The sequence below is a fragment of the Rattus norvegicus genome, chromosome 7, assembly GCF_036323735.1.
Source record: "Rattus norvegicus strain BN/NHsdMcwi chromosome 7, GRCr8, whole genome shotgun sequence".
Lineage (NCBI taxonomy): Eukaryota > Metazoa > Chordata > Mammalia > Rodentia > Muridae > Rattus > Rattus norvegicus.
Window position 1 is genome coordinate 122,355,293 of NC_086025.1, and position 68,313 is coordinate 122,423,605.

At 48.3% G+C, this 68,313-nt stretch overlaps 5 protein-coding genes and 2 long non-coding RNA genes across 16 annotated transcripts in view; 2 read left to right on the forward strand and 5 right to left on the reverse strand.

The window, feature by feature from the left end:
- Positions 1-7,316, reverse strand: part of Syce3 (synaptonemal complex central element protein 3) — a 26,182-nt gene extending 18,866 nt beyond the window's left edge. For 2 of the 3 annotated variants that reach the window (XM_006242244.5, XM_017595121.3), the window contains exon 1: positions 7,017-7,316. In XM_006242244.5, the coding sequence (XP_006242306.1) occupies positions 7,017-7,148 (132 nt within the window). In that variant the 5' untranslated portion in view covers positions 7,149-7,316. Of the gene's footprint in view, positions 1-6,930 lie in introns of all 3 variants that reach the window. The other variant, XM_006242246.5, reaches the window with a different exon arrangement.
- An 8,365-nt stretch (positions 7,317-15,681) lies between these two features.
- Positions 15,682-25,181, reverse strand: Cpt1b (carnitine palmitoyltransferase 1B). Of its 4 annotated transcripts, none has more exons than NM_013200.2 (19): positions 24,713-24,732; positions 24,081-24,240; positions 23,613-23,752; positions 23,137-23,314; positions 22,812-22,913; positions 22,514-22,651; positions 22,350-22,427; positions 21,279-21,386; positions 21,118-21,202; positions 20,395-20,590; positions 19,915-20,100; positions 19,123-19,228; positions 18,928-19,044; positions 18,422-18,586; positions 18,204-18,338; positions 17,958-18,110; positions 17,088-17,201; positions 16,410-16,502; positions 15,682-16,236 (listed from the first exon to the last, which is right to left on the reverse strand). In NM_013200.2, the coding sequence occupies exons 2-19, from the start codon at positions 24,219-24,221 to the stop codon at positions 16,153-16,155; spliced, it is 2,319 nt and encodes a 772-aa protein (NP_037332.2). In that variant the 5' UTR covers positions 24,222-24,240; positions 24,713-24,732; the 3' UTR covers positions 15,682-16,152. The 4 variants fall into 4 exon arrangements, with proteins under 4 accessions (NP_037332.2, XP_063119136.1, XP_006242242.1 ...); XM_063263066.1 differs by lacking the exon at positions 24,713-24,732 and adding an exon at positions 24,982-25,181 and having other exon boundaries at positions 15,683-16,236; XM_006242180.5 differs by having other exon boundaries at positions 15,683-16,245; positions 24,713-25,168.
- Positions 25,182-25,299: 118 nt separating this feature from the next.
- On the reverse strand, positions 25,300-29,810 carry Chkb (choline kinase beta). 5 transcript variants are annotated; one of them, XM_006242181.5, is made up of 11 exons: positions 28,128-29,810; positions 27,836-27,944; positions 27,496-27,609; positions 27,196-27,343; positions 26,918-27,013; positions 26,713-26,771; positions 26,544-26,625; positions 26,316-26,424; positions 26,077-26,180; positions 25,738-25,819; positions 25,300-25,589 (listed from the first exon to the last, which is right to left on the reverse strand). In XM_006242181.5, exons 1-11 carry the CDS (start codon positions 28,377-28,379, stop codon positions 25,518-25,520), a joined length of 1,227 nt encoding a protein of 408 aa, XP_006242243.2. In that variant the 5' UTR covers positions 28,380-29,810; the 3' UTR covers positions 25,300-25,517. The 5 variants fall into 5 exon arrangements, 4 of the variants coding, with proteins under 4 accessions (XP_006242243.2, XP_038934502.1, XP_038934504.1 ...); XM_039078574.2 differs by having other exon boundaries at positions 28,156-28,297; NM_017177.1 differs by having other exon boundaries at positions 25,302-25,589; positions 27,196-27,329; positions 28,156-28,657.
- On the forward strand, positions 28,748-33,257 carry LOC134479955 (uncharacterized). The gene is made up of 2 exons (XR_010053910.1): positions 28,748-28,884; positions 32,981-33,257. It is a non-coding gene; the product is annotated as an uncharacterized LOC134479955 (long non-coding RNA).
- Positions 33,258-47,504: 14,247 nt separating this feature from the next.
- On the reverse strand, positions 47,505-51,729 carry LOC134479956 (uncharacterized). The gene is made up of 2 exons (XR_010053912.1): positions 51,603-51,729; positions 47,505-50,757 (listed from the first exon to the last, which is right to left on the reverse strand). It is a non-coding gene; the product is annotated as an uncharacterized LOC134479956 (long non-coding RNA).
- Mapk8ip2 (mitogen-activated protein kinase 8 interacting protein 2) lies at positions 51,058-61,310 on the forward strand. The gene is given in 12 exon segments (NM_001100720.2): positions 51,058-51,845; positions 52,719-52,824; positions 54,053-54,331; positions 54,448-54,547; positions 54,662-55,909; positions 56,287-56,362; positions 56,498-56,670; positions 56,761-56,870; positions 57,617-57,724; positions 57,889-57,959; positions 58,259-58,357; positions 58,531-61,310. Coding segments are annotated over 12 exon segments (2,508 nt in total). The 5' UTR covers positions 51,058-51,780; the 3' UTR covers positions 58,604-61,310.
- Positions 61,311-67,678: 6,368 nt separating this feature from the next.
- The window catches only part of Arsa (arylsulfatase A), a 4,001-nt gene continuing 3,366 nt past the window's right edge, over positions 67,679-68,313 (reverse strand). The window contains exon 8 of the mRNA NM_001034933.3: positions 67,679-68,313. This exon is cut by the window's right edge and continues 769 nt beyond it. The gene's annotated coding sequence lies outside the window, so the exon portion shown is untranslated.

The following is a 68,313-nucleotide window of genomic DNA, read 5'->3' on the forward strand; positions in this document are numbered from 1 at the left end:
ACATGTAGAAAAGTGGTGACATGTGAAACTCTAGACTGGAGAGAGAGATGAAAAATACTATACTAAAATTAGGTGAGAAAGAGCTTTGAATAATTAGTGTCTAAACAAGCATAGATTTTGTCCTCACTACAGTGTTGTATTTGGTTTATGTCAACTTGACACAAATTAGGGTCGTTTGGGAAGAGGGACTCTGAATTGAGAAAATGCCTTCATAAGACTGGCCTATAGGCAAGTCTGTTGGGCATTTTCTTGATTAATGACTGATGTGAGAGGGCCTAGCCCACTGTGGGTGGTGTCAACCCAGGGTGAGTGGTCATGAGTTCTCAGAGAAAGCTGGCTGAACAAGCCATGAGGAGCAAGCCAGTAAGCAGCATTCCTCCATGGTCTTTTTGGTTCCTGACTCCAGGTTCCTGCTTTGTTCCTGCCTTGCCTTCCCTCATTGATGGACTGTGAAATGGAACTGTAAGCTGAAATAATTCTTTTCCTCTCCAAGTTGCCTTTGGTCATGGTGTTTTATCACATCAATAAAAACCCAAGGTAAGTGCTATTAAATACTATGATTCTCTTCACTGTACAATTTCTTCCCAAAATGTAGTGCGAGATATCATTCACAATGAGTTAGAAAGAAGAGAAAACAAGCAGGAGCTGGGTATGGCAAAATGCGTGTCATCCTAGCTGTTCAGAAAATTGAGACACAGGGATCATCAGTTTGAGGCTAGCCTGGACCCCAACTCTAAAAGGCAGGAGTTCTATTTTCCCATTTTTAATCTTTTACCTCTGATTTCTTTGCACTCTGCTCTCAAAACAACAACCAAAACATCTTAAAAAGCAGAAGGAAACAATGACATAAGACTGATAAGCAGTCAGAAATGTAGGGAGCCAAGGAGTATACAATTAAAGCCAGTAAGAACAGAGGACCGTGTAGCTGACTAATTTGGGTAGTCAACAAATATAACAAATATATATATATATATATATATATATTTTTTTTTTTTGGTTCTTTTTTTCGGAGCTGGGGACCGAACCCAGGGCCTTGCGCTTCCTAGAACAAATATTTATTGGATACTATGCACTTTAGGTGCTTGGACATCAGTGAACAAAACGTAGCAGTCTCAGTCCCTGTGGAGTTTTCATTTCAGTCAGAGGAGGCAGCCAGCAACACACATATATAAATATCAGGTGATGATAAAAGTGCTAAGGAGAAAATGGAGCAGTTTCGGAGGTTCACGAAGTAGGAGGAACCACTCCATTTAGCGTGGGCCAGAAAGTGTCCTCTGATTGGTTGAAAGATGAAGTAGACTAGAAGGAAGGAAGTACTTGAGCCCAAGAGTTCTATGAATATCTTGTGGGAAGAGTTCAGTGTATAGGAACACAACAAAGAAAAGTCCTGAGGCCAAGTGTGTTGGGGGTGGGTAAGCAAAATAACGTTAGCAAAGCTGGGGAGAAGTGGAGAGAGGGACATTAAGAGATGGGGGCGGGTATTTCTGTAGAATTTTGGCTTTTCTTTGGAGGATTGAAGAGGTGTAGCACACCTTCAATGATAATTTAAAAGAATCATGGTAGCCACACCATTAAGGATAGACCAAAGAGGAGTTGATTCAAAATCCTACTCAGATAAAGGATGAGAGAGCTTGGACCAGACTCTTCGTTAGAAATGGAAGTAGTAAAAAGTAGCTAGATTGTGAATATGTCATAAATACTGTGAACAGTATAGTGAAAAAATGTGTTTGCACACTCCTATTTTGTTTTTGGAGTATAGATGACTTTCAAAATCACATGACTAGTTGAAGTATCCTAGGAAATGAAGGAAAATTGGTAAGAGGTCTGATTGGGAAGATGAACTAGCAAAGGAAAGGGAAAAGAAGCTGTCAGGGAGAAAGGAACAGAACCAGGTTAGATTAATGTCTTTGAAGCCGAGGAAGGGAAATATTCTAAGTAGAATAATAAATAAAAAGTGATTATCACATTTAACAATCTGGAGGTCACTAGCACCTGGACAGATGTGCTGGCTAGTTTTATGTCAACCTGACACAGCTAGAGGGAGAGCAGGGGACCTTAATTGAGAAAATGTAAGACTGGTCTAAAGGCCTGCAGGGCATTTTCTTAATTAGTGATTGATCAGGAAGGACCCATCCCATTATAGGTGAGACCACCCCTCATCTGGTGGTCCTGGGTTCTGTAAGAAAGCAGGCTGTGCAATTCAGGGGAGCAAGCCACTACGGGGCACTCCTCCACAACCTCTACATTACCTCCTGCCTCAAGGTTCCTGCCTTGCTTGAGTTCTCTCTCCTCTTCAACCTGCTTTTGGTTTAGGTGTTTCACTGCTTCCCTCCAGGTGTTTAGGTGTACAACAGAGAAGCAATGGTAGTTCAGCAAAGACTGAAGGCTCCTCAGTACCTAACATGGTCCTGAGAAGATGGATGACGTGTATGTAACACATCTGGGTATAAAACATAGGTGTGGAGGATGAGCAAGATAAAGGACACTGAAGGACAAGTAGAAAATGTTTAAGGGGCAGGCAAGATAACGGGGGGGAGGGGATGAGGCAACAAAACATATTGCTATAAACAGAGGATCAGACAAACTGAGGCACAGAGCATGAGGCAGGTAGAAAAATAGGAGCTGTGGCCACATGACTTTGGATTCTAGAAATTGATGAAGTCAGAAAGTAGATCCAGGGAGAGAATCTGAGCGCTGAGGTGGGTGAAGAATATCTCAGGGTTAGAATTCATGTATTGAGATTGGTGAGTTAGACCCAGGGCAGATGGCATTAGTCTAGGGCATGTAGACTTCAGGACTTGGTGTGTAGTGTTTGGAGAATGCAGCAGGGAGCAGGGTTTGGGGATGAAGAGACTGAGAGGAAATGTCTGTGATGTGGGAAGTAGAGACTGAAGGGGAGGACTTAGGATGTGGGGTGAGAAGAACCCTCCTGCTTCTTCTGTTTGGAGGGAAAGACTAAGGGTAGGAGTCTTGGGATGTAATGTAAGAATTTTGAGGAAAAGGAGCTTAGGGTGTGCAGAGAAGAGAATGATGGCAGGGAGTTTAAGGTCCCTGCAGGAAGTTAAGAGACTGCAGGAAGAGGTCTTAGGGTATGAGGTAGGGAGAGTAAGAGGAAGCATCTGGAATAATTGGGGCTGAGGAGACTGAAGTCAGGGGACTTAGGGTGTGGAGAGCTTGAGGGAAGGTGTGTTGGGGTTGGTCTGGTTCTGCTATGTATTCAAATGCTAAACACTGTATCCCAAGATTTGGTTGCCCCAAGACAAGTGAACTCTCACACACAACAGCTTCTGTTGTGTAAATCTTGTCCCCCAAATTACTCCTGATTGGTTAATAAGGATGCCTATAACCTGGGCTGGGCAGCAGAGAAGGGGCAGAGGTAAGGTTCCGGGGCTTGGGGTCTCAGACAAGAACCATGATGAGGAGAGAGAGGAGGGAGGAAGGAAGAAGTCATCATAGGGTAGGTGGATCATGAGCACATGGCCATGAGGGCTGGCCTGTCAGGGCAGGAGCAGCCCAGGTGGAACACGTCATATCTCAGTGTTACTGACAGGAAAGTAGACAAAAATAGCATAAAGGGTTGATATCTGCCCAGCTCTAATGCTTTAAGGCTTATAAGAAATATAAAGGCTTTTGTGTCTTTTTTTTTCTTTTCTTTTTTTTTTTTTCGGAGCTGGGGACCGAACCCAGGGCCTTGCGCTTGTTAGGCAAGAGCTCTACCACTGAGCTAAATCCCCAACCTTGTGTCTTTTATTTAGGAACTGTATGGTCTAATTGGAGTTTGGGGAGAGAAGATGGAGGGAAGGGTCCTATGACTCTGCAGGGTAGGAAGGTGAGGAGAGCAGGAGTAGGCTGTGGGTGTGAGGCGAAGGGACCTGAGTATTGTTTTAGTCACTGTTCCATTGCTGTGAAGAGACACCATGACAGAGGCAGCTCATAAAGGAAGCATGTAACTGCGGGGGGCGGGGGGGTTGCTTGCACTTTCAGAAGACTTAGTCCAGTATCACCATGGCAGGGAGAACGGCAGCATACAGGCAGGTGCTGGGGCTGGCACTGAAAGCTACGAACTCTTCTACAGGCACAGAGCACCTAGGCCTAGCACGGGCTTTTGCAAAGCCCGCCCTCAGTGACACACTTCCTCTGACCATGGGACACCTAGTCCAGCAAGGCCACACCTCCTAATCGCTCTCATCCTTTCGGAGTTCCACTCCCTTGTGACCAAGCATTCAAGCAATGTGAGCCTATGAGGGCCATTCTTCTTCCCACCACCACACTCCATTCCCTGGCCCACACTGGCTCGTAGTCACGGCATAAAACAAAAAATGCATTCACTCCAACTTCAACAGTCCTGTCCGTAGTCTAGCGCAGGCTTTGAAAGTCTCTTCTGAAACTTGTGGCATCTTTCTTAAACGTACGCCCCATGTGAAATAAAAATCAAAAAGCAGATCACATACTCCCAACATATTATAGCACAGAATATACATCAACATTCCAAAATGTAGAAAAGGGAGCACAGCAAGGAAATACTGAACCAAAGCAAGACCGAAGGGCAAACTTCAAACTCTGCTTCTCTCTCTCTCTCTCTCTCTCTCTCTCTCTCTCTCTCTCTCTCTCTCTCTTTCCTCCCTCCCCCCTCTCCCTCTCCACTTTCTCCCTCCTGTCCCTCTGCCTTCCCCTCCCTTCCCCCTCCCCTCTCTTACTGAACTTGGCTCCCATAAAACATTCCCTGGGGTTACTTTCGTCCTCGCACTGCACATTTTATATGTTTTTCTTGCTCTACTTGCTCCTTTTCACTATAGATACTGTGTAAGAGCAGTCACAGATAGCCATGTGAAACAATCAATATTAGACTGTCTTGAAACCTCTTATGCCAATGCCATTAGTCCAAAAAAAAAAAAAAAAAAGCTTAAATTTAATCTCAGGCAGATTTTTTTTTTTTTTTTTTTGGAGAAGAAGAGCAAAAAGTAGTTACATTCTTTGCCAAACTATCACAAGAATTGTCTCTAGGCCACTTACAAATATTCTTCACCTCTGAAACTTCATGAGCTGAGCTGTCAGGATTTACATTGTCTCAGCACCGTCGTCTTTTATGTGCCTACTAGTATGGCCCATTAAGACCCATGTAAAGCTTTAAAAAAAAAAAAAAAAAAAAAAGGCTGGAGAGATGGCTCAGCGGTTAAGAGCACCCGACTGCTCTTCCAGAGGTCATGAGTTCAATTCCCAGCAACCACATGGTGGCTCACAACCATCTGTAAAGAGATCCGATGCCTTCTTCTGGTGTATCTGAAGACAGATACAGTGTACTTAAATATAATAAATAAATAAATCTTAAAAAAAAAAAGACCCATGTAAAGCCTTCAACTGCTTTCCAAATCCAAAGTCCTAAAGTCTATATTCCCCCAACAAGCCATATGGTCAGGGCTGTCACAGCAATACACACTCTCTGGAACCAAACTGTTGTATTGCTGTGAGGATACCATGACTCAGGCAACTTTTATCAAAGAATGCATTTTATTGGATGCCTTGCTTACAGTTCCAGAGGTGTAGTCCATTATCATCACGGTAGGAAGCATGGTGGCATGCAAGCAGGATCTGGAGCAGTGGCAGAGAGCTATATCCTGATCCATAGACAGAGAGAGCCTGTAGGCCTGATAAGGGCTTTTGAAACCTCAAAGCTCACCCTGAGTGACACAATTCCTCCAACAAGGCCACAGCTACTCCATCAAGGCCGTACTTCCTAATCCTTCTAATCCTTTCAAAGAGTTCTACTCCCTCATGACTAAGCATTCAAATACATGAGCCTATGGGAGCATTCTTATTCAAACCACACAACAGTGAGGAGAAGAAGCTGAAGGAGACATTTGTGCTGAAGAGTGGGGGCTTTGGATGTAAATGAGAAACTAAAGGGCACTTTTTTTTTCTTTTGGATATAGGGTAAGGAGACTGAATGAAGGGACCTTTAGAATTTGAAGACTTGACCAGAGTCTTAGAGGAACAAGGAGATTGAGGGAAGGAGGTAAGGATATGAGTTGAAGAAGCTGATAGAAGGGAGATAAAGTGTGGAGTGAGGAGTTGAAGGGAGGCTTCTAGGGTATGAGTTGAGGAAGGTGAAAGGAGGCAACGGTATAGGAGATAAGGGGAGAGAGGTAAGGATGGGTGGTGTGGGCTGAAGATTCTAAGGGGTAGGATAATAGAATGTGGAGTGAAGAGACAAGGAGAGACATCTGGACTGAGGGGTGAGGAAGTGGAGGAGAGGGAGTAAGAGTTTGGGTTGAAGCCTTGGTGTGATGGTGTAGGCCTTTAATCCTAGCACTCAGGAGGCAGAGGCAGGCAGATCTCTGTGACTTTGAAGCCAGCCTGGTCTACAGAGCTAGTTCCAGGCCAGCCAGGGCTACACCAAGAAATCCCTGTCTTGAAAGTTCCTCACTCCCGACTCCCTACCCCCTGCCAAAACAAAACAAAACATAAAACAAAAGAATGTGGGTTGAGATAAGAAGAAGCATTTGGGGATGTAGGCTGAAAAAGCTGAGGCGGGGAGGTAAGTATGTGGGGTGAGATGAGGGGTAGCATCAGGGGTATGGGGTGAGGAAGCTGAGGAGAAGATAAAGAGATGGGAGATGAGGAGAGGCATTTTCAGTATGGGTTGAAGAGGCTGAGGGGAGGGGAACAAGGGTGTAGGTGAGGAAATCCAGGGAGCTACTTTTGCTGTGGTAAGAAGAGACTGAGCGGAGGTACCTGGAGTGTGGGAGGAGGAGACTGAAGGATGGAATATTAGGCTGTGGGATAAGGACATGAAGGAAAATGTCAGGTTTTGAGGGTGTAGGAACCAACCAAGGTGAAAGGTGGGGTGTTAAAAGAGGCAGGTGAGACGTGAGGGACGTAAGCAAGTGGCGAGTTATAGGGTTGAGGGTTTTCCTGTGGGGCGGTAAGTACCGTGGGGACCGCACCGGACTCCAAGAAGCCCTAAGGTCCGGGCATGCCGAGACAGTCGGATCCCAGGGCGCGCCGGCCTCGCTCACCTCTGGCTGGGCCCGCGCTCTGGTCAGCTCCACAGCCCACGCGGCGGGAGAGGAAGGAGGGACTCCTGGCAACGACGCCCCGCCCCTGTCCGTTGCTAGTCCCGCCCACTGGAACTGGCCTCCTGCCCTCATTGGTTCTTCTAAGGACGGGACTTTCCAGTGGGCGGGGCCTGTTCTGTGGTCTTCGACTTGGCTTAACCTGGTTTTTTCCTGGGTTTTGGAGGTTGAATGAGGGCAGAGTAGAGATGAGGAAGCCCCAAGCTGCCTCCTGCCTGTGTTCTTCCCAACCCCCCACAGTCCCCAGTGCTTGACAATTGTGTTCCTTTCTTACGTGCCTCGTGTACAGTCACGTGGGCAGGGCCCTGTCTAACTACTGTGTCCCTGGTGTTCAGGGTAGCACCCAGCTGGGAAGGTGCTATAAACATTTGTTAAATGTCCAGCATTATGTGTGACAGACATTGTTGTACATGCCTTACAGGGAAATCAGTGCTTGTGGGTGACGGGATGGGTGGTGGGGATGGGGCTGGGGGAAGGCAGGGAGGACACCGGGTAAGGGAAGGGACGAGGCAGGGGTGTTACCACACAGCACATGCAGATGAAGTACTGTACACCAATTCTAGCCCAAATCTGCCCTGTAGTGGCCGTTTCTCTACAGAATAGGTCCCTATATCAATAATCAAGGATGGACAACAAAGCCACTCAGTACTTAAGGGCCAAGAACTTAACGCTCTACCTAGAGGTGGAGTCTCGGTGTGGGGTTGGAAAGATGGTTCAGCCATTTAGAGTATTTTTGCAGCCGGCTGCTGGTGGTGCAGGTCTTTAATGCCAGCAATTGAGTTTGAGGCCGCCCTGGTCTACAGAGGGAGTCTCAGTACAGCCGAAACTACACAGAGAAATACCGTCTTAAAAGAAAACAAGGGGTTGGGGATTTAGCTCGGTGGTAGAGCACTTGCCTAGCAAGCACAAGGCCCTGGGTTCGGTCCCCAGCTCTGAAAAAAAGAAAAGAAAAAAAAAAAAAAAAAGAAAGAAAACAAAACAAAACCAACAGCAAAACAGAACCAATAACAAAACAAAACAAAGCTCCCCAAAACCTAACAAAAAAAAACATACCCCTAAAACAAAAAAACAACAAATCAAAGCATTATAGCTTACAGAGGACCTGGTTTTGGCTCCCAGCACAACCAATTTTGAGTTCAGTTCCAAGGGCACCTTACTCCATGGTATGCATACAGACATACAGGCAAAATACTCATAAATACAAAAAATAAACAAATATACCTTAAGAAAAATAAAACCTAAATCTAGTTGGGAAGAGGTCAATACCAACCCTACTAAGTCTAGTCCAAACCACCGTGTCTCACCCTGGGGATCAAACTCGGGTCCTCCTGCTTGAAAGGCAAACACTTTACTACCTCTCTAGCCTCTGTGTGTGTGTGTGTGTGTGTGTGTGTGTGTGTGTGTGTGTGTGTGTGTGTTTGTTTGCACACACATGCAAGTATGTTTACAATGTCACACGAGGACGTTGGTTCTCCTGCTTTGTCACTCTCTGCCTTATGTCCTTGTGACAGGGTATGTCAACGAAATTGAAGCCCACTGCTTCTACAAGACTGGTTTGCCAGTGAATGCCTCTGGTTTGCCTCTCTCCGCTCTCCAACACTAGGGTTACAAACCCATGTGCCAGTGCCTGACTTTTACGGGAGTGCCAGAGATTTGAACACAGATCCTCATGCTTGTGTTGCAAAGGCTCTTCCTCCATGAGCCATTGCCCCAACCCCAGATTCATCTTTATTCAGAGGCCACAGATGTACTGTTTGGGTCATGCCAGCAGAGGACTGAAATGGTTAAGTGAAATTCTAACCGTTGGAGGCAGGATGGAGATAGAATAGGCTGCAGAATGATGGGAGAGAAAACAAAGGAGGTGTGACAGAGGAGGGAAGTGTGGAGTCAAAACCCAAGACAATTTGATTGGGGCCTGGTGGGGTGGGGGGAGTGAGGGAAAGAGAAATAGGCAGTGGCTGGAAGGTATGAGGACAGGAGACAGGTGATGAATACAGATGTAGATACTCACAGCCAACCATCAGACTGAGCCTAGGGAACCCAATGGAGGAATTAGGGGAAGGAGTTGAAGGGGATTGCAACTCCATAAGAAGAACAACAATATCAGCTAACCGGACTCCCCAGAACTCCCAGGGACTAAACTACCAAGTAAAGAGTATACATGGAGGGAGCCATGACTCTAGCTACACATGTAACAGATGATTGCCTTGTCTGGCGTCAATGGGAAAAGAGGCCCTTGGTCCTGTGGAGGCTTGATGCCCCAGCATAGGAGGATGCTAGAGCAGTGAGGTGGGAATGGGTGAGTGGGGTGTGTGGGTGGAGGAGCACCCTCATAGAGGCATAGGGGATGGGGGTGTGTGATGGGGAGGGGACAGGTCAGTTTGGGACTAACCCACAGAATTTTCTCTTTGGGATTCTTATCTTCAGCAGACTGTCTGAAAGGAAAACAGCGGGTGTTGAGACAAATAGTTCTGGACATGCTGAGTTCAGCATGGCCTTAGTGGGGATGGAATGACATGACTCCTGACCCTGGGACAGGATCAACAGGGCATGGGCCTCCATGAGTGTCAATGGCTGCTGTGGGCATAAGGCTTGTGTGTATAATAATGTACATATTTTTATATTCTTCCTTCGAGGAATCGCCTCCCTGCTGACTTTAATGACTCCATGAAAATCAGAGATAGCACGAGTCTGGGAGATGAAGATGTGACTGATATCTCAGGAAAATAGTAAACAATGGGGCCTTCAGGACAGCCCTTAAGGCAGTGGAAAAGAACTCTAAAAACATGAGTTCAAAAATACATAATTTTTCAACTAAGCGAAATATAGGGATGCAATATGAATTACATGAGGGACTTCACAAATCTAAATGAATGAAGGCAGCCCCATTAATGAGCCAGCTTGTCAGAAAGATACAAAGGCAGGCAGAGTCCTGAGTTCAGGGTTGGCCTGAGACAGAACAAGGGTAGGCTCAGGTGTGGTAGAAATGGTAAATTCAGGAAAGGATCCCAACCAGGTAGCTTATTGTCTGTGCTTAACACAGGCAGGAAGATCTCGGAATTCTTTTGCAATGTTAAAAAATCTTGCTGTCCCTTAGGAATCATGGGATGCTGATTCATAGGATAATAAAAAAAGGAACCTGGGGTAAATGACTGGATTGATTTGATAATGTAAAGTAAAAGACTGGGCTTGTGATCTGCAGGAGACGAGCTATCTTGGGAACTTTTTTTTTTTTAGAATAGCAAGAGAGAACTGCTTGGAGAACTGTCTCAAGCAGAGAGAGAGAGAGAGAGAGAGAGAGAGAGAGAGAGAGAGAGAGAGAGAGAGACAGAGAGACAGAGAGACAGACAGAGACAGAGAGAGACAGAGACAGAGACAGGGACAGAGACAGGGACAGAGAGATGGATGTCTGGAGATCTCCAGAAAGAGCAGTACAGAGAGAAAGCAATCTATGAATTGCTATAAAGCTATCTGGAGCAGAACACGGGCTGCTAGCTTGCCCCCACGATTTGACTTTGAGAAATTTGTTTTCACTGCTCCCAGACACCCCTTCTCGAAGAACTCCTCTCCAAGCTGAGGCTGGTCTTGGCATAGACATTGTGAACATCCATCCATTCATAGTTTGGTTTTGTTTTTGTTTTTTGAGGCAGTGCTTTTCTGTGTAGCCCTGGCTGTCTTGGAGCTCACTCTGTAGACCAGGCTGGCCTTGAACCCAGAGATCTGAGTGTTTCTATCTCCTGAGTGCTGGGATTAAAGGTGTGTGCCACCACCTCCCTGTTCCACTTATTGTTTATTGAGAAAGTTGTTTAATCAAATCCCTCCAGATACTGTCAGGCTCCCCCTGCCTCTCTTCTGAACCTGGTTTTCTGACTCTCCCTTTTTCAACCTGAGTAACCTTTCAAACTTCCAATCATTTTCCAACCGCATAAACAGCTCACCCCAGACTTTTGTTGTATAACACTCCATAAACAAGCTATGCATCTCGATTAACTCTGGTGAGAAATGAAGTTAAAGGGACCGAAATCCCAGGCAGAGAACATGGCAAGAGCAAAATATAGATATAGATGGGTCTGTCTCTGTAGTGGAAGTGAGGAAGAAGGGGAGATCAGCTCAGGTGGAATGTGAGTGGTATCTTCTGGAAAAGAGTTGTGCTATCTGAAACGTCTTACAGAAGCCAGAGATGAAAGTTTGAGCTTTCAGGAAGCTCAGAGGATCTTCCAGGTATGTCCATGTATCTGAGACCAGCAGACTGTCCCTCGATGTTCCTATTATATCCTAGGCACACAGCGTGACTACATTTCTTAGAATCTTCTACTATAAAGTACTGGGCAGTGAGATTAGGATTTGTCTGTTAAAGCTGAGGAGTTTGGTGTTTTTTTTTTAAGATTTATTTTACTATTTTATGTGAAGGAGTGTCTGGACATGAAGTGTGTATGTTTTGTCATGCGTGATGCCTGCAGAGGTCCAAAGAGGGTGTCGGATCTGCTGGCATTGGAGTTCCAGATGGCTGTGGGTGCTGATAACTGAACCGGGGTCCTCTGCAAGGGCAACCGGTGTTTTCAAAGGGGAACCTGGAGTAAATGACTGGATTGATAACTAAAATAGAAGACTGGGGTTATGGTCTGCAAGAGGCCATAAGAGACCAGTGAGCTAACTCTCCAGTTCCAAAGTGAAAGTCACTAAAGCAAACTTCCCAAACACATAGGACTTACTGGTGTGTATTCAGGTCAGGTGAGTGGTCGCCAGAGCTTTAGGCACTGGCTTTACATCACAGTTTGTTCTCACGTGTTTTGACAAAGAACAGATTTGATATAAGAACTTTAATGATTCAATTTTACCATGAGTTACAAACCAGCTCATGGGAAATCCCCTGGTTTTCCCAGACTGGGTGAACTGATGCTGGCAAAACCTATTGAAACCTGGATACTTCTTCCCAGGAGGTGACCTGGGCCTCATGAGAAGGACGTCTGTGAAAGCAGTTTGCAAGTTCAAGGAGGGTGCTCTAGCATGGGATGTCACCTTGTGTGAGCATATTTACACTTTTAAAGCTTGTGGAGATTCAAAGGACATTAGGAGTTTCTGCTCTGGGGCCCCTCTTATGTGCTATTAAGTGGTTTTTTTTTTTTTTAAGGATTTATGTATTTATTATAGATGAGTACACTGTAGCTGTCTTCAGATGTGCCAGAAGAGGGCATCAGATCCCGTTACAGATGGTTGTGAGCTACCATATGGTTGTTGGGATTTGAACTCAGGACCTCTGGAGGAGCAGGCAGTGCTCTTAACCGCTGAGCCATCTCTCCAGCCCTTTATGTGGTTGTTTTAAAGATTTACTTTTATGTGCATTGGTGGTTTTCCTGAATGTATATCTGTTTTAGTGTGACAGATCCTCTGGAAATGGAGTTCCAGACAGAGGTGAGATGCCATGTGTGTGCTGGGAATTGAACTCAATCTTCTGGAAGAGCAATCAGTGTTCTTAACCACTGAGCCATCTCATCTCTTCAGTCCCACCTACTGTTAAGTCTCCCCTCCCCACACCTTCTCTTCCTCCTCCACTTCCTCCCCCTCCCCCTCCTCCTCTTCCTCCTTCTCCTCTTCCTCCTCTTCCTTTTTCTCCTTCCCCCCATCCTCCTTCTCCTCCCCTCTCCTTCCTCTGCCTCCTTTTGGGAAGAGTTTCTCTTTGTTACAAGCCTTGGATGTCCTGGAATAGCTTTGTAGACCAGGCAGGCCTCAAACTCACAGAGAACTACCTGCCTCTGCCTCCCAAGTGCTGAGATCAAAGGAGTGTGCCACCAATGCCTAGCTTCGCTACTAAGGTTTTAATGACTATTATAATACCTATTTTAAGGAGCCTAGATCTTTCTCAACTTTTAATTTATATTCTAAGGACCTATGAGACATTTTCAAGCATTTTCCTCTTCTTTCCTCTTCTCCTTGTTGACTTCAGTGGCTTCAAGCTATGCAGTCATATGCACCATTATACTTGGTTTACACGGTCTTGGGGACCAAGCCCAGAGCTTCATATATACTAATCAAACTCTCTACCAGCCAAGACACATCTCCAGTCCCTCACAGATATTTCTTACAGACCTTAAATTTAACATTTTAACTTCTCATTTAACTGCCATATTACTCAAAATAACAATTTAAAAAAGGTAAATCACTGGGCTGGAGAGATGGCTCAGAGGTTAAGAGCACTGACTGCTCTTCCAGAGGTCCTGAGTTCAATTCCCAGCAACCACATGGTGGCTCACAACCATCTGTAATGGGATCTGATGCCCTCTTCTGGTGTCTGAAGACAGCTACAGTGTGCTTGTATATAATAAATAAATCTTTTAAAAAAAAAAAAAAAAAAAAAGGTAAATCACAGGGCTAGAAACATGGCCCAATCTGCTGCTAAGCCTAAAGACCTGACTTTGGTCCTTAGAACCACATGGTTGGAAGAGAAAATCAGCTCCTATAAAGTTGTCCTATATTCTCCACACATATGTAGTAGCATGCATGTACCCACACATACATGCAAAATAAAACTGTAATAATTTGATGGCTGGAGAGATGGCACAATGGTTAAGAACACGTTCTGGCTGGTTTTGTGTGTCAACTTGACACAAGCTGGAGTTACAGAGAAAGGAGCCTCCCTTGAGAAAACACCTCCATGAGACCCAGCTGTAAGGCATTTTCTCAATTAGTGATCAAGGTGGGAGGACTCAGTCCATTGTGGGTGGTGCCATTCTTGAGCTTGTGGTCCTGGGTTCTATAAGAGAGCAAGCTGAGCAAGCCAGGGGGAGCAAGCCAGTAAGTAACATGGCCTCTGCATCAGCTCCTGCCTCCTGACCTGCTTGAGTTCCAGTCCTGACTTCCTTTGGTGATGAACAGCAATGTGGAAGTGTGAGCTGAGTAAACCCTTTTCTCCCCAACTTGCTTCTTGGTTATGTTTTTGCAGGAATAGAAACCCTGACTAAGAGAGCACTTGCTGATTTTGTGGAGGACCTGGATTTAGTTCCTAGCACCCCAAAGAATCCAATACCCAGTTCTGAGTCCCACGGGCACCAGACACACATGTGGTACACGCACATGCATACCTGCCATTAAACACTCATATATATATGTGTGTGTGTATATATATGTAGGTGTAAAAATGTCAATGTAATAATTTTTTAATTGAACTGTCTCTGAGATCTTATCAGGCTTGTTAGTCCTACCTTTGAAAGTCTCAGCCTCGGGTTGGGGATTTAGCTCAGTGGTAGAGCACTTGCCTAGCAAGCGCAAGGCCCTGGGTTCGGTGCTCAGCTCCAAAAAAAAAAAAGAAAAAGAAAAAAAAAAAAAGAAAGTCTCAGACTCTGGGGTTTCTTGTCCTGTGTATGGCACTGCCTTGGTGCAAGCCCTGACATTTCTTCCCTCCGCCGTCCTAGCCACTGCCTCAGGTCAGGCCTCCTGATTCTCCCATGGCTGCATACTATTAGGTTATACCATCCTGGTTGGCCAGAAGGATCTCACTATCCCATCACTGGAGGAAGACAGAATCTGGTCTTCGATCTTGGTGTGTCTGCCTTCCTGCTCTTTGCTTCGCACCAGCCGTGGGCTGTCTGTCATGTGCTAACCCTTTACAACAGCTATTTCTCGACATACACCTTTGTCTGTGGCTGTTCCCTCTGTCCGGGGATGTTCTGCCTTCAAGTTTGAGACATGAACGACAGGGAGAACGGGGCTTATTCCTTCCTCCTTCTGCTCTGTAAGCTGGCAGCCTAGTTTTAAAAAAACCTGCTTTCACCATCATCTGAAATCGCCCCCTGCATTTGTCCGTCCCTTCATTTTCCTTCGCCTGACCACTGCCGCGTACACTCTTAGTCATTATCTGTGTCCCTTACTGAAGTCTTTGGGTGCCAAAGGAAGGGCTGTTTGCTAATCTCGTTTCACTGCTAGTTCACTTGTCTCTCACACTGCGGGTGTCCAGCAAACACTTGCTAAATGGGTCATCCTAAAAATAGCCTTGTGTCCATCGGCTGCCCTGTGCCTCAGTCACACTAGCCTCTTCTAGTGGTGAATTCTGTACAGGCACAGACGGTCTCCTGTTCGCCGCTGCGTTTCCAGAACAGGGTCGTTCCTGTGTTCAACAAATGTGATCTCTAAATCCGAGGTTGCTTGTGGGTTCTTAGCGTCTGGAGAGTGCAGTCTTAGCTCATTCGAGTATGCAGCTATAGTTATTGAGCGCTACTTAACGCTCTCGTAAGAGATTGTTATTGGTTTATTCTTTTTTGTTTCTTTCACTGGGTCTCACTCTGCAGCTCAGACTGTCCTTGAACTTTCGACAATCCTCCTGCCTCATCCCTCTGAGCGTGAGGCACTGTTGTTTGAGAAGTATTGAAGGCAAGTCTAAATGGTATTGAGCCATCATGGCCAACTCGCTTGGATGTTATTTCAAAAATAGGAGACTGGAGTAGCTTGTTGCTGCACGGTGCCCTGTGTGGCCTCACAGACCTGACAGTCTGGTCTCAGGCCTGGGAGGGTTGTGCTGGAGCCCAGACAGATGCAGAAGGCATACCAGTGAATGAAACGGACAGGTGGGTCCCGCTCCCTGGCAGACAAGCGGAAGTAGTCCCGTGGAGCCGGTAAAGGTTCTAAAGTAAGAATTTATTCCAAGTGCACATGAGAGGTTGGACAGCACTCTCGAAGTCCGCATTATTCAGGAAAAGCACACATTTCAAAGCAGGTAAAAAGCCATTATGAACATTCACCCGGCCCTTCAGTCGCCACCACCCTAACCTGAGCAGGGGCAGGGGAAAGGCCTTCTAGTTCTCTAACCAAACATAGGCACCTAAGGGCTGAGAGAGAATTATACAGCCTTATTTTTATTAGCATCTACCAAGACCGGGGGAAAAAAAAAGATCAAAGTTCCCTCACCACTCCAATCCCACCTCCGACCGGGCCCTGGAGGAGCAGTGTCTGCCTGGGGAGCCCCTGCCGCTGGAGCTGGTCTCAGAACTGGGCACGTGTGCATGCCACCCCTTATGCCTGTGAACTGGCCACAGACCTCTTCCTCCACCAGGTGGGGACCAAAGGGCAGCTGGTGTGTCTCCTGGTCTCAGCTGTCAGTCTTGGAAATTTTGAAAAGGTCGGCGATATCCAGCAGTGCTTGACGGATGTGGTTCCCGAAGCGCAGGGCGTTCTGTGGGAACTGAGGGCTCAGACTCGATTTCGGGACGGCTCCCACCCTTCCGTGCTCACTCTGCCTCACGGGTGGACTGGACTCCTCCCCACCAGGGAGGAAGTGTGTTTCTGGGTGGTCCCAGACAGCACCTCTTCTTGGGACAACCCCTGGTGGGAACAGGGGAGACTCACCGTTTCTGAACTCGATAACTTGCTGGAAACATGGAAGAACATTGTGTTTTCGCCTGCGATCATGTAGGAAACCCCGTATCCGTGGTCGGCCACCTGAGGACCGGAAGAAAATGAGACCCAGATACAGCCTGATGTATTTCCCTGTCCATGGACTCACAGGAAGGGGTCCCGTGTGGGTTACTGCATTCTTGAGATCAGCCCCCACTCTCCTAATCTAGGAAACTGTATGCAAACCAAAGGACTATGCCTTTGGTTCCAAGACGATGCTGCCCTCTGTGTTTGTGGGTCTAGGACTCACATTTCCTCGGGGGCCCACACTAGAGATCACCCCAGCCCTCTCTGTAACAGTCTCTGTCTTCTGACAAGAGTAGCTCATGGGAATGTTCTGTGGGGGGAAGAACTGTTCTATTCAGGTGAAGACACTTCTGAAGGGTCCGGGTGTGTTTGCTTGTCCCCTGGAAGCTAGCCTTGGGCATGGTGATGCCTCCCTGGTGAGGCATACGCAATGGGTGGGTTCTCGTACCTGCCTGCCTGGGTCAGCAACTATCATTTTTTATTCTACACAGGTCTCTATAAATAAAGTGCTCACACCCATATCCCTGGTGGAGGCCCTGCACCCCCAAACTCAAACTCTAGGGATTCAGTGCTGCCAACTAACACCCTCTTGGGGGGACTCACAGGACCAAAGCCACCTCCAGCACCCAGATGATTGGGGTACTGCTTTGGGTCAAACATGCAGATCTGGAACTGGGGGATCTGGCTGGTGGAGAGGCTCCAGGGTTCCGAAAGCACCTGTAACAGGAAGGTGTAGCCTGTCAGACACTGGGCACTCAGTGTGCACCTGTCCTTCTGGTAGTGACAGAGAACTACTCCCACACAGGCGTTCTCAGCCAGGCACGGTGGCAAGCGCCTCTGATCCCAATACTCAGGAGGCAGAGGTAGGAGGGTCATTCATGTGTTCAAGGTCAGCCTGTATTCCAGGCCAGCCGAAGCTACATAACAAAACTCTGTCTTAAATAAATCAACAAGACGATACAAAACACAAACTGACTGGCGGTGGTGCACACCTTTAGTTCCGGAACTTGGTAGGCAGAAGGCGGGTGGGTCTCTGAGCTGGAGGCCAGCTGGGTTTACAGAGTGAGTTCTGGGATAGCCAGGGCTACACAGGAAAATCCTGTCTCAAAAACCAACCAACCAACCAACCAACCAAACAAACAAACAAACAAAACAAACAAAACCAAAGTACAAAAGGCTCTACTTGAGGGCACAGGACTTAACTACTGCTGTTCCTTAGGCCCCTATGGTTGATTTGAAACCCCCAGTGTCTGCCATAAACTCTCCCAGGCTGCCTGAGTCCCGTCTAACTCGCCCCTCCTTGGCCTTGGCCTATTTTCTCTCTCCTCGCAAGTACGGTCACCGTCTGGCAGAACACACGTTTGTCGGCTTTTCCTCGTAAGAGCGTTAATCCCGCAGAGCCCTATCGAAAGAAGGCCTTGGTCTGGGCCTAAAGGCAAGAGGACAGAGGTCGCGCCCGACGACTTTACTGACCTCGTCCAGGAAAGGAGATCTAACCCCTAAGTACTTGGAGACGATGTAGAGGCAGAAGAGGTGCCTGTCGATCCCAGCCCCTGTCATGGCTAGGCGGTACATGTTTTGGTGTTTTTCGGAGGCTTTCCGGAAGAGGTCTTGGAGGTCTTGTTTCTGGGGATCAAAAGCAGAGGCGTAAAGTGGCCTTGGCCCTTGAAGTAGACAGGGGTGAAAGAAGGGAGGGGGGACTAGGTGTGTGGGGCTCACCTTATGGGACCCCGTCATCATGGCCCGCACAAAGGCCGTGGACTCGCTAGTACAGGAACGCACAGTCTCTGTCCGCCCCTCTCGGAACATTCTTGTCATGGAGGCCTCATAGGTCAGGCAGAACTTGCCTTTGTCCTGGGGTACACAGCGGGGTGAATCAAGCAGGCGGACCCCGAGGATGCCCTGCCCGCTCCGCAGCAGCCCTCAGAAGCTCCTACCCGGAAATGAGCCAGCTGCAGGGCAATCTGCACAAAGGCATCAGGGCTGGTCCGACACTTCTTGATCAGGCCTTTGCCGAAGGGTAAGAACTGGAAGCAGTATAACTCCACATCATCAGCCAGGGCCTTGGCTACTTGGTACGAATTCTCGATGGCTGTCTGGCACTGCCAAGACGTGGAATGGGGTCAGTTGAGGGCAAAGTCCTCAAAGGAGGCCTCTAGATCTAAGAAGGTGTAAGGTTCACGTAGTGATGGGAGGCGGGGTCAGCTCAATAGCATCGGGACACACAAATGACAGGTTGGGAGGATATGGCATGAGGCCACGCTGAGCCTGGTGGAGAGGGAGGTGCCATCTACCAGGCACTGTGAGCGACGGATCTCAGTCTTTCTCTAACCAGACAACCCTGGGGTCTCTGCTTTCCCTGTGTCCCACATGGCACCCCGAGAAGCTCTTGTCCCTTTGTCTTGAGGGTGGGACTTAAGCTGGCCATTTCTAGTCTGAATACCTGCTCGGGAATGTCCCACTGCATCCGCTGAGGCGGCGGCAACTTGGTGTTGGGTTCACCCACACAGTGTCCTGTCTCCGTGTAGCCCAGGTGAAAGGTATCAGTGGCCAGGACGAACTGCAGGGATAAAACCAAGCTTGGAAACAAGCCTCGTCACAGGTGCCTGCCCTGACAATGCCCTGTCCGCGACTTTACCTCCCAGAGGTGACCGATGATGGGAGCATCTGCCCATGAGTGTTCTGTGTTGAGGCCCAGCTGGCCATTCTTGCAGGAGATGAGAGTGAAAGATTTGTCGAACCACCTGCAGGAGTAGATCAGGATAGACCCAGAACTGGGTAATTAGCTCTCCAGCCCACTGCCCTAACCGTATACTGCTAACACTCATGATCCAATTCTAATTACTAACCCAGAACTTTAACCTCAACTTCTATTGTTCTTTAAATTTTATAAAATTACATGTGTCTTTGTGCGTGTGTGTGTGTGTGTGCGCGTGTGTGAAAATATGTACGTGTGTGTGCACACGCCTGCGTGGTGTCAAAGGACAAATTTGGGGTCCTGGTTCTCTCATCCCACCATTGGGGTTCCGGGGTTTGAACTCAGGTCATAGGGCTTAGCCACAGGTACCATTACTCACTGAGCAACCCCACTGGCCCTCTTAATCTCCATTCTTCGCCTTTTTAAAAGAAAGTTTATTTATTTTTATTTTATATGTCTTGGTGTTTTGCCTGCATGTGTGCCTATGGGAGGGCGTCAGATTTGGGGGTTGAAGAGCAGCCAGTGCTCTTAACCTACTGAGCCATCTCTCCAGTCCCACGCTCCCCATTCCTAATCTTCAACATCCGACCTTACCTGTAAATAATGCTATCTATCCATTAACACTGCACCTGACTTTTTACCTTAATCTTCTGACCCTAACCACTGGCCTATAATTGTCATCACTAAACTTGAACTTTAACCTCTGACCCATGAGCCTAGGGCGGCACGTACCTGTTATAGCAGTTGCCGTGCAGCAGGGATTTGCCGTAGAGGCTGAGACTGGCCTCGTCATCAGGGTTGTAACAGTGAGAGTCTTCGTCCAGGGCCACAAAGAAAGCAGCACGTTCGATGGTATCCAGGGACATCTTGTTCTTGCCAGAGCTAAAGAACTTCTGACGTGCTTCTGCCCACTCTACCCTGGGGATGCAAGGTCAGGGAAGCGGTGGAACTGATGTATGTATGTATATTTTAAAACCAGGGTACCTCAGGATCAGGCTGAATCCGGAGACGAGATGAGGAAGAGCCACTTGGGGATCCTGAAAGATGGCCTCTGTCCTTACCACCAGTGCCCTTCACTAGGTTTTATGTGCCTAGCCTCAGTTGCACCTCTGGCCCCCAGTTCTAGGATGGAGGTGGGACCAAGCATTTTTTTTTTTCTCATGAAGCCTTGAACCTGGGCCTGGACAAACCCTCCCTACAGACCCTGGGTACCTTCCTCCTGCGGTGAGGGCTGCCAGCTTTTCCTCTCCAGGCTGAGGCGGGGAGGTGTCATCGAGGATTCTCTGGAACTGCATCTCGAGGTCTCGGGGCTTGAGCAGGCACGAGCCCTCATAGAGCCAAACCTTGAAGAAGCGACCTTTGTGGTAGACAGCCACGTGCCTGCTCTCTGAGAGGTGCTGTAGCAAGTCTGTGACAGAAACCGGGAAGCAGCTGAGGCAGGGCCTCAGAAAATACCCAGTTCCCCTCTCCAGCCCAGAAAGGGGCTATCTCCCCCCAACACACAGTCCCTGTAGACCCTGATTTGCAGCACATCTGACCTGGGCATTCCTTTGTCTAAGCCAGTCAGTCCCTGTGCACTCCCGCCCCCTCCCCCACTCCCCAGTAAGTCTCTTTTGCCTCCTTTTAGGATCCATGAGGGATGGACTCTCTTCTCCTGAGTTCCACTACCCCGGCAGAGCTCATCTCATTTCTCTTTATTCATGACGACCTCCCTATGGAGACCCTAGAAGGACCCCTCAGGGGTCCCAGCATCTGCAATGTCTGTAAGTAACGACCACCTAGAATCTCTCTCGAACTGACTACACATTCATGGCCCTGAGACACTGGAGTGCTTAGAGACGAATAGTAGTTGGGCACTTAGCTGCCATGGCTATGACTTCCTTTTCATGGGTGCCAGGGATTTCTCTTCATGGGTGCCTGGTTGTAGCCCAGTACCTGTCTCTTTGCCTGGGATGCGTGTAGTGTTGAACATCCTCTCCATCTGGTAGGAGCACATGGGTACCATACCCAGTGCCATTACCTGGGAGGAAGGCCCAGCGTGGTTTAGATTCAGGCCTCTTCTCCTTACCCCGCCGCTTGACCCTGATGTAACTCACCGGCTTGATCTCTTCTCGGTCCAGTTTGCGGCGATACATGATCATGGCGTGAACGGTGTTTCCCAAACGTGCTGCTTGTTGGCTCGTGTTCTTAATAAGCACAAAATCCTATGGATGGAGCAGAGTCAGTAGGCTGGGTACCTCGGGCTGGGGCGGTCACCTGAGTCTCAATAGCCTAAGGGAACTTTTTCAGGAGCCCGAGGCATTGTACCCCCCGGTCTTTGTTCCATCCAACATCATGTCAGGGTGCTCTTCCAGAAACGTAAGCTAACAGGCTCCAGCTTCAACCAGAGCTATTCACCCCTCATTCATACTCTGCTTCAAAGAGGTTCTACCACGGAGCAACAATAACAAGAACAAATCTTTGGGCAGGATCCAAGCTGCTAGGAAGACAGTTCTTAGACGAGGGGAATTCCAGGAGGCTAGCAGGGTACACTTTGGACACTAGGAGAGATTGGGCGCCGGGCAGCAGGAAGATCAGCTATCTGTCCACAGGTATATGGTGGGGACACCAGTCACGTGAAGTGAGGCAGACAGGGACTTCCTGAGTACTACAGGAAGCTGGCATTCATCCTGCGGCCTGGCTCCACAAAGGGACAAGAAGCAAAAAGTATGTTTTAAAGAAGCTCTAAAAATGGTGTCAAGAGAGTTGAGGATCCGGGTTGGGGATTTAGCTCAGTGGTAGAGCGCTTGCCTAGCAAGCGCAAGGCCCTGGGTTCGGTCCCCAGCTCCGAAAAAAAAAGAAAAAAAAAAAAAGAGAGAGAGAGAGAGAGAGAGTTGAGGACCTGTGCCTGAGAGGGCAGAGAGGGCCACGGTCTAGGAAGCAATGAGGTGTGCTGTAGCTGGGAAATTCAAGGGCAGCATCAGAATTCTGCCTGTGGTCGGGATCCCCATCTCCCCTAGGCTGGTTCTGCATTGCTCCTGTTATTCTTCCCTTTTTCCCTCCCTCAGGCCTCACTCCCCTCATGCACGGTTACTGAGGCAAAGGCTCTGGGATCCTCTAGATCCTTGGGTCCAGAACTTGGGGACAGAGCTGGGCACACAGGAGCCCCAGGAGGCTCTGGTTCTTACCATGGCGTAATAGTTGCTGTTCACCATGATGGGGCTCCTGCCTCGGAGGTAGACGTACTCTTCCCACCAGTCACTTACCTGTGGATAAGCAGGCTGGAGGTTAGGGCTGAGGAGGGTGGACCAAGAATATGTGGATAAGAACAAGCCCGGCTGGGCAAACTTACATAGTTGGTTGCCCACCATGACTTCAGCACCAGGTATTTCTGCAGTCTGGGGGCAATCTTGTCCTGGAATTCTTTGGCCAACGACTCCATGCGGAAATAGGCTTCGTCATCCAGCAAGGGCCGCACAGAATCCAAGTACTGTTCAGCCAAATTATTATCATGAGGACGGCTATCTCCATCCTAACCTTTTCGCCACCTCTTCTCCACCAGACCCCGTTCTTCTCAAACCAATCCTTATCTGTTTGGACCGGTTCTGGGAATGGAGGATTTTTGGGCTCATTGGTACTCAGGCTCTTACCCGGTGAATTGTGGCTGGCACACTGGGGACAGGAAGCTTGGGCAGTGATGTTTGGAAGCTATAGAGCATGGGCCGCCGGCTGGACAGGAGACGAACACAGATCTAAAGAGTACAGAGTACAGCGTTGGGGTAGGGGGGCTATTAGGAAGAATGGGCGCAAGCTAGAAAACAACTAAGACCTTCAGAACCATCCCAGCTACTTCAGGACGAACCCAGGCACCAAGCACTGGTGGCCAGTCCTCCTCTCCCTTCTTGCTCGGAACCCCAAATGAGATTCCCCATGATCTCAAACCAGATGCCTGCACCCTCCAGTGCTTCTGCTCACAGCCCAGATCTTGGTGGCATGGCTGGTCTTGCTGTGCATCTCGAACATCCACCCATGATAGGAAAGCAGCAGCTTCAGGGTTTGTCGGAATAAAAAAATGCCTGTCGCCCAGACTCCGGTGGAGAAGATGACCATACTGAGAAGTGTCTCGGTCTGTGGGGTCCCGTAGGAGCCATACCTGTTAGAGAAGGGGGAGACTTCAGGGTACCCCTTTGAGGCCATCCTTCAGGGAATTCTGACTGTACTGGTTGGCTGTGAACTCCCTCCCTTGGGGCAGAAATGGGAAAAGACCCCTCTGGAGCACTCAGGTCGGAGTGTACCAATTACAAACTGCCTTGGAACTGAGAGCTGGCAGCCCTGTGAGAGACCCTTGCCCACCAATGACTGATTTTATGAATCTGTTCAGTACAAGAATCCTCCACTGGGAACTGTTCTGCCTCTTTTTTCTGAAACTTTGTGTCTTCCATGTGTCTTACCTTGTCGGGAGGCATCTCTGGATGCAATGGACCAGCCCCATGGAGATGTCCACTTTGCAGTAGTTGGAACCAACTGTTGCCATGACAACAACCAGCCAGCTGGTAGGGCTGCCAGGGTACACACCCCTAAGGATACCATTCTGTAGGGAAGAAACAGGCATCCTACTGGAGTAGGAAAACATCACTAGGACCCTGGGAAGTCTTGAGAAAGGGCTCCTGGTCCTTGCCTCATCCATTCATGGTGTTCTTCGTCCATACACGTACACCTACACTGTATGTCCCCACCACATCTTCATTTTTCTGGCTTCTGCACTACTGGATAGAGGCTATCTATAACCACCAGCACTGCTTGTGAAAAGCGGAGACAGACACTGACAATGAGACTTAGTTTCTGACAGCTGGCTTCTGCCTAAGCACCTGCTGGGAAAAAAGAGGCCCCGGAGAACCACACGGAGAATCAACCCACACCTTGATTCGAATAAGGCGTTTCTTCCAGGAGTTGATTCCAGACAGGTAGATGTGTCTCAGAGCCTCCCGACTAAGCCGGAAGTCGACCCCGTCTGGGGTCACAGTGAACTGGAAAGCTACTGCCTGGTGTGCTTCCGCCATCCTGGGGTTTAGTCAGCACCTAAGAGTAGGGCCAGAAGGTGCTTAGTGTGCCCAGCCCAGCCCCGCCCCCGCCCAGCCACCTCTAGCTGAGGCTCCGCCCCCCACCTCCCCATCTGGTCCTCGCTTCCCCCACCCCCTTCCCCGTCCCCTATACGACCACCCCCAAACCCGCCCGTGCCCCAACGCTACGCGCCCTGCTGGGCCCTTCCAAGCCTGGCCAACCGCCGCTGCCACCGAACCCTCGTGGGGTTCCGGATAGGCCGATCTGCAATGGTGCCGAAGTCTGGCTCTAGGTGCCCCAAAGGCAGCGAAGAGCGGCTTGGGGTCTGGGAAAGACACCCAGGGAAGGGAGTGGGCCTGGACAGAGACTAGGTTCGTGTGGTCCCAGCACTGTCCTCGCTCGGAAAGCTCGGCTGAGAGTAAGGGTGAAGCGTTGAGGGATGGAATGGTTTTGGGTCCGGATGGCGTCCCTGTGCTGGTCCCCAACTCACAGCTCAGGTTTGCTTCTGTCGGTGTATGGGTCTGGCCTCTCTGGCCCATGTCCCCACGTCCTTCAGGCCTGGCCACCCCTGCCCGGCCCCGCCCTGTCCTCACTGGGAACTTGATACCCACTCCCAAATTGGGGTGGAGAAAACAGATATGGGCGGGAACCAGGACACCCTCCTTTTGGGGGAGCGCCTAGGGAGGGTGGGTAGAGTTTTCCCACAAGCTTGCTGAAGGTTGCTGGAAGGTCTGGGACTGGGGAAAGGGAGGGTCTCACGTGAGCATGGTTGCATCAGTGCTAAAAATAGCTGAATGTAGGGAAAAGGTCACCAGGAGTCAGCTGTGTAGCCTCTTCCCTAATTCCAGGGCTCAAGGTTGGCAGTGGCATTCAGGGCCCACTGTTGTCCCATTCCTCTCCAGTCCTCTTCCCCAAACCCCCTTTCGGTTAGCCATAAGCCCAGTCTTCAGTAGTTGTTACTTCTAAACAGAAGCCAGGGAGTATTATGGGATAGGAGACCTCAATGAGTGGAATGGACCCCTCCCACTTTTAAGCCCAGTGCACTCAACAGAGATCACTTGAATCTGTATTCCTCAGTTGTATTTGTGAAGTTCATTTATTTAGGTGCACAGCCCCAGGGGCTGTCAGATGCCCCCCTTGGGCAAGTACTAAGAAAGGAGTACGGAGGTCAGCTACTTCAACGACAGTCTCACTTAGAGGCACAGCCCAAGCTCTGGGGGCTTCTGCTCTTTGCCCCTCCCTCCGAGGGCCTGCCCCGGAGGCTCCAGGAGAAATCTGAGGTGGGGGTTGGATCCTCAAGGTGATAGGAAGCTGGTCAGCTGCCCCTTCTGCTGGAAGTAGAACTGGAACCGAGATTGGGCGTATTCCTAGGGAACGGAAGCCATAATGCATTGTGAGATGGCTTGCAAGTAGGACTCTGCCCAAAGTCACCAAGGACGGCCCAGATTCCCTAGGGAACATGTGCTGCTCTGCAGCCCCGACCCACAAGGCCCACGGTAGGTAGGGCTTACTTACCAAGTAGCCAAACTCTATAGTGGACATGGAAGCCTGGAGGGTGGACCATAGGCCCCAGAAGAAATGAGAGGCCAGGGCATACCTAGGGGACGGGTGGGGAAAGGAGGTGCAATCAAGAGCCCATTTCATACTGCCTGACTCTCCTCCCCCACCTCCCTAGGCTGCTCAGCCTCCAAAGTTCCCACTGCTCTGCTGGTTTCCTAATGCTCGCCCTACTGCGACTCTTGCTCTGCTAGCTAGCCTCTGGCGTGGTCTTCTACCTCTATCCTGGCACCTTACCTGCAGCTCTCCCTTTCTTCTGTAAGGATTTCCCCCCTCTTCCTCCCCATCCCTTCTCACCGGCTGATCTCTATCAGCAAATCTTCTTCCTGTTTCTTCTGCTCCTCTTCGGAGAGGACCTCACCTTTCTGAACCTCCGCCAGATAATGACGGATGAAAAGGAGCTGAGATCAATGGGCAAGAGTCAGGGACTGGGGAGATTGGAATATCACCCTTCGTAGCCTTTTACTTCCCTTTCCGAACAAGGCAGAACGGAAAACCAGAAATGCCCTTGCCTTCCCAACCTCCAGACTACATACCTGCTGTTCTCTAGTGGGGTAGTCTGCAGGTCTTGCTTTGTAGAAAGGCCACTCCTCGTAAGTGTAATCGTAAACCCACTCACAGAAATGATTCCCAATGTCAAAGCCCCTGGGAGGATAGAGCTAGCGTTCAGTCCACAGGCAGCTGGGATGTGGCGGTGAAGGCCTGCCTGGCCAGGACCCTGTGGGAACAGGACCCGCAGGAGGCCGCCGCCCTCCCGCGCTTACCTGTAGTTGTAACTACTGTACTCGAAATCAACCAACATGAGGTTGTCATCACTGTCTGGCTCTGAGAGCAGTAAGATGTTTCCTGGGGGAATGGGGATTTTTTGTTGGTCACTCCAGGGCAGGCTGCCCCCTTTAGCTTGGGCTCAAGGACTCACAAATGCTCTCCTACCTTCCTGGATGTCATTGTGGCAGAAGACCACTGGGGACGGTGTAGCGTCTAGCAACGTCCTGTGGTGGTAGAGAGGCATAGGTGGTTATAAGGTCCTGTGACTACAGCCACCTTCGCAGGCTAGGCCCTGGCTCTAGTCTTCAGCAAAGTCTGGAGAGGACACTGATAAATGCCTAGCGCCACCCACTGAGCCGTCTGCCCTCACCTGAGGTGATTCATCTCATCCTTGAGGCTGTACATCTCCACCAGGTTCATCTGGGGAAGGCTAGTGGACGGCAGGTCCTGGATCTGCTTTAGGTACCTGTAAGCCACCCAAATAGGATATATTTGGTCTCTCTTTCCCCACCCGCTTCCCCAATCCACTCTCAGGCCAAATTTTCCTGTCACTGTGACTTGGTTGGGAAACAGAGTCCACGATACCGGGGCACCTATCCGCTCAACTGGAGGTTCAGTTTAAATGCACGGTTCCCAAATTTGACTCACCGCTCCATGGTCCCAAACAACCAGCGGGGCTCCTTGGTGAAGGGCATCTCCATACCATGGAAACGGGCCATCTTTGTTGCAATGGCTCCTGACAACACTGGGTCCCGGAGCTCTTGAGTTTTCAATGGCCGGCTCTGTACCCAGTAACCTTTCAGGGTGGTGAGGGGGCTGGGGCGGGAGGGGGAAGGGATACGGGATGGGAGGAGATCAAGGTCTTAGGGAAATTTCCCTACCTGGGATGAGAAGGCAGACTTTGGGAAGGGTAAAGATTTGGTAAAAACAACAAAACTGGGCTCTTACTGGGAGGTACTGTTCCAAGCGGCCCTCTGGAAACACTCCATAAAGTTGGGGCCCTAGAGATCTCTCTGCAAGAATGGCGAACATCACGCTTTCTAATACCAAGGAGTCTACACCCTGAAGGAAGATGTATGGCAAAGGGGCCCAAGTCAGAAAGAGTCAGAGGTACGTGGGTACTGGTGCAAATCGGTGTTTTCTTCATCTATGATAACTTGTACTTCTGGTCTTACTGACTGGGAATTCTAGAGCATCAGCATATTCAGCTACACAAATAAGACAACACTTTCTGCACCACTTGCTCCAGATGTCAGAACTCCAAGCTTTGGTCCTCACTCCCCCTCACCTGCAAGATAGCCCCGTACAGCCGTAGCAGCACCTCCCGGGGCTCCCCGCCCATACTGGGCACGTGGTTCGGTAGCGAGCATCGGAAGAGCAGGTTGCTGAGGCCTCCGCTGCAGATCCACACAGGTCAGGCTCACCAAAGGTCGCCCCGAGTGGTGGGACCCACTCTGGACACCCTCCCCGAGAGGACCTCCCATGCCCCCAGGGAGACCGCGACACCCCACCCCGACGGGGCCCTGCCCCTTCCCTCGCGCCCCTCCCCTCCCCCCGCATAGCACTGACGGCAACCGAACCCGGAGGAGTGTGAGGCTGACCCCTGACCTCACGGGGCAAACGCTCAGCTCCTCCGGCCGCGCTCTGCGCCAGGCTCCGCCCAGGTACTCCCGGCACCACTGATAGGCTCGGCGCTGCGCGTCACGGGACAGCGAGGAAGAGCGCCGCCGATTGGGGATTGGTTCTGGGCACTTAGCATCCAGCAAACCGTCCTTGGACAGGGGGCCGCCGACAGCCCCTCCTCCGACTACACCTGTCCCATCCGCCGCCATGACGTGGACTCCGTTAGGCTTAACGCCTGCGGGTGCTCAGCAATCTTCAGGTGGGATTAGCTCCTTCCGGGTATGCTCGGTTCCACTTCCGGGAAGCCGAAGAGTCTCTGGGCGTCCTCCGTTCTTCGCGACTGTCTCCGGCTTTCTTCGAGACTCCAGTCTTAGGACTGTTTCCAAGCCAGATGCGATTCTCAGGGCTGCGGCGCTCAAGGCAAAGAGGGACGGCAGCTTTCGCTGAGTGGGGCGCGCTCTGGTCCCGCCCGACACGCCTATCAGTCTCTGCAAAGACAGGTTACTGCGTGGACTGTGTCCGGAACTAAGGAAATGACGTAGGCCAATCCCGAGCGCCTTGGGCGGTTGGACAGTAGCTCCGCAAAGCTTACGAGCGAGGCTCTGGCCAATGAATGGACAGTGATGATAGTTTGTGGCTCCTTTATAACATCTGCCCTGTGAGACGCCCGGTTAGGGAGGGAGTAGAGTAATCGAGCCTATGGTGGCACTTGGGGTAAGTGAATGGAAGAATGAAAAATTGCAGCGATTCCCCCTTTCCCAAAGCAGCATGTGTATGCATTGCTGGAAGGCGTAATAGGAATCAGTCCGGCGTGTCCAGCCCTGCATGGACCGTATGAGCGCTACTAATGTGACCCAACACAATAACTTAAAAAAAATATGGAGTGGGTTTTTCTTTCTCGAGAGTGTGTCTCCTGTTAAATATCGGGGGCGGGGGGCATTAACTCAGAAAGGAAGCCAACACAATTCATAATTCATATGAAGGATGAGGTTTATTAGAATGAAAGGGCCTCAAGGTTATGAGTTTCGGGTTAGAGGAGAGAGAATTAAATCCTTTAAGATTTCTCTTTAAAGTAGGGAGAGGGCTGGAGAGATGGCTAAGCAGTTAGGAGCACTGACCCCTCTTGCAGAGGTCCTGAATTCAATTCCCAGGAACCGAGTGGTGACTCACAACCATCTGTAATGGGATCTGATGCCCTCTTCTGGTGTGTCTGAAGACAGCTACAGTGTACTCATACACATAAAAATTCTTTTTTTGAAAAGCCTAGAGGAAGCGCTCTCTCTCTCTCTCTCTCTCTCTCTCTCTCTCTCTCTCTGTGTGTGTGTGTGTGTGTGTGTGTGTGTGTGTGTGTGTGTAAAAAGCTGTGGTGCAAACCTTTATTCTCCAGCATTCAGAAGGCTGAAATCAGTGCTTGGTTACCTGTGAGTTTGAAGACAGTCTAGTCTACATATTGAGTTCCAGGCCAGCCAAGGATACGGAGTGAAACCCTGAGAGAAGAGAGATACTGTGAGAATTAATGGGTGTGGGCTGGACAGAGGAGCCAATCAGAGAGCAGCCTTAAGAGCACTCTTTGAAGCAGACCACTGAGGTGTTTCCAGACCGATCTCCTAAAGAAAAGAGAAAATCAACTTAAAAAAAAAAAAAGCTTTTAGGATTGTCAGGAAGTTTTCTGTCACCTTATCTAGCATGCAGCCGTGTACTGCTTGTCGCGTTACAGCATGGGCAGTTCCACTCCACACCCCACCGAGAGTTATAGAGAGGTATCCCCTGCTTCAGGCTGTGGGAGCTGACCTAAAGAGGTAGGCTAGCTCCCCGTTAATCCTAGCACTGGAGAAGCAGAGGGGACAGGGTCAGAACACAGACAAACATGCAGGCCCGTGTGCAGGTGGGTATTTTAACTTCCGCATTACTGTAGACTGTGAACTTTGTGGAGAATGAACTTTGTAGGCGATGACATTGTGTCATGTTGCAAGGTTAAAAAGCTGGAGGAGCCTGGAGACCTTAGGTGATTTCACCTTTGGCTAGCTTTTAGCGTTGGGGAGGGTCTAAGCTCTGTTTTCTGGGCAGAGATTCTAGGTCAAAGTGGCCTTGATTCTGCTGTCTAATTGGAGCAGACATTCCAGTCTGTGTTTACATAACTCCTATCCGTAAACAAAGTTGGATCTGGATAGGCATAGCTTGTCCTTTGTGACTTATTAGAGGTCAGCTTCTTAACCTGTGAGTCGTGCATGACCCTATGAGGTTGGCTGAATGTAGGGATTGGGGAAGACTTGATGACAGTAGAGGTTTCTGAACAAGTGATAACCAGAAATTAATGTAAAAAAAAAATTCCAGACATGGGCTGGAGAGATGGTTCAGTGGTTAAGAGCACTGACTGCTCTTCCAGAGGTGCTGAGCAACCACATGGTGGCTCACAACCATCTGTAATGGGGTCTGATGCCCTCTTCTGGTGTGTCTGAGGACAGCTACAGTGTATATAATAAATCTTAAAACAAAACAAAACAACAGACATAATGAATTCAAAATGTTGCTGATCATTAGACAACTAAATGGTAGCCTCGGTTTTGAACACACTTCGTGCTGCTGTGCCCCTGCGTGGGAACAGATACTTGAGACAGCTAGACAGGTATACTCTTGAAACAGTTGGTGTTTCAGTGACGTTGGTCTCCTATCTCTGGCCAGGTTCTTGTCCATACTTCCTCCAGGCATGGACTGGGAAGACAACAAAGGAAACCATGAGTAACTTTATTTGCCTTGTGGTAATAAAACATCCCAAGGGCCTCAGCGACAAGAGATACTTCTTTTCTTTTTTTGTTTTTTAAAGATTTATTTATTTATTTCATGTATGTAAGTACACTGTAGCTGTCTTCAGACGCACCAGAAGAGGGCATCGGATCCCACTACAGATGGTTGTGAGCCACCATGTGGTTGCTGGGAATTGAACTCAGGTCCTCTGGAAGTACAGTCAGTGCTCTTAACCACTGAGCCATCACTCCAGCCCCCAAGACATATTTCTGAAATGGCTCTAAACATATTTCTGCTATTTTGTACTTCACATTTAAAGCCAAACTCTCAGCACTGAAAATTATAAAATATCAATTTTGAAAAAAAATGTTGACATTCTGCACCCCAGAGTATCAAATATTCAGCCAAAATTCAATATTTTGATATTTCTCTTTGGGTTTTTTTTTTTTTTTTTTGGTTCTTTTTTTCGGAGCTGGGGACCGAACCCAGGGCCTTGCGCTTCCTAGGCAAGCGCTCTACCACTGAGCTAAATCCCCAACCCCTCTCTTTGGGTTTTGGAGACGGGGTTTCTCTGCATCGCCATGGCTATCCTGGAAGTCACTGCACAGAGTGGCCTGGCTGGTCTTGACTCAGAGGTCAGGCTACTTCTATTTCCTGAGTCCTATGATTAGAGGTGTGAGCCACCACTGTCTGGCCAGAATTTAATGTTTTAAATTAAACATTAAATTTAAACTTAAGCATATATTTCGTTAGGAAGCAGTTTTCTCATCTTAACAAATGGTAAAGTTTTATATATATATATAAAAAATATATAAATACACACATAACACACACACGTATAATATCTATTCCTAAGAATTGTTTTTATGTATTTTATGAATTATCACCAAATGTTTACTGGTATACTTTATATTACCTATATACCTGGGGTTCAGTGGTTCAGTATAAATTTCTCAGGTAAACAAAGTTACTAGTGGGAAAAGTTGGCGAATCTCTGTGTTGTGTTAGGAGTAGGCACTCCTACTATTGGCTTCTCTCTTGCAGTGTACTTAAATTTGTCTTAAAGGACAGAAAAGCCAAAACAAGAGAATCTTTAGGAAATATGCAAAACAGACTTCTGTGCAAACCTGCAAGAAAAGGCAAATAGTCTTGTAGCCTGCTAGTTCTTGCTTTAGTTTCTCCATCAAGTAAATAGTTACAGGATGGAAAGTTTGCACACACCAGGTTTATCCCAGCAAAAATAGCACACACAGAGAGCACAGCATACCAAGTCATAGCTCACTGAATAACACAGTATGTGTGCACATGTGTGTATGAGTGTGAATGTGAGTGTGTGTGAATGTGTGTGTGTGAGAGTGTGTGTGTGTGAGAGTGTGTGTGTGTTGGCAGAGCAGCAGTTGCCCCTGGGAGTGTCCAGATGGTCTGCAGCTCCTTTCTCGGGCCAAACTCTGACCTATATGCGATTGTGGAAAACCACAGGCACCAAGTAAGACCTAGAAGGAGTGTCTTGCAAAGCAAAACAAGACCGCAGAGATAGGGGAGTAGAGAAGGGGGAGCTCAGACAAAGGGGCCAGAGCCTGCCTGATCAAGTTCTGCCTGCTGAGCTGTCTTTAGTAACTAGCTAAATATAAACAGCAGGGGGAAATAAAAATTGTTTATTCCTGAAGCGAGCCTAGAGCCCCATGTCTCTGTCTATCCTTACTCTCGTTTCCCAGCCCCTGTGTTGCCCTCCGTTGTACCCATGGGGGCAGAGTTTTATGTTTTTATTAGGGTATTGGACAGGACTTGAATTAGACCTGGCAGGATACACTTTGTGAGTTGGGTTATTTTGAATGACAGCAGGAACCTGACTGGGTGAGATTAGGTTGGGGGACCTATAAAGTTTTTGCTTGGGTTGGGTTTGTTGTTGTAAAAATATAAAAATAAGGGGTTGGGGATTTAGCTCAGTGGTAGAGTGCTTGCCTAGGAAGCGCAAGGCCCTGGGTTCGGTCCCCAGCTCCGAAAAAAAAAAAGAAGCAAAAAATATAAAAATAAAAAGATTTAATGTTGTCTTTTTCCCTGCTAGGTCCGCACCATGGTGCCCCAAGATATCTGCTCGACACATCCCAGCCGCACACTTTCCTACACTCAAACCCTCACATAAAAGAACACACAGTGGGCTGGAGAGATGGCTCAGTGGTTAAAAGCACCCGACTACTCTTCCAGAGGTCCTGAGTTCAATTCCCAGCAACCACATGGTGGCTCACAACCATCTGTAATGAGATCTGGCGCCCTCTTCTAGTGTGTCTGAAGACAGCTACAGTGTACTTATCTATAATAAATGAATAAATCTTAAAAAAAAAGAACACACAACACAATGATCTTAGATCCAGTTGATAAGATATAATTGCCCACTTAAACATACAAAGCCCAGTACATTAGGAACATTAATAACAACCTGTAAATACACAGAGCAGAATCTTAATATCACCTGCCATGGCTTCTCACCCTCTCCTCTCCCTCTCTTCCTTTCTCTCTAGTCTCCTCCTCTTCCTTCAAACTTCTCTCCCGCCCATCCTTCCTTCTCCTCCAATGACAGCCCTCCTTCTATCCTATACCTGCCCCTCACCTGTACTTTACAAATTCAATGGGGAGGTGGTTCTGGTGAAGTCACCTGATTCCTGAATACGCGACTAGGCAGCTGTCCTTGGGGCAGTGGAATTAATATCAAAATACAGATAATGTCAGGGCAAAGCACAACAGGGTTGGCATGGGTTTAGTGAGAGTGAGGGGGTAGTTAGCCCATCATCCATCTTGAGAGAGAGGAAGGGGGAAGCAAACCCCTCCAGTAGGGTTTTTTTTTCTTTTTAATTCTTTTAAAGATTTATTTATTATATATAAGTACACTGTAACTGTCTTCAGACACACCAGAAGATGGCATCAGATACATTACAGATGGTTGTGAGCCACCATGTGGTTGCTGGGATTTGAACTTAGGACCTCTGGAAGAGCAGTCTTAACCAGTGAGCTGTCTCTCCAGCCCTCCAATAGGGTTTCTTTTGACCAAGAACCTGGAAATAAGTCATCTTAGTTCAAAAAATAATTGAAGTGAGGTATAATGGCTCACACCTTTATTCTCAGCACTTGGCGGGCAGAGGCAGGTGGATTTCTGTGAGAGTGAGGCCAACCTGGTTTAGTGAGTTCTAGGACAGCCAGGGTAGAGATAATCTCTTTTGTACTGTGTAGAAGCATGTACTTGTCAATAAAAAGCTACTGGCCAATGAGCCGAGGCATGATTAGAAGTTGGGACATCCTAGAGAGGAAGGGGAATTCTACGTTTGAGTCAGGCTGGAGAGATTTGCTGGGACACAGATTAAGAAGGCTGGGTGAAAGTGAAGACGAGGTAACCAGCCACGTGGCAGGACTTAAACTAGAATAAACAGTATAATTAAGTTATGAGCTAGTTGGCCTAAGCATTTATTCATACATGTAATTAAGTCTCACAGTTGTTTTGGGGAACAATGTGCGGCTGGGAAAGCTGCAGTTACAAATGGTGCCCAACGGGGGGCCAGGTTTAGCAAGAACCAGGCTTAGAGCCTGGGAAGTTCCTGGTGGAAGGCGTGAACAAGCACTCCCTGGAAACAAAGCAGGTTCCTGGGTAGATGGGGAAAATGAAGCCAAATGCACTTCACAGGCATGGTTCCTTTAAGGAACGAGAGCTCTGCAGCAAAGCTAGCTGCTGGGCAGAGTGCAGGCCTGGGGAGAGTTGGAACCTAGGCACAGCCTCACAGGAAGGCACTTCCCAAAGCCCGAGGCTGGGCAGGGGAAGGCTAAATCAGTTTAAAAAAAAAAAAAGCTAGGCAGCTTGTGAGAAAACAACCCAATTCTGGTCCATGTGAGGGAAATCTGTATGGTGGAGCAAAAACAGGAGTCAGCAGGCTGCAGCCCAAAGGAGGCAGCCTGCTATAGGCCCAAAGTAGGTGGAGGGCACTACCCGGAGCTAGCATCACCAAGAACAAGCTGAGAAGCTCCAGCGCTCCAGAGACAGCACACAGAGGAAATCCAAGCCCAGACACAAACCTCTGGCCAAGTAAATCTCTTTGAAATTGTGCTAAATGCTAAAGAAAGAATATAAATACATATAATATACAATACTATAGTGTATAATTAATATAATAAAATATAGAGTCATAGGGAGAAGGTCTCTGAAGGGAAGGGAAGAATTAGAGATTAAAAAAGAAAAAATATTTTTTATGTTAAAAAATGGAAAGAAATACAATAACACATGCATCTGGATCCCATTTGATTTTGTTTCACTTATCAGCATACAAGTAATTATTTTTCAATAATGATTACAATTTTATATATAATTTTTAAAAGATCAAAAAAAGGCAAACTTAGAAAAGGACTGAGAAATGCATTACTGTATTAAACATAGAACAGAGGTTAGAGGATTCTTTAAATCGGAATAAAAACCCTTCAGAAGAATCCAGTCTGGAACCTACAGTAACAGCAAAAAGAGTAATTCCAGATAAGAAAAGAGCCACAGAGGCTTGAGGAGATTATAGAATGGCAGCCTATAGAGATGTAGGATTAACAAGCTTCAGTCATAAATCACCATGGTCAGACTGGATCAATTACTAGATGAAGATCTATATGCTGAGTTAAAAACACCAGTTCTGTTTTCACCTTAGAGCAGTGTCATACAATAGACTACATGTTCCCTCTAGTAGTTGGGGAATTAAGATGTGTTAACACGTGTTGTTACATCACACTGTTGATCCTCATGCAGAATCCCAGTGGGCTTTTGCCTTGAGTTCTGAAGAAGATGAATCTGAGATCGCACATTTATTGGAGTGGATGGCTATCGGGGTCCAGGAATCGCCCCACAAACCATGGATATAGCCACCCCAGGTAGATAGGGATAGATTATTGAGCATTAACCCCAGGAAGTATTGATCAGAGCTGCAGACCAGACTTGGGAGCTGACCGCAACCATGAGTGTTTCCCAGGGCTGGTGTCTAAAGGCAGAAACCACAGTGAGCGCAAGTGCAGGTGCAGGAAGCACTCCCAGTGGTCGGCTCTGACTCAGGCTGGGCAGACAGAGCAGTTCTGACCTTTATTCTGGTTGGTCCTAAGTGGATTCCACAGTTGTGGACTTTCTTAGGGTTAACAAACCTCAGAACATACAGAGCATAACAGGGTGTGTGGTCAGCGTGACCCTGCTGGGAGTGAAGCTGTTTTCCTGGGTCGGTAACAGTATGGGATGAGTAGCAGGCATGAGCAGAATGGCTACGGCCATGCTGGGGAGGCTCCAACAGTGGCTACGGTGGAGATGCCTTTACACATGGAAGCTGATGATACCTCAGCATGTATCCATAGAATACAGTACAACGTTTTAGACATCATGGCCTGACACATGTTACAGAAACACCTTACAATCCTACGGGTCAAGCAGGTATAGAGAGGTCTAACAACTTTAAAAGGAAATGCTCTTAGAACACGAGGGAGATTTGAGATCTCCCAGAGATCGATTAAATAATGCTTTATTGACCTAAAAAATGTAAAATGTCAGTGAGGTAAAGGGCATAAATGCTAAAATAGACTGAAATTTATCAAGGAATACTGAATTAGATCAGCATAAATACATAGTCTCAGAATGGGAGGAAGGAAATATTCCTTTAGGGGAGAGATTTTTACACTTGTTTTCACAGGAAAAGAAAAATTATGGATTCGTTCCAAATAGATAATCAGGTTTGAAGATATTGGCTGGAAACGGAAAGAAATCATGAAGACCAACAAAACAGGTGAAGTATGTGCTCATCTCCCTACATGGGAACAGCTCCACATGGGAACATGAAAATGTCTCCAGCCAAGACCAGCCATGCATAGCCAATAATTGTGGGCTACAGAGTACTCAAGACTTATGCCATGCTTACAAATGGCATAGATAGAAATTTCTATTTCAGTTTGGTCATACAATCCAAACTAACTTGTAAAGAAAGACAGATGCCTTACCTGCATGAACAGAGAGTGGAGGATCATCTTTAACTGAGTTGTTCATACTGCACATTCTATACATGTTATTTCAAAAATGTATATTACCTGTGACAGTTTTATGTCTGCACACACCAATAAAGTCAATGCAGCCCTGACAACATTCTCCTTGAGGATGCTAGGACATATTTATTCCAGTATCCTGCTTGATCCAGCCTCAGACGGCCTTAATAGCTGTTTCATCAAAACTCACTTCCAAGACGGCTTCAAAGCAAGCTGCTGTGGTGGTGTGAATAGTTTAGCTCCTGTAGATTCGTGTGTTTGCATGCTTGGCCCATGGGGAGTGGCGATGTTAGGAGAGTACTCCTTGTTGGAGTAGGTGTGGCCTTGGAGTGTCAAGGGTGGGGGTGACTTTTGAGGTCTCCTCCTATGCTCAGACTCCACCCAGTGCAGATGAACCCCTCCTCCTGGCTGCCTGTGGATCAAGATGTCTCGGTTCTTCCAGTACCAAGTCTGCCTGGACACTGTTACAGGACGTTTAAACCTAGTTAGCTGTGGTGTGGTTCAGCCCTTAGTATTTACCTTTAATCCTAAACAATAAAGATGAAGCTAGTTTGTAGAAGGAAGGACCCATGTTTGTAAGTGATGTCTAATTGAATGGCAGACAAAGTGACAAATCAGAAAAGTTTGACAGAATAGGATATGCCCAACTGTCAAGAGAACAGAGAGGAAAGGGAAGGTACTTAAGGGAGAGACAGTACAGGAGGAAGAGAGGACAGCACAGGAATACAGTAGAGTTCATGGAGGGCACACAGTGCAGTAGAATTGAGAGGGAGAAGGAGGCAGGTTTCCTGGGAGAGTTTTAAAGACTGATTGAAGGGAACAAGCTAGACACAGGTAAAGACAGAATGAACTCTAGCTGCCCGGAAGTCAGTCTTCCACTAGCAGCCTTCAGATGAAGATGTAGAACTCTCAACTCCTCCTGCACCATGCCTGCCTGGGTGTTGCCATATTCCTACCTTGAAGAGAATAGACTGAACCTCTGAACCTGTAAGCCAGCCCCAATTAAATGTCCTTATAAGAAAAAAAAAGACAGAATGAACAAGAATTAGGAGCCAGATGATTAGAAAAGATTGCTAGAGTTAGTTTGAGGCAAAGCAAAGCAGTTCAGAGGCCCAGAAAAAAAGCCAGATTGAATCAGTCAGCTGGGAGAAGACTTCGAGGCAGAACGGCTGAGTTTAACCAACTAGACAGATCAGAAAGAACTAGGAAGGGGTGAGCTGCAGCAGTAAGTCTCAGAGGCTGAAAGCGTTCTAGGCCTAGATAAGATTGTACAGAGCCTAGAATCTTCCAGGACTAAGCCTAGGTTAGCAGACAGCAGTAAGCCTCCCAGACAACAGTTACAACAGAAGAATAAAAGTTATTTTTATAGGACACTGCCATGCTTCCCACCATGATGATAATGGACTGAACCTCTGAAACTGTAAGCCAGCCCCAATTAAATGGTTTCTTTTATAAAAGTTACCTTGACCATGGTGTCCTTTCACAGCAGTGGAAACCCTAACAAAGACAGCTACTGACACCAGATGACCCCAATTCATCCAGCATGACAGACTGTTAAGCCCTGAACTTTCTCAGCATACAGAGACTGGATAACAAATGCTACAGCTAATTTTCTTTTCTTTCTTTCTTTTTTTTTTTCTTTTTTTCCGGAGCTGGGGACCGAACCCAGGGCAGCAAACGCTCTACCACTGAGCTAAATCCCCAACCCCTACAGCTAGTTTTCTTAAGACTGACCAATATTCCCATTTTTAGGGTGCCCCCAAAGGAAAATGATGTCCCAAATTAGCAGTAAGCAATTTTAAGAGAGTGATTCTCCACCCCTACCCCACCCCCATCCCCAAGAGGTGAGTTGAGTGGTTTTTGATGATGCATTGTGACCCTCCCTGTCTCTGGGGAAGGGCAAAGGGAGCAGAGATGACTGAATTGGGGGGGAGGATTCAGAAGCCCACCCTGGGACCAGCTGTGGGGAGGCAGATTACTTGGACTGATTCAAGATTTAAATAATTTTGGGGATGAGGGTCAGAGTATCCAGGATGGGCAAAGATCATTGGCTGATAGCTTAAAATAACATGCCTCATTAGCATAGAGGCATTCCAGGAATCTCAGGTGCTAGCTGAATGGGTTCTTGTGGGGAGAGAGAAAGTCTAATCTTAACTGGTCTGCAGGTAGAGGCATGTGGGGCGAATTTTTGAACTCCCCAGACAAGGTCAGAGAGGCAAACCATGCCAGTGAAGCAGGTCCTCCATATTGCACTGAGCTCAGAAGGCTCTGGACAATGGTAGACTTTGACCTTTCAATTAGCAGGGTTTCCTCACAATGAGTGTTTAAATCATTTAAGGGTGGTGGCTACAAGTTGTTATGGTGTTGAACAAGGAGGAATCAAAATGAGGGAGGTTAGACTCAGGATTTCTTTTTCTTTCCCTTCTCTCCTATATAGTGTTAGGGGGAAACTGGAGGGAAGGGGAGGGGTGAAAGGAGAAAGGGAGAGACAGGAATAATAGGAACAAAGGATAGAGTCTTGAATCTGCTCTTAAATTTTAGAGCTGCTACTAGCCAAGTCTTATATTGATATAGATCTTTGTATAGCAATACAAAATTAATGTCATATTTAGTTACATTTGTATAAATCTTTGTATATTGGTACAGATTAGGGTTTTGCTACAACATTGCTGTGTATATATGTTTCAACTCTTGTTTATGGTATTGTACCTATACAGTGTTAAGTTCTAGTCCTTTTGAAAGCTGCTATTACAAACTCTTTAGGATAATTAAATGCAAGTTAATAGTTAATCAAACTTATGATCATGTTATATACTAGTCTAGTTTATTACCAAATATGTTTCCAAGGTTAAACAGATAGTAGATAGCTAGAAACAAGCCATGTTTGTTTATTCAGAAATACTATTGATGGTCTTCAAAAACCTCAGAGATCCACAATACGGCTTTTAAAATGTTTTATCATTAAAAGGCTTTTTTGACAATGAGACAGTTCTCTTCCTGGCAGATGATGAGCATTGAGGAATCTCCTCATGGAGTTTGCTTTGTATGTGGCAAGCTAGCCACTGGGCAAAAAACTGCCCTCACGTCAACTGTTGACAGTATGCTGTCCAAAATGGACAAGTGGATGCAGAGAAGTCGACTGCAGAGCTCTGCCAAGATAGGGTAAGCAGTCCTTCATAACTCCTGCCTCACAGAAAAGTCCGTCAGACATTCTGGGCCAGAAGACTGAAGGTGATGCTCCAACAACACAGGGAAGTTTGGGGGGCTCTCTAAGCATCCAGCTGTGTGTCTGTCGTTTCTCTAGTTTAAACGTGGCTCTGCTGCACTTCCTCAGGTAATATTTATTCCTTCTTATGTCTCTGATGGGGTTTAAGACTAGATAGAGTCTCACAGTTAAATTTAAGTTGTTTAGGATTTAAGAAAATGTTCTTAAGCCTTAAGATGTTTTTAAGTTGCTAATGCAAGTATTGATAGAAATTTATTTAAGTACAGAACTCTGAACTCACCAAGTTTGGATAGATAATAGAATACTTTCTCCAAGGTTGCCCAATACATATGAGCTAGACATCATGGATGTAATCTTACCTGATAGTTTTCATAATTATTATTGTATATAGTTTATTATTATAAGAGAATTTGTTGTACTAAAAGGAAAAATATAGAGATAGTTTCTTGTATACTATGTAAAAACAGTCACCTGTCAGTAAAAAGCTATTAGCCAATGAGCCAAGGCAGGATTAGAAGGAGAGAGAGAATTCTGGGTTTGAGTCAGGCTGGAGAGATTCACTTGTACACAGAGGAAGACGGCTGCATGAAAGTGAGGACCAGGTGACCAGGCGTGTGGTGAGACTTAGATTAGATAAACAGGATAATTAATGAGCTAGTCAGGGAGCAGGCCCAAGCTCATGGCCTGAGTCTTTATTCATAAGTATGATTAAGTCTCAGAGTAGTTATTTTAGGGGTCTTATGTGCAGGCGGGAAAGCCTGCAGTTGCGAATGGTGCCCAACATGGGGCATAGAATCAAGGCTTAGAGCCTGTAAAGTTCCTGGTGGCAGGTGTGAACAAGCACTCCCTGGAAACCAAGCAGGTTCCCGGGAAATAAAGTGAACTGAAGCCAGCTCTCTGATGTGAGCCTCTGCTAGCCATGGGAGCCTGGCTAGGCAGTTGGGTCCAAGATCCAACAATGAGACTATCCAGGTAGAGAGCCTTCCCCCAAGTGTTACAGCTCAGTAAAAACAGTCAGTCTCTGAGGATCCTTGGTGAAATAACTTGTGTGCTTTATTCCAGGTCGACAGGGACTATGAGCCTTGGGAGAGGGATGGGATTTGGGGGATAAATACATCCTATTGGCTGAGACTGTGATGCTGGTGATGCTCTGTTTGCATGGGGAAGAAGTCCAGGTGCTGTGCTACGTGACTGGTGCTTGTGATCACCTGGTTGGAGGTAGCGGTTACGTGCCTGGAAGTAGGCATGAGGACAAGGAGGGAGTTAGCTCTGCTGCGTCTCAGATGCTGAGATCTCCAGGGTCTGAGCATGCTCCACCTCACAACCCCATGCCCACTCCTCTGATGGCAGGGCCCACGTGCCCTTCAGATGGGTGCAGGAAGTGTGGGGGTGGGGTGGCTGGAAGTAAGACTTAACAGTAGAGCGCCAGAAGAACAGCAGCACAATTGTCATTTGCTGTGAAGGTTGCTCCATGGAGACTATTTCTTTTATATAGAGATATTTTTAAGGAAGAATGTTAAAGTAGCAATAAACCAGGTCGAAGGCCTGGGGTATATATATATGTCCTTAGGCGTGGCTCACTCCTCTCTGCATAGTTCCTGAGCCTCAGAAATACAACTTCAGTTTTGTATTGTTGGCTTTTGTTTTTAGTAAAGATATCCTAAGTTCTGCATCTGTGTGATGTAGGGTTTTACCTCATCAGCTGTGGATAACAGTGGTCATCGTTCTGTGATCTCATTTAAGCTGCTTAGCAACTTCTTCAAGTTCATGATCTCATAACTCAGCAAAAACTGTACGTATGGCTATTGTTAAGATAAATGAAATAAACTCCGTTTAAGGAACTCACTTTGGTTTTATTTTATTTTATTTTTTTCTGTTTGCTCAATCGTTTTGCTTTTGTTAACTTGACACAAGCCAATCATCTGAGAAGGGAGAACCTCGGCAGAGAAAACCCTTGATCAGATCGGCCCACAAGCCAGCCTATGGGCCATTTTCTTGATCAATTATTGATGTGGAAGAACCCAGTCCACTGTGGGTGGTGTCCCCAGGGTCCTGGGTTGTCTAAGCAACTGAGGAGCAAGCCAGTAAGCAGCACCCCTCCATGGCTCTGCTTCGGTTCTCTCTCCAGGTTCCTGCTCTGACCTCCTTTGATATAGACTGTAACATGTGAGCCAGATAAACTTTTTCCTTCCCAAGTTGCCTTTGGTCATGGTGTTTTATCACAGCAACAGAGACACTAAGTCACGCACACTCGTGTTCTTGGATGCCCTTCACTCCTTTCCTGGGTACCATTGTGTGCCTAAATCTGTGTTTCAAACATCTTTTAATAAACTGTAACATGCTGGCTTGACCTGAAAATTCGTTTCTTCAGTGAGGCCAGGAACCCCGTTTTACCTGAGTGGACATCTCTGAAGCGTTCCTCAGGTGGCTGGGTGAGGTACCAGGAAAAGTGTGGCGCTGCCCTGGCTGCTCCCATCTGTGAGAACAGGTTTGGAGGTTGGCACAGATTGGACAATGCCCAGAGGAAATGTCTTCATGTCACATAGCAAAGATACACACATAGGTTCTTTCTCTACTGTGTGGAGCTAGAGCAGCAAAATAAGTGTGAGCATCCCTGCACCTGTGGGATGGGAGGGCACAGGGAGGCTTACAGGGACAACAGACAAAATAAAAACGTGGACCGCAGGAGCTAACTAAAGCATCAACGGCCCACGGCCCCTTCACTTGTGCCACTTTACGGAGGAGAGCAAGATGGACAGCTTCTGAACGGGGGAACTATTTCACTCACTGAAATGAACAGTTCTTTCAGCTCCATTTTATGGCATGCCCGCCTGTCATGTTTCTTCTGCAACATACATTTGAGTTTCTGGTTTGGCCCTTATCTATTTCCATTTTGGAACAATTCTTAGGACAAAGTCCATCCTTAATTCAAAAACGTCCTACTCATAATTCCCCTTTCTTCTCTTCACCCTCTTATTAGAACATTTTTACCCTATTTGCTTTGTTAACAACAAAATACACTAGCGATCTAGTCAAGAGACAGCAACATATCAAACTACGTTCACCACCTTTTCAATAGATAGCTGAATCCAAACTGGATTTATAACAGAGTGAAACGACATCATTTATCCATATGTAACTAAACTACAAATTCCTATTTTTGTACAAGTTTTTATATAGACTTTATTCATGCATAAGATTTTGAAAGGCTCTTTTACATTTTTCCCCCTCTTTGGTCTCACATGAATCTAAGAATAACAAAAGATTATCTGTAGCCCTGGCTGACCAAGACAACAAAATTTTAACATTTTGAGTAGCAAAACTAGCTTAGAATAAGGACAAAACAGCAGAAAAAAACGAGCAGCAACAAAAACCCCACATAAAGCAGCTGATGTTAGAAAAGGAGGCAGGAAGAGGACCGCTTACAGAGTGGGAGGGAGTAACCTTGATCAGGGTTCTTCTCTACCATCCCTTATGGTCCTTAAGAGAGAATATCAGACCAAGGATGCTGGGGTTCTTGGTCAGAGAAAGACTTCAGTGACAGAGACAGCAGCAGAGGCTTAATGTGAGTTCATTTATCTGAGCAAAGTAAAAATATACCACCAAGCAATTTTCCTGATGAGAAAGATGTGTGTTTCCAGAGCGTCTTTGGAAAACCTGATTAATTTTGAAGATTTTTCCTCTTAGCCCCCAGATTTTCAGCACTTTTATGTTTTGTGGGATTTGTTGAGTGCTTCGGATCTATGGATGCGATAATCGTTTGAATATAAACGGTCCCAAAGGCTCACGAGTCAGACCCTTGGCTCCGAGCTGCGGTGCTGTTTTGCTAGTTTTTGAGAACTGTTAAGTTGTTCCCTGCTGGGAGGATGTAAGTCACTGAGGATGCACACTGGAGGTTTGCCTAGCTATGGTCCTTACTACATGCTTCCTGTCTCTGAAGAGCTGAGTAATCTACGTGTTCTCACTGCCATGAGTTCTGTGCAAATGCACAGGATCAAGCAACCTCGGATAAACCATGAGCCAAAATTAAAATTGCCTTTTGTAAGTTATGTGGCTGAGGATGGCCTCAAACCCTAACTTCCAGCCCCAGGCTCTAGAGTGGATTACAGGCTTTAAACAACCGAACTCTGTGTGTGTGTGTGTGTGTGTGTGTGTGTGTGTGTGTGTGTGTGTGTGTATGCACACACGCGTGAAACCAGAGGGTGACCTTGGCAGTTTATTAACTTATTTATTTTCAGTCTCTTGTTCAGTGCTGCCTGTGTTGGGCCAGCTGGCCTCTTTCAGCTTCCAGCAATTCTCTTATCTGTGCTTCCTGTCTCTCATTAGAGGCATACTGAGATCCAAACCAGATGCCCACCATCACACCTGACATTTGTGTGGATTCCACGTAGCCGATCTCCCATTGCCAGGCTGGCGAAGTGCGCATGTTCTTTATTAGCGTGCAAGCCATTTATAAAAGGGACGCGAGCCCTCTTCGTCACAGCGTCTATGAATTCATTCTTATTATTTTTTAATAATGTATATTTGTATGTATTTGGGGGTAGGTTATGTGTATAAGTGCAGGTGTCTTCTCCAGCCCCTTAAGATTTATTTTTATTAATTTTTTTTCTTTTTTTCGGAGCTGGGGACCGAACCCAGGGCCTTGCGGTTGCTAGGCAAGCGCTCTACCACTGAGCCAAATCCCCAACCCCTTTTTATTAATTTTTAAACCCACAGACAAGTTCCATTTGTTTCTTTTTTATTTTTAAGATTTATTTATTATATGAATACACTGTAGCTGTCTTCAGACACACCAGAAGAGGGCATCAGATCTCATTACAGATGGTTGTGATGTGTAACCACTATGTGGTTGCTGGGATTTGAACTCAGGACCTCTGGAAGAGCAGTCAGTGCTCTAACCACTGAGCCATCTCTCCAGCCCCACTTGTTTCTTCTTTATGACTCCATTTGCTGGCTATTATGTCCATGTTTTTTATATACATGACTATAAAATATAAAAGCTCTTTATCCTAAAGTCCGTGTCTGCTCATTCTATCCCGTGTGGGTCAGTGTGGAGTTAAGTTTTTCCTCCAGTTTTCACTGATATTGCAGGTCTAGCATTTTTTAAAATATGCATTTCTTTACAGTTTTTCATTATTTCTATTTATGTTTATGAGAGTTTTGCCTTCATGTGCATGAACACCACACAGGCTGGTGCCAGAGGAGGTTCTCAGCCTCCCTCCATGTGGGCTCTGGGAATCGAACTCAGGCCCTACATTGCAATCGCACTGACTGCAAACCGCCCACATAAGAGAGCGTTCTCTGTGTGCCAGCACTTAACTCTCCCGAAGCCTAACTCAGTTCACAAGGGCGATGAGGGACAAACTCAGCTCAGTAGTAAAGTGCCTGCTTAGTGCGTACAGACATTGGAGATGATTTCCAATACACATATGTACACACATGGACATACGTGCATGGTACAAAATCAACCAAACAAAAAACACCATGGAGTTTTAAGCCAGGTACGTGGTCCATGCTTATAGACTCAGCTCTTGGGAGGCTGAGGCAGGTGGATCTCTGTGAATTCAAGGCCAGCCTGGTCTACGTACGCAGACTTTTGTTGTTGTTCTTCTTCTTTTGTTTTGTTTGTTTTTGTTTTTGTTTTTATTTTTGAGACAGGGTTTCTCAGAACTACAGAAGAGAAACCATAGATCAAGCTGTTGAGAGACTATACCTTTTTTCTTTTCTTTTTTTTTTTTTTCGGAGCTGGGGACTGAACCCAGGGCCTTGCTCTTGCTAGGCAAGCGCTCTACCACTGAGCTAAATCCCCAACCCTCACCCCAAATCTTTTACATAAGCAAGGCTATACTATATACAATCACATACCATGCTTTTCTATTTGACATCATATATTCATAATTTCCCTATAATTTTATATTTTTTGAAAGCATGGTTATATACCATTTGCTCATATGCCCTCAGGTAATAAATTATTAAAATTTCTTATTTTTCCTGATTAGATACTCAGATTGGCTTTACATTTTTTCCCATTAATTTATTTATTCACTTAACATCCCAGTCTCAGTCCCCCACCTCACAGTGTCCCTCTCTGTACCGGCTGGTTTTGTTTGTCAACTGACACAAGCTGGAGTTGTTACAGAGAAAGAAATGCTTCCATGAGATCCAGCTGTAAGGCACTTTCTCAATTAGTGATCAAGGGGAGAAGGCCCAGCCCATTGTGGGTGGTGTCATCCCTAGCCCGATAGCCCTGGGTTCTATGAGAAAGCAAGTCGAGCAAGGCAGGAGAAGCAATCCAGTAAGCAGCACCCTCCATGGCCTCTGAAACAGCTCCTGCTTCCTGACCTGCTTGAGTCCCAGTCCTGACTTCCTTTGGTGATGAACAGCAGTGTGGAAGTGTAAGCTGAATAAACCCTTTCCTCTCCAACTTGCTTCTTGGTCATGATGTTTTGTGCAGGAATAAAAACCCTAAGACACCCTCACAAATCTCTCCTCCTGTCCCCCTTTCCCTTCTGCTTTGAAAAGGGGGAGGCCCATCTTGGCACTTCAACACTGCAGGACTAAGCAAATCCTTTCCCACTGAGGTCGGACAAGGCAGCCCAGTTAGGGGAATGGGCTCCACAGGCAGGCAATAGAGTCAGGGGCAGCCTCCCCACTCCAGCCACTGGGGGAGCCCCATGAAGATCAAGCTGCACATGTGCATATGTGTGGAGAGGCCTGGTCCAGCCCATGCTTGCCTTTTGGTTGGGAGTCCCAAGAGTCCAGGTCAGTTGGCTCTGTTGGTCTCCCTGTGGAGTTCCCATCACCTTCAGGTCCCTCACCTTCATCCAACTCTTCCACAAGACTCCCCGAGCTCTGTCTAATTTTTGGCTGTAGGTTTCTGCATCTGTTTCCGCCAGCTCCTGGGTGAAGCCTCTCAGAGGACAGTTATGCTATGCTTCTGTCTGCAAGCCTAACAGAGTACCATTAATGCTGGCTGGGATTAGTTCTTGCCCATTGAATGGGTCTCAAGTTGGGCCGGTCATTGGTTGGCCGTTTCCTCAGGCTCTGCTCCACCTTTGTCCCTGCCCTTCTTTAGGCAGGGCAGATTTTGGGTCAGAGGTTTTGTGGGTGGGTTGGTGTCCTTACTCCTCCACTGGGAGTCCTGCCTGACTACAGCAGGTGGCCACCTCAGGCTCCACATCTCCCACTGCTAGGAGTCGCAGAGTCTCATAGACTCCCTGGAGCCTCGGGAAATTGAAAATCGTTCTACCTCAAGACCCAGCTATACCACTCCTGGGCATGTACCCAAAAGATGCTCCACCATACGACAAGGACACGTGCTCCACTATGTTCATAGCAGCTTTATTCATAATAGCCAGAAGCTGGAAGGAACCCAGATGTCCCTCAACTGAAGACAAGATAAAGAAAATGTGGTTCATTTACACAATGAAATATTACCCAGCTATGTAAAATGAGGACATCATGACATTTCCAGGCAAATGGATGGAACTGGGAAGTATCGTCCTGAGTGAGGTAACCCAGACCCCAGAGGACATGCATGGTGCTCACTTACAAGTGGACATTAGCCCTAAAGTACAGGATACATACCCATGCTACAATCCACAGACCCAAAGACACTAACAACGAGGGCTCAAGGAAGGATGCTTGAGTCTCACTCACGAGGGGATATAGTCACCAGAGGTGGGTGGAGGGAGGGAACTGGGTGAGAGAAGGCACAGGGAAGGGAACGAGGGGGGATCAGGTGTGAGAGAGCTGGGCAAAGAAGAATGGGAGAGTGACAGGAAATTGGTGGATGGTGGGGGTGGGGGTCATCTAGGTCAGAGACCTGGGACTGGGGAGACTCCAGGGAATCTATGGCTTCACATTTTTGCTTTTACATAGACCTAAGAAACATGTCTTTGAACAACAAATATGTATTTCTAGTTGTGATGGTTAGTCTTGTCGACAGACTCTAGAACTGCCCAGGAGAGGGGCCTCAGGCATACCTGTGGGGGATTGTCTTCTTAACTGTGGGTGAGGCCAGGGGTATGTGCATGGGATACTGATCTGAGTGGGTTCATTCCTCTCTTCTTCCACACTGTGGAGTCGATATGGCCAGATGCTTCAAGTTCTTGCTGCCTGCACTGCCTTGCCATGGTGGACTGTAATCTGAGAGTCTGTGTTAAGTAAACCCCCCTCCTTTTTATTTGCTTTTTTGCTTTTGTTGGGAAGTTTGTCACAGCGATCAAGGTTGGAATTCTGTGTGGACAACCAGACTTGGACATGGTCTAGCCTCCCTCCCCCCCGCATCTCCAAACCCAGGTTTTCATCAGTGGAGACAGGCCTGGGGTGGTCAAGAGGGCAGACCTTTGAAGGAAAATTTCCCTGCTCTCACAAAGCAACTTAAAAACTGAGATATTTACTGTAATTGTGAGAGGTGGAGAAACTGAGCTGGACCTGAACAGGAACGTGACCCTTCCAGGCAAGGACCCAACAGCTGTTCTCTGAGTAGCTCTTCCCCAGGCACCAAGTGACCTGCAGACTGCAGAAGTGGCAAAAGCCTACAAGTTCACCAGCGTGTGAACTGAAGCCCAAGAAAATCAAGGGATCATATCTTTAAAAAATTACTAAATGCCTATGGTTTGGGAAGCTAGCTCAGTCAGTGAAGTGCTTGCCTCATAAGCACCAATGGGAGTGCTGGAAGAAAAGAAGGAGTGGAGCAAAGACCATCTTTTTCTGCTTGCATTTTTTTTTTTGAGTCAAGAGGTTCACTATGTAATCCAGGCTGGCCTCGACACTGAGCTTCTCCTGCCTCAGCATAGTGAGTGCTAGAATCACAGGCGTGCACCACCATAGTTGGCTCCGAGACAGTATTTAATGAGATAATGGGGAAGTATACTTTTAGGAGGTAATGGTTGTCAGATTTTTTTTCATTAATGAAATAGAGATTCGTGTAATTAAGATCAGTGAGCCTCAGGCAGAGAAGACATGTTAAATAAACCTACACAAAGATACACCGGACTGAAGCCTCAGAACACCAGCAATGGAAATGGTCTATGTGCAGCTGAAGCAGAAAGAGATGTGCCAATGTGTTGCAGTAGAAATGGATGTTAAGGCAAAAGGAAAAGTTAACATTAAAACAGTGAGGTTGGAAAACACTGAGTATGATATCTAAAAGGGCTCTGAGCCAATGTCAGCAGGTCAGGAGCCTCTCCCAAAATCTGCTCTGGTAAGGAAGGTGTGCAAGTCACCGCTGCCCTTTCATACATTATTTGTCTTGTGTGTGTGTGTGTGTGTGTGTGTGTGTGTGTGTGTGTGTGTGTGTGTGGTGTGTGCATGGTTTATGTGTGTGTATGTGTGTGTGCATGGTTTGTGTGTATGTGTGTGTTGTGTGTGTGTGGTATGTGTGTGTGTATGTGTGGTGTGGTATGTGTGTGTGTATGTGTGGTGTGGTGTGTTGTGTGTGTGTTGTGTGGTATGTGTGATGTGTGATATGTGTGGTGTGGTGTGTTGTGTGTGTGGTGTGTGGTATGTGCGTGTGGTGTATGGTATGTATGTGTTGTGTGTGTGTGTTGTGTATGGTGTGTGTGTTGTGTGTGTATTGTGTATGGTGTATGTGTGGTGTGGTGTGTGTGTGTGTGTGTGTGTGTGTGTGTGTAGGAGTCCCACTATGGAGTCCTGACTGGCTGGCCTTGAACTCACTGTGGAGTCTAAGCTAGCCTCAGACTTACAGAGACCCAACTGCTTCTGCTTCCTGTATGCCAGGATTAAAGACACATGCCTCCATGCCTGACTGCTGCACCTTTGAAGCATGACTATTGAGTGATCGTTATTAAATCATTGTGCGTGGTGTGTGAGTGTGTGTGTGTGTGTGTGTGTGTGTGTGTGTGTCACAGCGCCTTTATTCAGATGGAGAAACTGGGTTCTGGTGCACTGAACAGTTGCCTTATGTCCAGAACGTTTGTGGCTAAATGAAGATGGGTATTCACTCTCAGATCCTAAGTCTGGAGAATCCGTGCTCTTGGAACCAAAGAGAAACTCCACAGGAGAAGTGGGAGGTAACCCCTCCCCAGATTGTTCATGCTTTGGGGATCTGGATGTGATCATCTGGTAAGAGGGAGGCTTGTGTGGGGTGTGGAAGTTATAGTCTGAGATGAGTTTAGATTGTACAATTCCAGTGCATCCTGAGAAAGCCTGGAGACTTCTTGGAGAAGTCACACTTGGCCATTCAGAAATTAAGAAGCTGGTTCATGGGGCTGGGGATTTAGCTCAGTGGTAGAGCGCTTACCTAGGAAGCGCAAGGCCCTGGGTTCGATCCCCAGCTCCGAAAAAAAGAACCAAAAAAAAAAAAAAAAAAAGAAGCTGGTTCATCAGGGCACCCCACCTGACTCTCTGAGCCCCTTGTGCTCTGTGACTTCCAGCCTTAACACTCTAGTGTCTCGTTCTTCCTTCAAAACTAATTCCAGTGTGAGGTCCTCTAACTTGTCCAACATAACTTTGATCCTTTCTCTCACTTCACAGTTGGCTCCATTTCTGCCCTTTCTCTCCGCACAGAACTCCGTAGTAAGCCCATGCTTCAGCTTGGAGGTTTTCCATACCTAGAACAGAGCCAAGAGCATAGGTGGCCCCAAGAAACAGCAGTTCGGTTGAATGAACACAGCCTCAACTTTCTGGTGCCCACCACTATCTTTGTCCAGGTTCTTCAGTCTGTACCACACAGAGAAAGTTCAGCGTTGGCCTCTGGGTTCTGGACTCTGATTCCAGATCTATTCACATCCTTTAAGACAGAGTCACTGTCCTAGTCCCATTAGCACTGTCAGGATAATGACTTCTCTAGCTGGAGTCAGCAAATCTTAAGTTTCTTTTGGCTCCATCAGCACCCAGTGGAGAACAGCTCCGACAAGGTCTGATCAGCACCCTGGAGTGGACAGCTCCCTCGGCCACCGGTTAGGCGGTCTAACGGTTTAGGAGGTCTAGCGGGTTAGTAGGTCTGGTGTGTTAGGAGGTCTGAGGGGCTTCCTGACCAACTCTGCTTTTCGAATTTACCGGGCATGAATGCTGTTCCTAAGTCCTCGCCCATCACCCCACATGAGCCGTCCACCTCCCAGAAGCACTGCACACCGCCGTAACTAGAGGCGCACAGACCCGGGCCGCCTTGGTCCTGGCTCCTGGGTCTACCGCACCCATTCCCCCCCGCATCTCTTCGGCTCCTGCAGAAACCTTTGGTCTACCAGCGCCTCTGCTTCCACCTATCCCTTCTCGCCAGTTCGTCGCCTAGAACCACGCAAGCCGCACGCCAGCTTTCCCGACCAGAATCTCACGACCACCACTACCACCGCTACCACCACCACCTCGCATCCCGCATCCCACCCCCCCCCTCGGCTCGACCCCCATTCCTCCGCCCCCACCTCAGGCCCCGCCCTGCGCCACTCCCTCCCCTCACCCCTGCGGCGCGGCTCGCTGCCGCGGTGTCCTGGCAGGGCGCTGAGGTGTGTCGCCGACGGGTGTCGCAGGGCGTGTCACGAGGTGAGTGGGGAGACAGAGGCCGCGAGCCTGAGCACCAAGGGCGCGCGGTGCTCCTCACCCCTCCCCCTCACTGCCGGCCCGCGGTTCCTGGGAAGATGGCGGATCGCGCGGAGATGTTTTCTCTCTCAACCTTTCACTCGCTGTCGCCTCCGGGCTGCAGGTACGCATTCATTCGGCGGGGCTCATCTTCACGTAGGTCTCTTCGGCCTGCCACCCCACCCCATCGACTTCAACTACCCAGGCCGGGGCGCCTCCTTGGTTTGCAGGCCTCTGCCTGATGCTCCCATCCCCCATCCTAGGCTCCGGGTCCCTCCGTGTTTGCTCCTTGTCGCGCAGACCCGATGGCACCCATTCCTCCCCCACCCCTCCCCAAACACAGACACATATTCACTTTTCCAGTTGGGCCACGGAACCGCACCCAGTCAAGGCCGATGACCTAGCAAGGGTGGGGTCTCTGGATTGACCCTTTGAGGGATTTTAGGCAGGGTGCTCAACACCTACTCCGTTCCTGGCAGTGTCCTTTTGGCCTTGTTGTGTCTCCTTCCATAGAGGCTAGGGCCTGTCCCCCAGCCCCCCAGGACGGCAGAGAGTGAAATCAAGCTTGAAGCTCTGGGGGTGAGATGGAGAAGTTGGGATTGGAGGGGGCTGGATCTTTGGATGTAGGCCTGTTCTGTAGGAGTGGGTGGGGACACAAGCAGAACAGCTGGACCCCTCCCTCTCCTGTTGTAGCCATTACCCCTCCCCCTGTGGGTTCAAGGTGTCTCCCCTGAGGCTGAAGCTGTGGCCCACAGGGGCTGGGAGCTGAGCTGAAAAGGAGTGGGAGGGGTTTGTGGACCGATGCCTCCTCTGGGCTCATTTGCAGTGGTGGAGGAGGGGACCCAGGGGAGAGCAGTGCCTGGGGTCAAAATGACGTGGCTTTAGCATATGAGTGGAGGGCCCTGGGAGCTGGACATTTCCCACCAATGTCCTCAGGATCAGCTGTCAGGTCAGGAGCCCAGGACAGGTGACTCTCTGACCCCCGCACCCTCTTCAGGCCTCCCCAGGACATAAGCCTGGAAGAATTTGATGATGAAGACCTATCTGAGATCACGGACGACTGTGGCCTGGGCCTTAGCTACGACTCCGACCACTGCGAGAAGGTGGGGAAAAGGGCTGGGTGTGTAGGGTCTGAGTAAGGAGAGGTTCACAGAGGCTCAGTTTCCCCAGCATTCTTGTGGGTTTAGGAGTCTCGAGTTCAGCTTCCATGTAAAAATTCCTCTGCTCTTGCTGATAGCCCCTTGGTGTTGGTCTTCTTTCCTAACACACTGTTGGCCAATCAGAGGGCCTTCTCTGGCAGATCTCCCCAGCGTAGTGCCACAAGAGGAGGTGTGGGCCTTTGCTTGGGTGCTTCTGTCCTAAGATCACTCACCACGAAGATCTAAACCCTCCAGTTTCTACCAAAACTCAACCTCTGTGGCCTTGTCCAATCTCATCTCCCTCTAAAATCTTTCCCCTTCAAACCCTCCGCTAATACATGTTTCCATTTCCATTCGTTTTGAGGAAATGCCACGTGTCAAGTGCGGGGGGGCTTACAGGCATTGAGAGCACAGCCAGATAGCAGCCTCACCCCACCCCAACTTTCAGTTTAGCGGGCGCGGAGGGGCAAATAGAAGTGAGAGATGGTGCTCACCCATATGCCAGTGGCCCCGTTCCAACTGGACACAAAGCATGATGGGGGGAGAGCGGGGGAGGGAACCCAATCAGACTGAGGGAATCAGGAAGACTTTCCAGAGGAAATGTCAGTCTTAGAACCCCCAAGGTTAGCAGGAATCAGGCAGATGGGGTTAGGTAGGAGGATGTGGAAGAGAGGAATTGCTGGCAGAAGGTCTGGCTATGCCAAAGACCCTGAGTTTGGTACAGATTTGGTGAATCATCAGAGTGAAGGCTTTCCACACTGATGTATTCATCTGTTACTTACTGATGATGTTCCCACGGGTGAGTACCCCAGTGTACAGTGTGGACATGACCTGTTCTGGTGGTCTTACAGTTTGATGCGTAAGCCACAAACTGTGAATTAAAAAAATGCGAGGAAGGCAGCAGACCAACAGGGTAGATATGATGGGGTTTGGGGAGGGGGCGAATAAAGCTGGGAGGTTAGTTGAGGTTATTGTGAAATGTCTCAGACTCTGGGCCCTTCCCAGAAGTGTGGTTAATATGTCTCTTAAGCAGATTTTTTTTTCTATATCAAACAAACCTCGCTCTGTTGATGGGGTACAGTGAACTGGAAGGAACTCTCCAGTTTCCTGCTTCCCCGCCTTTTCTAGTGCCTGGGACTCCAGGTGATTGATGTACTCTGGCCCATCCCTGTCTTGTTCCTCCTTCCTGCAGGACAGTCTCTCCCTGGGTCGCTCAGAGCAGCCGCACCCTATCTGTTCCTTCCAAGATGATTTCCAGGAGTTTGAGATGATCGATGACAATGAGGAAGAGGAAGATGAGGAGGAGGAGGAAGAGGAGGAAGAGGAGGAAGATGGAGACGGGGACGGCAGAGCAGGGGGAGGATCTGGTTCACAGGAACTTTCTGGAGAATCCCTTATTCCCTCTCCTTCCATAGAGGAGTCCCACAAGCTCCGACCCACCACCCTCCACCTGACTACACTTGGAGCCCAGGTGAGCCTCCTGAGACACACAGTACTAGAGCTGAGTTCGGGGCCACTGTAGCGGGTCCTTTCTTCTCCTTATTGACGGAGTGGTCCTCAGCTATACCGATTTGTCCTCCTACCTAGGACTCCCTCAACAACAACAGCAATGGAGGCTTTACCTCTGCGCCCCCATCTTCCTGGCAGGAAACAGTGCTGCGTTCACCAGTCCAGGAGCCCCTTAAAGGTGAGGGATGGAGGCAGTTAGGAGCCCAGCGGAAGAGGGAGGGGGGGAGGGATGGCTGGTTGCTTGAAGGAGGCCTGCTTTCTGGAGGCAGTAACCCAACTCTCTGCCCTGCAGAGCTACCAGCCCCTCTCTTACCAGCAGAAGAGGAGCACCATGAGGTACAGTCCCTTGCACGCCCTGGTTGTGACTGTGAAGGGAACCAGCCGCCAGAGCCACCAGCATCAGGTGGGGCTTCCCCTTCCTCGGATCCTGGTATCGAGGCTGACTTGAGAAGCCACTCTAGTGGAGGCCATGAAGGTCGGCGAAGCAGCCAGGAGCTCTCATCACCAGGCTCGGACTCTGAGGAGGCAGGCGGCGCACGCCTAGGGCGCATGATCTCTTCCATTTCTGAGACGGAGCTGGAGCTGAGCAGTGACAGTGGCAGCAGCAGCGGCCGCTCCTCACACCTCACCAACTCTATCGAGGAGGCTTCGTCCCCAGCCTCAGAGCCTGAACCTGAGCCCGAGCCCGAGCCACTACATGAACCTCCCCGCCGCCCTGCCTTCCTGCCTGTGGGCCAGGACGACACCAACAGCGAGTATGAGTCCGGCTCTGAGTCTGAGCCTGATCTGAGTGAGGATGCTGACTCGCCCTGGCTACTCAGCAACCTGGTGAGCCGCATGATCTCCGAGGGCTCCTCGCCTATTCGTTGCCCTGGCCAGTGCTTGTCTCCTCCTGCACCACGCCCGCCAGAAGAGGCTGCATCCCAGGCCAACCCGGTACCCCAGGACTGCCCAGACCCTGAGGCAGTAGCAGGGCCCCACGTGGAGTTAGTGGACATGGACACCCTTTGCGGGCCACCTCCGCCGGCCCCTGCAGCACCTCGGCTTGGTCCAGCGCAGTCTGGGCCCTGCCTTTTCCTTAGTAACCCAACACGTGATACCATCACCCCACTTTGGGCCCCACCTGGACGCACTGCTCGCCCTGGCCGCTCCTGCTCTGCTGCCTGCTCGGAGGAGGAGGAGGAGGATGAGGAAGAGGACGAGGAGGATGAGGAGGATGCTGAGGACAGCGTGATTCCCCCTGGCTCCAGGACTACAGGCTCTACTGCGCCGCTGGATGCCTCGCTGGTGTACGATGCGGTTAAATACACACTAGTGGTGGATGAGCACACGCAGCTAGAGCTGGTGAGCCTGCGGCGCTGTGCAGGCCTGGACAACGACAGTGAAGAGGACAGCAGCTGCGAGGCCAGTGAGGAAGAGGCGGGAGCTACGTTACTAGGCAGTGACCAGGTGCCAGAAGACGCCTCTCCTGACAGCCCCGACCTCACCTTCTCCAAGAAGTTCCTCAATGTCTTTGTCAACAGCACATCTCGATCTTCCAGTGAGTGGGAAGTGGGGAGATGTGTGGAGGCCCTAGAGGAAGAAGTGCCATCCTGGCCCCAGCCCCTATCTGGTCCCCCGAAGTATCCAGGGGGTCTTTTTTTTCAGGGGGTCTTAAATTCTTGACCAGTTGGTCAAGGCTGGACCATTCTTTTTTTTTTTTTTCTTTCTTTCTTTCTTAGAACAATAGGCAATGTTCATCTCCAAGTGGCAGGGAGTCAGCCGGTAGTGGGTTACCCTTTCCTTCTTCCTTGACTTAGGATGTCCAAACAGTTTGTTGCAGGGAGGGGGTTTGGCTCCAGCCCAAGGCCAGGCCTTTCAGTTTCTTTCTCTATGGCACTGCTGATTCTCCCCATCACTGTCTCTCTTGTCTCTCAGGCACTGAGTCCTTCGGTCTTTTTTCCTGTGTGGTCAATGGAGAAGAGAGAGAGCAGACACACCGGGCTGTCTTCAGGTACATTACCCTCCCTCAGCCCCACCCCAGGCCCAGTCTGTAGACTCCTTAGGACACTAAGGAGTGTGACTAAGGAGTGTGTATGTGACTTATCTCGGCCAGTGTGGTCTCAGTCAACCTCTCCCCTGCCCTCAGGTTCATCCCTCGACATCCAGATGAACTAGAGTTAGATGTGGACGACCCGGTGTTGGTGGAAGCCGAAGAGGACGACTTTTGGTTCCGTGGCTTCAACATGCGCACCGGCGAGCGTGGAGTGTTCCCTGCCTTCTACGCCCATGCAGTACCTGGTCCTGCCAAGGACCTGCTGGGTAAGATCCCACCCTCCAGAGAAAGCTTGCCACCACAGACTTCCCCCATATCACCCTCTGACCATGTGACTTCCTCTCCCAACCCTCCAGGGAGCAAGCGGAGCCCTTGCTGGGTGGATCGCTTCGATGTGCAGTTCTTGGGCTCTGTGGAGGTACCATGTCACCAGGGCAATGGTATCTTGTGTGCAGCCATGCAAAAGGTCAGTGTGGAGATGGCGTCAGGCACAGGCTGGAGGCCCACTTGAATGTCACTCCAGTCTCACAGGGTGGCACAGCTCCCGTGGTTCTAAGCCTTCTTGAAGGGAGATATTATATATAGGGCTGGCTCTCAGGCCCAGTCAGAAAAACTCAGAGCAGAGCAAAGCACCTGTCTCTCTTACCTCTGGGTCTATTGGTCAGTTCAAGCAAATCTTTCCCCTCTCTGCTGATTCCTCCTCCCGTAAGCCATCAACCTTCTGTCTGAAATTAAAGTCAATGCTCATGCCCCCTTCCCTGGGAATCCCTGAGACAATTATCAGTACCTGCTGATCTGCCATGCAAAACTGAGCCTGACGTGCCCTGGGTGGCAGGACAGACCATCTATATCAAAGAACTCCAGCCAGGTTATGGAGATCAGGCAGTGAGGTGGCTGGAAGTGTGGGCAGAATAAGTTCTTGGCACCTGAACCAAGAGAAGCTGTTGGAACAGAAGGGAGACCAGGTACATAGTGATGACTGACTTGTTCTGAAGGCAAAGATAGCCAAGGTCATCCTTTTGTTCTTCCAGAATTGTCTCTGGGGCCTTAGGTGACAAGAGTACGAAGACAATCTAAAATGAACAGAGGCTTGGAAAGAGAGAGAGAGAGAGAGAGAGAGAGAGAGAGAGAGAGAGAGAGAGAGAGAGAGGGCACCCATGATGAGGTCCTCAAGGCCCCCTTCCCCACCATCTTCTCTGACTTCTCCCTCAGATTGCCACAGCCCGGAAACTAACGGTCCACCTGCGCCCTCCTGCCTCTTGTGACCTTGAGATCTCTCTGCGGGGGGTCAAGCTGAGTCTGAGTGGAGGAGGACCTGAGGTGGGGAATGTGACAGACTGGGGACCAGAGGGAGGCTTGAAGGTGGTGGTGGTGGGGTAGTTTCAAGCCAAGGAAAACTGTGGGGCGGGGGCATCAAGGAGGCATGGAGTGGGAGTGGTCACGGCTCTCCCTAGCCAATCAGGGACGACTCTGCTCACCTCTAGTTCCAGCGTTGCAGCCACTTTTTCCAGATGAAGAACATCTCCTTCTGTGGCTGTCATCCCCGAAACAGCTGGTAAGAACCTGTTCCCTCTGTCTGTTATTCCTTCAAAGGCTATTGGTCAGTGCACGTACCTCAGAGAGCTATTATTATGAAATGTGTGAATGAATATGAATGCTTAAGGCGGGGCCTTAATAATACTTATAAATAATACCTGTTAGGTGGGGGATAGTAGATCTGACTAGCCGCAGTTGGGGGTGGAGTAGGGTCTGGAGTCTCAAGCTACTCGTCTGGGTAACAGTTGCTATTAGTATTACCGGGGTGCCCAAGGCTAGGCCAGTGCTCTGACACCCACTTTGTCAATGTCCCCACAGCTATTTTGGCTTCATTACCAAACACCCGCTGCTAAGCCGCTTTGCCTGCCACGTCTTTGTGTCCCAGGAGTCTATGAGGCCAGTGGCAAGGAGCGTGGGGTGAGTAGGAAGGTGGAGCAGGGGCCCAGGAGGACACAGGGCATGGAAAGGCTCGGGTGCATGACAGGGCGGGGCGTGACTGGCGGTTGCTAGAAAGGGTGCTGTGTGGACACAGTTGCTACTCAAGACTCGGGAGAGCACTGAGCTAAGCACTGCCGTCTCCCTCTTTGCAGCCGGGCCTTCCTGGAGTACTACCAGGAGCACCTGGCATTCGCCTGCCCCACAGAAGATATCTACCTGGAGTAGCACTCGCCTCCCTCAGCTCCCATCCACACAGCTCTGAGTATCTCAAGGCCCGCCATGGCTTGAGCAAGGACCGGATCGGGGACATTTGGAACCTTACCTTGTAGGAGTCTCTGGGCTGGGAACTTTTCTCCTTTATCCCCAGGTCATGGCTTTCGGGAGCTGTTGGGGAGAGGAGCCTCAGCAGCCATACTTTTCTTCCGATGCATCTTTTTCCTCTCTCGTCCCGTTCTTCCGACTGCCTTTCCTCTGTCTCTCGCCCCTTTCTGTGCCTGTAGACCTAGCTCTTTGCTCTCTCTTTTGGAGTTAGAACCTGAGGGAGGGGAGTAGGCTCAAGGTAACCGATGAAGTCAGGTTTCCCCGGTGTTCCCTCCTGCCCTTCTCTTGTGATTTATAAATGAATTTTAATTTTTATAGTGAATCTCAAGGGATCATCCCACCTTTGATCACAGGAAGGGATCCTAGCCCCCAACTCACAAGGAGCTCGGGAAGGAGGGGGAGGGGCTTCCAAGAGAACCTTAGGGTGACTAGGTGGTTCTTGATGCTCACCCAAAGCCCCCAATGCTGCTAGGAGGAGGGCACCCCCCAAAGGGTGCTCCCCACAGGTCATCTGCTTTTGCCGCTGCTAACACCCCTGCAGTCCAGCCAGTGAGTATCTGCCCTGCGTGCGCCACCTGCTGTGTACGTGGGCCCCGCCCACGGCATCAATAAACTCTGCTTGGTGTGACCCTGGCTGTTTTTAAGGTGGTGCCCAGGTGGGGTCCAGGTCTCAGGTGCTGCCTGTGGTTATGAAAAGGGAGGACCCAGGGTGAAGGGGTAACGGGAGGGGTCTTCAGTGCTTCCTGAAGTCCTGTTGAGGGCGGATCACTGCATGCTATGCTAGAGCCCTGCTGAAGGTGTTGTCTGGAGGTGCTCACAGGATTTACTCCGAACGCACTTGATTTCCGGCAGAGATAGCCCAGGTCTGAAAGTACTGGCCACGGACGCTGTGTCTTTCCCATGTGAGGTATGGGGAGAGTTGTGGCTCAGATCGTGGTGGTAGTGGTGATGATGGTGGTGGGGTGTATGTGTGTGCGCGCGTGTGTGTGTATGCCACGAACAACTTGAGAAATAATGTCTTTGGGTCTCACAAATTGGTATTTTTTCAAAGTCTTACACAGTAAGCCAGCAGAAAATAAGTAACTTAAAAACAAAGCAAAAACAAAAAACTGTGCCTGTAGGGGACTTTAGATCCTCACCAAGATTCTTTCCTGGGGCCCCCGAATGACTGGAACCTCGGGGGAATGATCCTTTGACAGTAGGTGGCCCCTGACCTTAGGCAGCACCACAGAAAGAGAACAGGTGATGGCTGTGAGTCACACAGTGAACAAAGGAATGATTTGACAGTTTGCTACATAAAAATAAAAAACATCTTCTTAGCCTGGTGTGGTAGCACACATTTAACAGAAGAACATTGGAGGCTGAGACAGGATGGCTGTGACCTTAAGGCCAACCTAGGCTCTATGATGTGATCCTCCCCCTCCCACTCCAGAATAGTAACTATAAAAATCATCTTTACTTAAAGGTCTCTTCAGTGTGCCAACAAACAAAAATATTCACGATATGTGCGAATATCAGGGACGAAGACCAGTTGCTGTGGAGTTGTCATTTTTTAGCTCATGTGCCAGGGACATCCCAAGTGTCCAGGAGAATCTGTAAATATCTTTCTGCTACTTAGCAGAGGCCGGAAAGAGGCAGGCAGCCACTTGGGGGCAGCATGAAACCCGCACCCCTGTGCTGGGTGGTGGAGGCATGGCCTCCAGGCCTACACAGCTCAGCAGCAGAGACCGCCCCACCTCCAGATACGTATCCTTTCTGCCCTGTGTCCCTTCCAGGGCCCAGGCTTCCTCCCCTGACCCTCTCTGTCTCTTTGGCTTTTCAGATGGTTAGCATTTTTCCTCCTGCCTGGCAATTAGGACAGCTGTGGGACATGCTTGGTGGCCTTTCCTTGCTGCTTTCTTCCTACCTCTCTGGTTGCCCCACAAGCCCTGTCCTGTCCTTACTGGCTTCAAGGCAGGCAAGCATAGGGAATAGCTTAGTAACTTGGGACTCCACTTAGTCTGGGCTACACCCCTCTTCTGGCATCCTTACCTGCATGCACATGCACATAACACCCCTCTCCAGTGTGCCTAGCAAACCTGTTGGCAACCTAGGACTCCCACCTGCACTGAGATGCACAAGATTCCACTCTGGAAAGTGGGATGAGTTTCTCTTCCTCTTAAGGATTTACTACACTTTAGATCTTATTCAGTCATATTGCAGTTATGTCCAGAATCAGAACAGGGAGACTGGCTTGGTGTGAACTGGACTGGGGTGCATTGTGCATTAAGGCAAAATGTTCTGTAGGCAAACTTTTAGGGGAGAATTCCCTATTTACCACTTTACACCTATGAGTAGTTGGACGTGCATATGATTAAAACAAGATGCGTTACGGGAAGAGACCTGTGCACTGGACGGAGGGCTTCTGTATTCCAAGCCTGCCCCTCAAAATAGAGAACCACCCAAACTCTGCCAACAGTGTCTCCTCCTTCCTCTGCTCTCCATAGAAGAAGCCTCCAGGCATCAACCTGGAGTCCGTGCGCATCTTCACTCATACGGCCCCGGTCACTCGTGATATCATAGTTGACCTGTACTATCGCTTTGCTTTGAATAAAACTAACCTGGCTCATGAGGTGTGTGCTTATTTGAGTTTCTCACGTCAGATGCCAAGAGCCTGACCAGCCTGGACCAAGACCATGGGCTTTACACCTCCCATGGAAATGACCACGAGGGTAGATGTGTACTGTTGCACATTAACTCCCAGCTCCAGTTAACAGTCCAGTCGCTCCCACAGAGTCAAACAAGTGGTCACTGGGCCAGGGCTGAGAACCCGAGTCTGCCTAGGGGACACCACACACACTTGGAACTAAAGTCTGAATTTACAAGAGATTTTCCCCCCACCCACTATATCCATGTATGTTCTGTGTTTTTTTCTTCTTCTTCTTCTCAATTACCTGAACCTCGGGGCTGAGGATAAACCGGATTCCTCTTGCCACCCTCACCTCCACCTTGTCACCCTTCAGTTTGTCTATTGTCTCCACCCACTTGACGGATCAAATTTCCTCGATTTTCCTCCACCTTTGTACAAAAATGAAACAAACAAACCAAAAGAAAAGAAAAGAGAAAGCTCAGCTTCCTGGGTAGATCTCTGTCCTTAAATGCTGCAGCAATTCCTTCAAGATCTCAGCCTGGTCTACCCACACTCCTCTCCAGCTCCCCCCCACCCCCTACTACCAGCGTTCTGGGAACACCTGCTGCCAGGCCCTCTTGTTGCCAGGCAACCATCCCCCTGGGCATTAGGAGCCCTGAGCCTTGGGTCACCTGCTTATTTCTTTGTTGCTGCAATACCCTAGGTCCTCCAGACAATGTAGTACCTGGCTTGACGCAAAAGCCTCAGAGCTCTGTGAAATACTAACTCTGTCTTAGGGTTTCACTGCTGTGAGCAGACACTGTGACCAAGGCAACTCTTATACAGACAACATGGGCTGGCTTACAGGTTCAGAGGTTCAGACCATTATCATCAAGGTGGAAGCATGGCAGCATGCAGGCAGGCATGGTGCAGGAGGAGCTGAGTTCTACATCTTCATCTGAAGGCTGCTAAGAGAAGACTGGCTTCCAGGCAGCTAGGATGAGGGTCTTGAAGCCTACCGCCACAGTGACACACCTCCTCCAACATGGCCACACCTCCTCCAACATGGCCAGACCTCCTCTAACATGGCCACACCTCCTCCAACATGGCCACACCTCCTCTAACATGGCCACACCTCCTCCAACAAGGCCACGCCTCCTAATAGTGCCACTGCCTGGGCTGAGCACATACAAACCATCACACTCTGGTATTACTTGTGGAAACCTAGCTCAAGAGAAGCACCCTAAATACAAAGTTTTCAACAAAGCACAAGATATGTTGATTTATATCCTCACTTAAATTACTGAAGGTAGGCTAGATCGTGGCTTACGGTGGAATGGGTGCCTCCCTGCACGAAGCCTTGGGTTCAGCTCCTAGCAACACACAAATGGAAACAGCAAAACAAACAAACAAAGCATTATCAAACAATTAACTACTGAGCAACAGGATTTACTAAAGTGAGGTATATTTACACAATTGGAATATTAAGACGATATGAAAAATATGCTTGTAAATGTTTTTAATAAAATCATGTAATAGTAAGAGAAATATGGAGAACTATACATAGTATGTTAGAGATTATGAGTTGAAAACTACCGAGAAGAAACTTTAAAAATTAACAGTTGCAGCCAAGGGAAAGGCTGAAAACCTACATTGATTTCACTTATCAAAAATTTTAAGCTGGACAGTGGTGGCACACACCTTCAATTCCAGCACTCAGGAGGCAGAGGCAGGTGGATCTCAGTTCAAGGCCAGCCTTGTCTACAAAGTGAATTTCAGGACGGACAAGGCTATGAAGAGAAACCCTGTCTTGAAAAAAAAATTCCTTTTAGAGATTAGTGGACTGGATAGTAATGAAGGAAGTCCAAGCAGAAACTCAAGGCAGGAACTGATGAGGACTGTGGAGGGATGCTACTTACTGTCTTGCTCCTCTGCTTTCTTATACAACCCAGGGCTACCTGCTCAGGGTGGCACTGTCTACCTCTGTGGGCTGGGCACACATCAAGCATTAACCAAGAAAATGCACACAGACTTGCCTACAGGCCAAGCTGGTGGAAGCATTTTCTCAATTGAGATTCCCTCTTCCCAAGTGACTCTAACTTGTGTCAAGTTGATAAAAACCTAGCCAGGACAACCTCCCCTCCTCTTCTACCATGGAATATTAGGACCTATCTTTTGAGAGCCTTTTTTTGGTAATTCTTCTTTTTTTAAAGATTTATTTATTTATAAGTACACTGTAGCTGTCTTCAGACATACCAGAAGAGGGCATCAGATCTCATTACAGATGGTTATGAGCCACCATATGGTTGCTGGGATTTGATCTCAGGACCTTTGGAAGAGCAGTCAGTGCTCTTAACTGCTGAGCCATCTCACCAGCCCCTCTTTTGAGTGTCTTATTTCATGCAGGTAATTGGAACTGCTCTGATTTTGAGGAGGGAATGGCCGTGTCTTGCCTGGAGGACAGAGCCTTACACCAGCTCACACTGGGGTGCTCTCAGGTAAGGCTTGTTCAATTCAGATTACTAGAAAAGGAGGTCATACTGCCCAGATATGGCTCCTTCCTCAGGAGGGTCCTTCTTCTAAGATAAGGTAGCAGGTCCCTAAGGCCTTTGTTCCTCCATTCTGAAAATGGCACTTAACTCCGAACCTTCTGTTAATATTGTCCCACCGTGCTTGGCTCCTCTAATCTCTTTTACCAGGCATAGTGGTTCAATACTAACAAAAAGTTAAGCATTTGCGGGGAGTAGGGGGCCAGGGTGTGAGTATTTAATTTCCTCCCGTGTCAACTAATATTCTATGACCACAACCAACCAGTAGAAATGTCTAAAAGGGAATTTGTTGGGAGGATATTGAGGTCAAAGAAATGAAGAGCAAAAGCCAGGAAAAAGGGTTTGGCCTTCTGAGGGATTGGTGGGTACTATCTAGCCATGCTAGGGGACAGTCGAAGTGTGGAGTAGAGATACACTTTCTGCAATAGGCTGAAGTGCACAGTGGGAATCAGGAGCTCTCAAGGTGGGCAGGCTCTGGATACTCAATGGCTGATGTACTTCTTGGTCCATTTTGTTGCAGTGTGTGCAGAGTTGGGAGGGCTGTGGAATCATGAATCTAATCACTTCTGAATTTCCCATCCGTCCTGGGCCTGGGAGTGTAGCAGCTTGGAGGACCCTAAAGTCTCTCTCCCTTATGTTCATTTCTTCTGAGGAGGCTCTCTCCTAGGAGTGCACTTACAAGACTGCTTCATGAGTGGTTGATATATGATCTAGCAGCATATATTAACAGAAAGTTAAGCATTTGCTGGGAGTAGGAGGCCAGGACAACCTCTCCTCCTCTTCTACTATGGAATATTAGGACCTATCCTTGACTACCAAGTAGTACCTTGGCCCCTCATGTATCATCCATACACTTTTCATCCCACAGAAAGTCAGAGGGAGGCTGGAGGTACACAAATACACGTACTCTTCCTTCGTTACTGATGGGTAGACAGGGCCTTTTGACTCCTAAAGGGAGTGAGTGTTCATGGTGACCCAAGGGTTAGTGCTGAATGAAACCACAGGGGTTAAATATTTTAACATCATAAAGAATAAGGTTTGGGTATGGCAGGACTGTGTTTTCAGACTAAGGTTACTGAGTATCTGACTGGTCTGATGATACATTGTTACTCGCAAAAGTATTCAGTTCTAGGAGTACTAACGGACTGGGCCACCCATCCCAAAAACGCCCATTATAAAGGGTGAGTAGAGGGGCTGGGGATTTAGCTCAGTGGCAGAGCGCTTACCTAGGAAGTGCAAGGCCCTGGGTTTGGTCCCCAGCTCCGAAAAAAAGAACCAAAAAAAAAATAATAAAGGGTGAGTAGAGAAGGATTTTATCACTTGTAGTCATGTTGCCCAGAGCAAAGGGTTTCTATAATCTTGGGGCAGTCTTCAGGAGGCTAACGGGACCTTGAAACGGGCAATGAATGGGACAGGGGTTGAGAATTTACATAACCGAGAGGAGAGATGATCTTGGTCAGGTCATTATTTCAGTTTTTGTTCTGTAAGGGATTCTGGAGACGTGACCACTGTTACTACTTGAGGAGAACAATTTGGTTTCCAAAAGATTCTCCAGTACAACCTTGCCATCAGAGGTAGTCGCTCTCATTTGAGGGGTGATCTATCTTGCAAGGCTTAACCATTGTTTGGGGGATGGTTTGAATCCCTTGATGTAAGGTCGTCTAGCAAGCAGTTCTAATCAGTCCTGTCATTCCAGTACACAGTAACGGAGGAAGACATTGACTCAGGAAGGAAAAAAGTTAAAGGTAAAAAAATAGAGCCAGAGAAGGACAAAACGGAGTTAGCCCAGTGACTTGTGACCTCTTTGAAAATCACTTTTGAAAGTTAAGAACATTCAGAAGAGGCAAATTGAATGAAACATTCCATGAAACCTTCCCTTCTGCTCCCCCTTCTGGTCACTGGGGGAAATGCATGGGAAAGGACAGTTTGGGCTCCTAAGTTATTGGCTCCCCGGACCCCCATGCCTCCCTCAGCATAGAAATGATAAAGATGTCCTTTGATGGCACCTTCAGAACTGCACAGAAAACATGGTGAAATCAGAATATTGCTAGGACAGAATCTAGGAGCCATTCATAGCTGAGGCATGTATGAATGAATGTGTGTCTATATTCAAGGGCATGTGTGTTTGTGTGCATGTGCCTGTGTCATCCATGTGTGAAAGTATCTGTATGCACGCATCTATATAAACATCCATGTGATGCCTGTGTGAATGTGTGCACACATGAAGCACATGTGTGTACATAGGTATGCCTGTGTATTTGTGTGGGCACATGCAAATACACACATGTGCCTATGTGAGAATATGTTGCAGTAGACTGAAATGATGAGACACGAGCACTTATGCATGCATCATTGCAAAGACACATTGGCAGCTAAACTGTCTGGCCAACTCCTACCCCATGATTACGCTCTCAAATGACCAAGAGTATTGCTTCGAAGGACTGCTACATATTATATTAAAGTGTAATTCACAGAACAATATAAAAATATGGAACTCCTGAGTGTATAGATTGACTGTCTTATTCACACACGTGCTTCATGTTACCCCTATTCAGATTGTAGCATCCTCGGGTTTCCTATTGTCTGTCTAGGCAATACCCACCCACTGTGCTCTATAAGATCCCATGGTTTCTTCAGCACTGAAGTTTTCTGTGCACCCCACATCCCTATGCTAACCTCATTTCTAGCCTTTGAAGACACCTTGCTCCAGCACTACAGTGTAAGTGAATATGATGGGGTCAGCATTAAAATACACCCTACGCCAGTGAAAGAATGGGTCAGAAGCTCTTCCCGAAGGTTGTGCGCAGGTGCTGGTATTTACTGGTTTTGATAGAGGACTGGTTGTTCTGTGTGTGTTGTCGTTGTTTTTAGATGTGACATATTGGTAATCCATCTGTTTCCGTTCTATTTTCACCTTGAACTGAGGTATCAATCATCTCGGACCAGTCCTCCGCTTAGACAAGTGATGGAGGAGCTCTTAAAGCCCACACCGTTTCCTGCTGGATAGCCCCAAAGAAACATCTACCCGTGTGCAGAGCCTGAGACACAGCAGACCTCGGAGTGTGCTCAGTGGAGTTTCTCAGCCAGATAAGGGGTATGGAAGAGATTTATGGGAATTGGAGATGTGGGGGACCCCAAGCAAACATCTGGTACCACAAGGCGTTCCCTCCCCTCAAAGTGGTTGTCATGTACTCTACTTGGGCCTGGTTTCTGCCAGGCTACATAAGCTGCAGGAGACAAACAGCTCACCACAGAAACATCAACAGGCAAGATTTACTTTTTAGATTTGACGCCCTCCAGGCAGGCAGCTGGTCACGCTGGTTTAATAATTGCATGATTCCATCGGGGGACCAGCAACACTGCTAACATTAGGTATTCACCCAGATTGCCCCAACCTTTCTCTTGTTACAAGTTTAACCTTGGAACTCCTTGGTACCTGCCACTCCTGGACCAATTACTGTAATGTCACCAGCTCAGACTGGTCACCACACTAAAAGGAGAGAGGCTGTGTGCTTGCCCTCCAGAAGTCTGCCCCCCACTGAAAAAGGACAAAAATAGCTTGCTAGAGATATTGACACACTCTGAGGGTACTGTTCTAATGTGACCAATACACCCGAGACGTAATATGTATCTGAACATGGCGGCACACTGTACATGGAAACACAGTAGGCAGTCAAAAGTTCCTTTCTATAGAGGCTAACATCTGAGGCAGAATATTGCCAGTAGAGAGATCACCCAAGCCACCTTGCATTGGGCCCAAGGAAAGGGTGGGTTACTGAGGGAGTTTGGAATTTGAACATTGTGGACTCCAACCCAATAGGCTTTTTTTTTTTACATTTATTATTACTGTTGCTTGCGTGTGTGATGTATGTAAGTTGAGACGTGTGGGCCACAGAGCATATGCGGAGGTCAGGACACAATTTGGGGGATCTGGTTCTCTTCCTATCTCGTTGGGGCGGGTCTCTCTTATATCTACTGTGCTGTATATGCTAGGGTAGCCGGTCTGCAAGATTCTGGACAATTCTCCTGCCTTTTTCCTGTCTCCCCCGAGAATGCTGGGGTTAGAGATGTGGCTTTTTCATATGCGCTTCTGGGGATTGGACTCAAGTTGCCAGGTTTGCACGGTAAGCACTTTCCCCCAGAGTCATCTTACTGGTCCCTGATAGGTGTTTTTAAAAGATTACTTTGTAGACAATGTTTTTTCTTTTTTGGTAGAGGGTTAGATAGGACTGGGGGAGCTGAAGGACGCACAAAAGAGAAATGCGGAATTTGGGAGAAAGGAAAACCCCGTGAGGCGGTCTCAGGAGCTGCTAATGGTCCTTCCTGGAATCTCACAGGGTCCTCAGTTCCTTAACTCTACCTGGAATCATCAGTTTATTACCTAACTCCAGAAGACTGATTTCTTTAAGAACCACGGTGGCCAGGTCCAGGGCCTCTAACAGTGCTTCTTGAGGAAA

Coding starts and splice junctions, on each gene's coding strand:
- Cpt1b (XM_006242180.5), bottom strand. CDS start 24,221: ATGGCGGAAGCACACCAGGCAGTAGCTTTCCAGTTCACTGTGACCCCA. Junction 18,339..18,421: donor TGCAGCTGGCTCATTTCCGG/GTAGGAGCTTCT, acceptor TGTGTACCCCAG/GACAAAGGCAAGTTCTGCCT. Junction 16,503..17,087: donor CTGGAGGTGGCTTTGGTCCT/GTGAGTCCCCCC, acceptor TCCGGTCCTCAG/GTGGCCGACCACGGATACGG.
- Chkb (XM_006242181.5), bottom strand. CDS start 28,379: ATGGCGGCGGATGGGACAGGTGTAGTCGGAGGAGGGGCTGTCGGCGGC. Junction 26,181..26,315: donor ACCCCACTAGAGAACAGCAG/GTATGTAGTCTG, acceptor CATTGATCTCAG/CTCCTTTTCATCCGTCATTA. Junction 25,820..26,076: donor TTGCTGATAGAGATCAGCCG/GTGAGAAGGGAT, acceptor CCCGTCCCCTAG/GTATGCCCTGGCCTCTCATT.